General features: G+C 38.0%; 2 protein-coding genes across 3 annotated transcripts; both read right to left on the bottom strand.

Moving 5' to 3' along the window:
• Positions 1-27,871: 27,871 nt before the first annotated feature.
• Positions 27,872-48,688, bottom strand: RNF212 (ring finger protein 212). 2 transcript variants are annotated; one of them, XM_087738048.1, is made up of 12 exons: positions 48,577-48,688; positions 46,906-46,967; positions 42,775-42,849; positions 39,933-39,989; positions 38,112-38,170; positions 35,970-36,034; positions 35,811-35,880; positions 34,960-35,005; positions 33,509-33,572; positions 31,212-31,284; positions 30,234-30,425; positions 27,872-27,911 (listed from the first exon to the last, which is right to left on the bottom strand). In XM_087738048.1, exons 1-12 carry the CDS (start codon positions 48,686-48,688, stop codon positions 27,872-27,874), a joined length of 915 nt encoding a protein of 304 aa, XP_087594174.1. The 2 variants fall into 2 exon arrangements, with proteins under 2 accessions (XP_087594174.1, XP_009469973.1); XM_009471698.1 differs by having other exon boundaries at positions 27,872-27,909; positions 30,229-30,425.
• A 1,388-nt stretch (positions 48,689-50,076) lies between these two features.
• Positions 50,077-57,808, bottom strand: LOC104018547 (transmembrane emp24 domain-containing protein 11). Its single transcript, XM_009471699.2, has 5 exons — positions 57,679-57,808; positions 56,688-56,788; positions 55,142-55,267; positions 52,737-52,883; positions 50,077-51,929 (listed from the first exon to the last, which is right to left on the bottom strand). The coding sequence occupies exons 1-5, from the start codon at positions 57,806-57,808 to the stop codon at positions 51,780-51,782; spliced, it is 654 nt and encodes a 217-aa protein (XP_009469974.1). The 3' UTR covers positions 50,077-51,779.
• Positions 57,809-60,948: the final 3,140 nt, after the last annotated feature.

A 60,948-nucleotide genomic window follows, 5' to 3' on the forward strand; every position in this document is an offset into this window, starting at 1 on the left:
AAGGAAAGAGTGCAGGAATAGGTTTTGTTTAATCTTCACACAAGAAGACTGAAATGAAGCAATACAGACTTACAAAGTAGCCGCAGAGGAGAAAAAGACAAACAGTTCTTCACATCCACTGATGATAGGACAAGGAGTAATTGCTTTCAAAAGCACTAAGAGAACTTCAGGCTGGCTATCAGGGCAGACTTTCTTCTGATGCGATTAATTTTGTGCTAGAGAATCTTGTCCAAGAATCTGTGAACCCTCCACCACTGGAAGGTCTCATAAACAGCTGAGGCAGGAATGATTTAAGTGTCCATGAGAATAACTGATCCTGCCTTGGAGGAATGGACTGTAGGATAAAACACTTCTTTGAAATCTTTTCCAACAGTATCTCCCAACACCTCCTTTGATTTTCTCAAAAAGCCTTGGATTAAGACAGCACTCATGGCTCAGAGTTGATTCAAAATTTGGAGTTGTTCATCCCTTAGCCATGATTTCAGTCTACACTGCTTTCTCCCTTCTCATCTACCCTTTCAGCTCATGCAGGATAAAGTAGAATGAAAACTGAAATCCAAGCAAGGTACCAGCACTGGGAGCACCCTCAGCCAGCATGTTTCTCACAGGCAGCCAATCCCCTACTGTTAATATCATGTTCTTGCAGAGTTTTTTCACTTGCTACTATCTAACTATTTTTAATCTGAGTCCTGCTCCCCTCTCTTTCCTGTTCAAGTTGTACCTCCTCAGGGACAACAACTGAGCACCCTAATGTGCGTGTACAACAGCTAACCTGTTTTGGATGCTAGGCTCAGAAATGACATCATGGACAGAAGTTGTTAAACAGATGTTGGCTTGTACACTAGTGAGGAATGATCCCCTGTGTTGCAAGAAGCCACAGGGCCACCAAGCATCTGTATTTCCCCACACACTTCTGCTTTTTCACCCAGGAATTTTGCCTGCATAGATTTTGAGGACTTTAACGTGCTCCTCCAGAATTTCCAGCCATCTCATAGCTTGAACAGGGATGGAGGCCCAGTCATAGCTATTGCTCTGCAGAACAAGGGCAAAGCTCAAGGGGAAGGGGAGACAGGCTGCTCAGGTGCTGCCCTGTACTCTTAGACCTGGTCCTCTTCCCTTCTGCTCACCTATGTAACCAAGCCTAGAGCAGAAAGGACAGGCTGTGTCTCGCCTGCCTTGCATCTCCTTGCAGGTAAGGAAATGATCTCTTTATTCTTACCAGCCGATCAGAAGAGGTGATTATCCCGCTGTATTCAGCATTGGTGCAACCTCACCTTGAGTACTGTGTGCAGTTCTGGGCCCACCATTTAAGAAGGATGTTCAAGTACTCGAATGCGTCCAGAGGAGGGCAACAAAGCTGGTGAAAGAGCTGGAAGGAATGTCCTATAAGGACTGGCTGAGGACTTTCAGCTTGTCTAGTTTGGAGAAAAGAAGGCTGAGGGGCAACCTCATTGCTCTTGACAGCTTCCTGAGGAGGGGACATGAAGAGGGGGGTGCTGCTCTCTTCTCCCTGGGATCCAGTGACAGGACACGTGGGAATGGTTCAAAGCTGCACTAGAGGAGGTTTAGACTGGAAATTAGGAAGCATTTCTTTACAGAGAGGATGGTCAAAGACTGGAACAGGCTTCCTAGAGAGGTGGTCAATGCCCCAAGCCTGTCAGTGTTTAAGAGGCATTTTGACAATACCCTTAACAACATGCTTTAACTTTTGGTCAGCCCTGAATTGGTCAGGCAGTTGGACTAGATGATCATTGTAGATTCCTTCCAACTGAAATACTCTATTCTATTCTATTTAAAACTGGATCAGTATTTACATGCAGGCAGATAGTATGTATTCTTGGGGAATACATATGAAGACACATTTTTCTCCTTGTAATTGTGAGTACAACCAACAAAAGAGAATGCCAGGCACAGAGAAATAGGTTTCCACTGCTAAAGTGCAGCCAGGAAGAGGTTAGAAAAATATTTTGACGCCTATGAAATAATTTAAAAAGAACATTTCATTAATGTAAAGGGTTTTTCTTTCTCTTCCTATTTAACACCTCTGAATATATTTTTAACCGGATTTTCTTCTGAGCTCATATTGTAGTTGCTTGCTTCTCTATAGAGAACATCACTAGTGCTAAACCTGGGTCAGTCCTGTGTTGCTGGATGTGAAGGTGCTCGGAAATCACACAACAAAGCCTAGTGCCAGCCTCATGGAGAGGGAGGAGGAATTAATCGTTTTGTGTGTAATTGTGGCTTCTGGGTTTAAATCCAGAATTCTCCAGTAAATTCTGCTGGAGATTATTTTGAATTCCTACACTTTAGTTTCAAAATCACATCATAGGCTCCCACTCTGTACTCTCCTTCCCCGACAGCGTTCCTCATAGCAGGAATGTGCAGAACTCTCCTTTGCAGATGCATTTTTTCCAACCATCCTGCAGAAAATATTCTTACAATGCTGCATTATACGTAAAATACATGCAGTACTCAATCTAAACATTTAGGAAGGCCTGACATAGTTAGACCATACAGGGATACTAGCCAGTCTGAAGCTGAAGTGTTTTCAAAGAACAGTATTGGCTTCATGTCCTTGCATAGATGGCAAGGTCAGTTCTGAATCTGCAGGAATTGCAGGGGTTGTACCTTTGGAGGACCATCCAAAGGACCATTTAGAGTTGTAGTTTTCTCTAATCTTCAGAATCTTAACTATTGTTAACATAGAAGCAACACAATTGCTTTTTTTGTTTTTTCTCCCTGTCTTTATTATATGTATTTGACCACTCCTGCTGGTACCATTCCCTTCCAAATTTACCACCATCCTCTCCTTCCACTCCTTTTTTCATGGTCCAGTTTCCTGCTCCCTTTACCTTCTTGTGTCTCTCTTCTCTGTTGCTTCTGCATCTAAAGCCTCCTGCCAGTGTCTCTGTTTACATCTCTGCCTCATTCAAGTCCCTTTTAAGAAGTCATTCCTTTCAAAATGCCCACAAAGAGAAACTAATAATGGGCCAAAAGATCACCATGAAGTCATTCACCTCTTTGACGCTGCATCCTGTCTCCTCTGTGTTCGGTCCTTCACAATGTGGGCTGCCTTTCCCCTCTCTCAATCCTGCCCAATGCCAAGAAACTTCAAAAATAATTAGGGGAAGAGATTTGGGTTGGAGACTAAGGCACTGACCTTGCTCTGTTTTTGGACCTGCCATTAAGCCGCTAAATGACCTTGAATAACTTTTTTAACCTCATCTGTCCCAATCTGTCTCATCCTGTGACTTTTTTCAACAAAACATGTAAGCTCCTGGGATCTTGTTATATGCTGTTAAAGTCTCTTGAACAAAAAGGCCCTATTTTCCCATTGGCTGGCTCAGCTGGGACTTATTCCCTGTAACCACAGACATTTACACTGTGAATATCTACATCTGAGCTATTTGCTAAAGTTTCCTAGACTGTCAGAGGGGAACAATAGGCAGTTTTAGGTTTAGATTCACCTGAGCAAATGTAGGCTTCACCTTTGGGATTAAAGTAATTGCTCTGTCAGAATGCTTGGATGTTGAAAATAGTTCCCCAAATATCAACTGATTGCAATTCTTTGGTGAATTTAGCTGAAATATCTAAATTATAGTAGGCCAACTAGATTACATTTTTTAATAAATAAACTATTCCATTAAAAAAAAATCACCCAGATTTTTTAGTAAATACTAAATATTTGAAAGGTGATTTTTCTAAGTCTTTTCAAAAGTTTCTTTGTAAATGGATTCTTGAACTTCTGCTTCATGAGGAAGTTTTATCACAGTTCATGCTCTTGAAGAGCTATAACTGTGCACAATGCATGTAGACACACAGATACTAGCAAGTCATCACACTGGATCCACCTCAGAGATCCCATGTTGGTTTTATGTAAGCAGAAAGCATGAGCTCCTTAACATCTCGAGAACTATATCAGTACCTAAACATGGATGTAACACCACAAAAATAAGATGTGACAAAGACACTTTTCCTGCCTTAAATGAGAACTTCCATGAAATGGCATCTGCTGAAGAGCTCATGGGAAGGAATATTCTATTTTCCTGCCCAAAGAAAGGAGTTTTGAGAACAACAGACCTTTTGCAAGGCAACTAGAAGGAAAGGTCATGTCACTCACCAAATACGCCCAAATGGAAGAGCTGAATAATTGACTAGCATGAACATTACACCTATCACTGCTAATCAACATCACCTCATACAGCTGAAATGGCAGTAGAATATTGGAGTGTCTTTGAAAAAGCTAAATAACAGAATGAACTCCTGAAAAAAGTCAAAGTTTTGCCAAAACCTATTACATGCACTCTGCAAAGGGGTGTCTGTGAGCAACTGGGAGGGAAACAATAATAATAAACTGGAGAAATAGCTTTCATAGGATAATAAATGAATTGCAAATAGCACACATGTCAGGCACACTAATTCTAAAGCAGAAAACTGTTCCAAAACAGAAATAATATGAGATTGTGACTGGGACAAATAGCCTCTTCATCCTTAGAAAAAGAGAGACTCTTTCCTGAGTAAAGGATTAATTTATCAAAAAAAGAAACCTTTGGAGTTCAGGTGCCATTTTATGTGCCAAAGTAAAAAAAAATATATACATATACACCCATTCAACCACCCCAAAATCCAAAGCACCTAATGAGATTACTACACAGAGTATGGGGCCTGCAATGCCCAGTAAAAGAGACCTTTTAGAGCTCACCTGAAACTTGATTAGGCATAACTAGGAGAATGGGTCTAACCCTAGAATAAAACCTTCCACAAGGAAGAAAATTCAGGGAATTTGTTCAGTTATTAGCCAGTTATTGAAAATGCCTGTGCCAGCTCTATGAGGCTGGAGAAGTCATCATGGACAATGGAAAATGGAGATGGACGCAGATCCTGTGAAGGCAACAGAGGAGTTAGTACCTTCCTGTGACTCTCTTCCTCCCAGTGCTCCTCAGGAAGGGCTGGTAAAATGTGGAGGCTTAATTATTTCAGCTCGTGTGAGTTTGATACTCCAGAGGAATATTGGAGTGCCTTGTAATTCTGAAAACTGGAAGTTGCTCAGCCAAAACCTTAGTTAGTTTGAAGCCAAGGAATCCACCTCTGTATACAGCAGCTGGAGATGTAAAGGAGACTAATCAACTGGATGGAAAACTTCATTAGTCCCCACATCCCTCCGATCTCATGCCACTGCATTGACCTGTAGATCATTGCGAAGGAAAGAGGGGATTGTCTGTTTTTAATAACTCTGCTGAGACCACTGCAGTACAACTATGTAATGTGAACACCTGGTAACTGAGGACAGAATGGAGGCTAATCATCTCATTTTGAATGGGCCACCAGCCCAAATACCATTTGCATTTATTGTCAGGCTGGTCTGGACTTTAGCTGGGCTTGGAAAAGAAAATTGTATCTTTCAACAGGCCTCTTGAGCCATCCTGTTTAAGGAAGAAACAGCACTGAGACATCACAGTAAGGTAACAGGAAAAGATAGTCTTCTTTCTTGAAGTACATGTCTAATGTTTAGAGCTATCTTTCTTGGGTGGTAACATTGTGCAGGCCTACAGAAAACAACAGCTATGTGTAGGTGCTCAGAAACACCCCAGGAGCAGCCACAGACGAATCCAAATTATGATCCTCCAGTCTTCTTTGAGGTAGAGCAGTGACAACCTGCACCTTCAGAGGTGCACACTGACACGTCCTCAAAGAGGATCAGCAGCAGTCTTGGAATTGCTTAGGAGTCCTAATGTTTATGGCAAAGCCTTTTAGAACTGAGTAGGGCTAAAAAAAGAAAATATTCCGTAGAACTTAGTCTTCAAAACAGCAGAATGAGAGCAAAAACCTTTCTACAGGAAGCCTAAAAATTCTGTATTGAGCATGTCATTCTGTACTAAACTCCCCTGAAAGATTTAACCACTGGTTCAAACATAAACAGTTTGTGCTGCTTGGGTTAGTAAATAATATTCTGTTACAATGCCAGTGCTTGTGTCTGAATTCTGTAACATTACTGTTTATTTCTTTCCTTTTGGTCAAAGAGCAGTTCTGATGGCAGACAGTAAAGGAAAGGGATGCTTGAGAAACAGAAGTAAGAGGGTGGCTTTGTAGTGAAGGTCCATTTAGACAATTTGGTATCTATTACAAGCTGAAATCTGCATATGTCTACATGCAAATGCAGGGAGGTAGTGAAAGGGAACCTCACACAGTGAGAGGGTCCCTTTCCATCATTAGCATTTACAAAGTAAGTAAATGACATAAATAGGGGATCTGATGACTGGAAACACACTGGACATGCTCTGTGTGTCACAAGGCTCTCAGGCCTCTCTGCTAACACCATGTGCTACTATCACGTTCAGGATCTCTCTTCATCCAGTTGACTTTAAGGATTTATTATTGTGGAAAGGGTCTGTAATCTCACATCGGTAGGACATGGCTGTCTGCTGCTGCACACAAGGAAAACCTTTGTCCTTCAATTCCTTGTACCTTGAGCAGAATGTCTGCACTTAGGGGAAGGTAAGGATATTCTCAGATGCCCTAAATTCTTTGCCATGCTTTCTATGGCTGGAAAGCAAGGAAAACAGAAAGAGGGTGCATCTCAGAAAATGACAGTGTATGCCCCGTGCCTGTCAGTGTTTAAGAGGCATTTGGACAATGCCCTTAATACCATGCTTTAACTTTTAGTCAGCCCTGAAGTGGTCAGGCAGTTGGGCTAGATGATCGTTGTAGGTCCCTTCCATCTGCAATATTCTCTTCTCTTCTCTTCTCTTCTCTTCTCTTCTCTTCTCTTCTCTTCTCTTCTCTTCTCTTCTCTTCTCTTTTCTCTTCTCTTCTCTTCTCTTCTCTGATAAGGGACAGAGGGCATATTCCAAGAAGAGGGGTCAGTTGTCTTTGCCTTCAGATCATGTCAGGAAAACAAGCCACAAAGTGTTCACAGAGCACAACAGAAGCAATTACCTATATAAAACAACTTCTGCCATGCTCCATGACCGCTGTGTGTGTAAGTGTGCCCAGAAGGGGGATGGGAGCAAGGGAGGAAGGCAGCGGATGGCCTTGCACCAGGGCAGGTGATTTTGAGCATCTTCCAGATGGCACTGGCGCAGTATGTTTTATCTGTCTCATGAAGAAAGTGGATCTCTCATTCAAGTCATTCAGACAAGGTTTCTTTTCACTCTCCTGGAAGTGTTTGACTTTACCTGGCAGTTTTCTTACTGTTACCCATGAAATAAAGATTTTTATCAGTTACAGTGGAATAGCCAGAACTTCTTTATTGTCAGTTTTGTTGAAATAAGAGGCCAGTGATGACTGGAAGAGCTGGCAGCCTGTGCAGGCAGATGTGAAAAATAATTTGCTGAGCCCTGTCATTCAGATAGGGACAAAGGACCAGGTCCAGCTCTGGGGAAAGAGTGTGGCTTAAATGAGGGTCTGCAATTTGGCAAGAGCCAAGGCAGCAGAGGAGTTCGAGTGGGGAGATATTTCTGAAGTGGGGATTGTGGAAATAGCATCTAAAAGACAAAGCAGAGATGGCAGGTAGCTAATAGATGTTTACAAGATTTTGTGCAGAAAGGAAGGAAAAGACAGCAAATCCACACTAGAAGACCAAGCGTGCAAAATCTTCCTACCACTCTCCTCTAGCCCTATTATTCCACAGAAAAAAAAAGGGGATATATTTTGGATACAGCTTTAAAACAGGCAATCATTTGCTTGAAATTACACAAAAAAGCTGGTTTTAATTTCCACAGTGAAGTACTTTCTTTTGCTTGATGTCAATAAGTATCCAGAACAAGATGGCTCAGAAAAACAGTAGGAAGCTTTGTAACGTATGATTGCAGAAAGGAGTGAGCAGGGACAGTAATCTGAATGTCGTTAGTGACAGACCTAATATTAATGCCTTTTAGCCTAGCAGTGAAATCAGAATATACTGTTAGTAAGTGTTACATGCCATACCATAATTACAGTATATCATTCTTATAATACTTACATACAAGAAATATTGTTATAATGCAGCAGCCCCTGCCTTGGCCTCTTCATGCACAAATACATGAGACAATACACTTCCTACGAGTCTTTCAACATGCCAGACAAATGTTTTTTCCAGAGAAAAGACAAAAAAGGAAATTTGATGAAGGCTGGGGCAGGGAAGACGAGAGGAAGGAGAGGGAATGGCGAGTGATAAAACAGTGAATATAGAAAAGCAGTGGCTATATGGAGGGAATAGCAGGGCTCTGGCACCCCCTTTTTTGCAGCACACGGTAGCGTTTGGTCACTTGAAGGATGAAAAGAACCAGCACAGGGACCTCCTCCTGCATCTCTGACCCTGCAGACATCATCACTGCTGTAATAGACCGTGACAGTGGCAGATGAACAAGATATTACTGATATTACTGCATTTAAAGAATAGGTTCAAATGAAACTGCTAAAAAACATTTTTTTTTTTTTAATCTTTAATTCTCAAAATATTCCTTGAAGGCAGTTCCTCAGCAGGAGCTAAAGGAAAATAGGCTGGTTATGGTTTAATGGACTAGTCCCAGAGAGCCTTTCATAAAATAGTTATAATATTATAAACGAGAAATGTTGTAAGAATAACTAAAATGGGAATTTACACAAAGTATGGTGCCTTTTATTTACATATGACCTCAATGATTATGTGCAAGATTTGGCCCTCTTCACAATAAGTGCCACATTCTGGTTAGAGAAATATGATGCCTTTGTTTTGGCAGAAAATAAATCTCTTAAGGTAATCAAAAATTCATGTAACATATTCTAAAAATATCCCCTCCAAAACTGTCTGTGCCAGACAAAACAGGAGAAAATATTTGCCTTTGACAGGGATATTGATCTACAAAATGTTTCTTTTCTTCTCCCTCCTTTGCCCTCTTGATTTCCTTCCAAGCTCCCCTCTTCTGGTGCTTTCAGCAGAGCAAGGGCTTCTTCTGGGAAGGAACATCTTGAAATACAACTTTGCCAGCTATCCCCTGATTTTTATTTACACTGAGGCCCTTTGCAGTGTTCTGGCAATTTAGAGAGGGATTACATCCATTTTTAGCTCTTTAGACTTCCCCCAGCACATATAAGGACCTTTGTATGAACAAGGACTTAATATGCACATTATTGCAAAGTTGCTTTGGATGCCCTCTCCCCTATGTAGAAATAAATGGAAGTGAACCTGGAAAAAATTTTTCACTTCCTACGAAAGTCAATCCACCTAGAAAGGAATCCTCATAAAGAGGAATACTGCTCGAGGCAGGGATTTCTCTGAATAAAGTAAGTGTCTAGGTGCTCAGGAGGTGGATTTCCTATTCATTGGTGTACACTAGTGGCTTTATAATGCTACGCTGACGCAAAGCACCTACACTAGCTTAAAAATACAAGGTTTAGGATCACTGGAACAGCAGTGCAAAGCAGCTGGGCTAGACCGGTGTATCTGGCACTTACTATACTGGTTATGGAAGCTAATTTAGACCAGCTGTAACTTCCTTACTTTGGTCATTGCTCAACTCTCACATCTTTTTAAGCTGGGGAGAGGAGAAATTGCACTGCTATACCCCTCCAAGATCAGGATTTTGTTTAATGCCCACTTTTCTTCAAAGGCAGAGTAGTGTCAAAAAAACAATCTGCAGGTCTCTGACTGCTATGATTACAAAACAGGGAGTTTTTTGAATGGTGTGAGGTTGTTTCTTGTTTAGCAGAGAACAGCAAGTCACTGGGGGGATGGCATTTCCAAACAACAAATATCCCACCTGTCTCTTTGACCTGGCACCCTGTCACACCAGAAGAATGATGGATTAAAGCTTTTATACAGTTGACTGCTGTTTCTGAGTCTCATTTTTCCACTAAGGGCTCTATTTCCCCATTAGCAAATGTTTTTATTTTGGGCAGACTACAATGCTTTGTTTGTGTTTGTTTGGCAAGCCATGGTTATGCCTGGTGAAAAGAAGGTGGAGACACAACCCGTCCCTTATGTGACTGTCTTTTAACAGCTCTGAAATGCTGCTGATGGGCAGCTGTCCCTTCTGCCCCCACGCTGTATTTCAAGCAGACTGTTACTGAGATAAACCAATGTAACCTCCTATTAAGCAAAAGCTAACATATGGCTTTTGAGGGATAAAATCAGATAGGAAAGAGTTTAAATATTGAATTTACTTGCACAGACTTATAATTTCTGTTTGTAAGGAGGAACAACACAGGGTCTTACTCTGAACTCAGTCAATCGTTTGAAAATGCAGTCAATAAAACCAGTGTATAATGGCTGCTTGTAACCACAACCATGTGTCAAATGAACCATCGTATTTTCTAGGAAAGAGGATGTAAGAAAGTCTGGTTATTGGACCATTCTTTTTCCTGGAATACTATACGTCTAAAATAGCAGCTTAACAAAACACCACAAAGATCAAGGAACATTTGCTGTCAAAGACCAAAAGAAGCATAGGGTTCCCAAACTGAGGGGCCTTCAGAGGCTTGAAGGAGTACTGAAAATGGTCTTTCAACTTCTTTTTGTCTCCTTTCTGGTCTATTTTTTATTTGTAGTTATTTGTAGCTATTGGCAGAACTAAATCCTTCTTTCTCCTAACTCCCAATTCATATTTTCACATGGAATAGGCTTAACATTTGTTCAAGACCCGTGACATAAACCGGCATTCAGAAATCTGAAAATATATATTTGTATCTTTGTGCATACACTTAAGTACATGGAGGGTAGCCAGCTACTCTGCTAGCAGTTTCAGGCTCAGGATTTCAGCCTTAATATTCAAAGAAGTCCTTCAGGTCTCCAAATTTTGTGACAGGACTTACTGTTTCCAGTGACCTTTGAGAAATGCTACCATGTTCCTGGCCCTTCTTTCCTTGCAACCCTCAGATATGAGAGTTCAATTCCCTAATTGCTAGTACTTTCATATTTTTTGAGCCAAATAGTGAGGGAATCATATCTCTTCTATGACCTTTTATGACCCTTCAGACAGTTCTTTGTGGCTTTTATCCAGTGCATAACTTTCAAGACAGTTCAATGAAAAGATGAACGGGTCATCTGCACCCTGTAACCTGTCACCTTCTCAATGCAAGACCAAGCCTGGTATCCAAGATCAGGGCTATGCACAGTCCCATGTGGTGCCAGTTAGTTGGAGTCACATCATTCAGAGCTGTATCTACCTCACCCTCAGCAACTTTGCCAATGACACCAAGCTTTGTGGTGCAGTGGACACGCTGGAGCGAAGGGATGCCATCCAGAGGGACCCTGACAGGCTTGAGAGGTGGGCCCATGCGAACCTCATGAAGTTCAACAAGGCCAAGTGCGAGGTCCTGCACATGGGTTGGGGCAATCCCAAACACAAATACAGGCCGGGCAGAGAATGCATTAAGAGCAGCCCTGAGGAGAAGGACTTGGGGGTGTTGGTTGCTGAGAAGCTCAACATGACCTGGCAATGTGCGCTTGCAGCCCAGAAAGTCAGCTGTATCCTGGGCTGCGTCAAAAGAAGCATGGCCAGCAGGGCGAGGGAGGTGATCCTCCCCCTCTACTCTGCTCTCGTGACCAGCCAACCTGGAGCACTGCGTCCAGCTCTGGAGTCCTCAACATAAGAAGGACATGGACCTGTTGGAGCAAGTCCAGAGGAAGGCCATGAAGATGATCAGAGGGCTGGAGCACCTCTCCTATGAGGACAGGCTGAGAGAGTTGGGGTTGTTCAGCCTGGAGAAGAGAAGGCTTACGGGGAAACCTCATAGCAGCCTTCCAGTACCTGAAGGGGGCCTACAAGAAAGCTGGAGAGGGACTTTTTACAAGGGCATGTAGTGATAGGGCAAGGGGTAATGGCTTTAAACTGAAAAAGGGCAGATTTAGATTAGATATAAGGAAGAAGTTCTTTACTGTGAGGGTGGTGAGGCACTGGAACAGGTTGCCCAGAGAAGTTGTGGATGCCCCCTCCCTGGACGTGTTCAAGGCCAGGCTGGATGGGGCTTTGAGCAATCTAGTCTAGTGAAAGGTGTCTCTGCCCATGGAAGAGGGGTTGGAATCAGATGATCTTTAAGGTCCCTTCCAACCCAAACCATTCTATGATTCTATGATTCTGTGATCTCTGCTAGAGAAGCTTTTGGCTTTTGATGAACAAAATGAACACTTCCATCTCTTTCTTGAGATCTGCAAGCAGCCTGCGCTGGTGACAACACATCAGCATAATTCTTGCCATGGGCATTTAGCTGGCTGTTGGACACCATGACAGCATCAGCTGCCAAACAGCTTTGAAATGTAAGCCCAAGACCCAGCTGATTGCACCTAGACCTGAGATCACTGAACTATCTAAATCTGGTTGAGTTCCCACCTTTTTCTCATCAGAGAGAAAATACTGCAAATTCCTCATGTGATGGAAATGGGAAGCCATCATGGCTACTCATGAAAAGCAATCATGGAAAAAGACCTGGGAATTAATGAGTAACAAGAGTGATTATATATTGTCACATTAAAATGTGCTCCTCTCTTGGGGAAAACACCCTGCATGACATCATTTTCTGCAACACACATCCAGTAAGCCAGTTAAGTTGCTTTGAGGGAGTGAAAGAAAATAATATCCCTCCTGAGGAAAGCATGAGGTTTTTCCTGAAGACACTATAGTTATTCCTTAAACTGTGTGTCCAAATCAAATCATTTGCAACTTCTGTTGCAAAAGCAGGAAGGAATCGGATGTAAGAATCGCTCACTGCATGAAAATAAGAGGTTTTGCACAGCTTGGTTGAGTTTCTTCCTCCATCCCTTTCTCCTGCCAGATCCTCCTGAAAAGAGCTAAAATAATAATCTCATGAGACTATCTATTACTGACAGTCCATTACACTAATTTGAATGGGATTCTTGCTTTCAGTTTAAAACTGGAGATGGTTTTGCCATTCATGAATGATTTCATATTTGTTATAAAAATACAGTGCTGGGGCAACGTATCATTTCAGTAACAAACTACCTTTCACTGACACTATTGGCCCCTTTCATATTATCGTTAGAATCACTCTCTGATTTTATTTTAAAAGATAGGAAAGTTTCACAGAGTACTTAGAAGTTCCCTCATGCTGAGCTGCTCTCGCCTTCTTGCTTAGAAGATCAGTCAAACAGTATGATGGGACAGAATTACATCTCACAGACTGATCGTCATGTCTCCAGGTCCAGTGTTAATAAATCAGTGGAACAGATTCTCATTAGATGTTTTGTTAGTTTCTACTTTTATTACTGGGGCAATATTTTCCTATAAATTTGCAGAAACATAGCCGTGTTCAAAACTCTTCTTTTAGAGATTTGCCAGGTTGTAAGTACTTTGTAATGTGTAATTGTAAAATAGTCCTTTTTTCCCCTGGAGATACCAGTATTTTGTAGTAGAATTTTGCATGTCTGTGTAAGATCCTGTACATATATGCACAGAAGCATATGCTGTTGCATGATTTGCCTTTGAATGGAAATTTCCCATAAATATAAATTAAACTATTCCCCACAAGCGAATACAGTACAAACACAAGCGAATACAGTACAAACACAACTACATCAATGTGTTTCTTACATATTTTGGCAAATTAGTAGGATCTGGTTATCAAATTTATTATATTCTGCTCCCGTAATAAATAATCTGTGAACCCATTAAAACTGTGTTTCTCATATGTCATTAGCTACGACAGACCCAGCACATGTGCAAGCATAATCTCCTTCCTAAAGCCAGATACTGTATATCAAACTTCAGGGTTTTCTTTGTGGCCTGTTTGTAATATTCTTGGAACCTAGGGAATTAAAATGTTTGTTATATATTTGAGACCTATAAAAAATTGGGTTCATTCCTCCAAATGTCACATAAGTTTTCCACTCAACAGATTCATCTGAGTTTTCATTCAGTACCTCCCGCCATCAGATCCAAGTATTAACCTGCTAATTACCAGCAAAAAGCAACCCCTCCATTTTTAACTTGCTCAAAATTACATGTAAACGAAGTATTTTCTGCTATTATAACATCTTCCAGCTTCAGCCTAAACTCACAAATGTCAGATCACTTTTATTCTCCTTTACCCTTATATCTACCCATTTTACAGCCACTAGCAGGTAGTTTTATTTTCTTAGCATCCTGCAGCAATTAATCTTCAGGCAAATTTATATCCTCCAGCTCCAAAATAACTCTGCCTCCCCCATAAAAAAGTAAAACCACCTTGACAGTGAAAAGAGCAGGTTAAATGATTTGCTCATGGTTGCTCTGGAGCTCTGTGGTAAAGGCGTCTTGCAGGAGTGCCAGTGCAGCACTGAAAGCCACCCTTCCTTTGGGCAATAAATACTAATGTTTTTGCAAATACCCATGAATTCAACCTGAGAACAGTGTTGCTCTTCCCACCAGCAGCACCACCTCTCACTGCAAAAAAAACAAATTACAATTTGAATAAAAGCTGGTAATTGTCATCACCCTGTGTTACCGCGCAGCAGCAAAAGTTGCACTTAAAGTCTTCCAAATATTCATCTCTCCCTCTCTCCCACATTCATTTGTGAATTTTCATTTGTGAGAATGTTTCTACCCTGTTCTGTGTCTGACAAAGCTCAGAGAAGAAGCGTCAGTGATACTTCAGCCATATAGCATACTGTTTACTAAATAATTCTGCCTTACATCCCACCAACTGTTTTCTTTGGAAGGAAACAAACATTCTTACAAATACAACAGATGACATATGAAATGATAAAAGTGCCTATTGGGTAAATGAAAGATCTCCTTTATTCTCAAAAACATGCAGCTTTACAAGTCTAATGTGGAGTGCTGTACTATGCCAGATACATTTGGAAACCATCCCAACTATCACTTTGAAACTCTGCCTATTTAAAAGTTTTGGCAACTTTAATCACAGGCACAAAAACCTTCAGCGAAATTGCTGTTTTAATGAGGCCAGCTCTGCCAGGAAGTGACAAAGCAACCAATGCCATCTGTTTGCATCTACCCACATTTAATCTATTAATGTGAGCCAAACTTACAGTCATCAGTATTGTTTTACTGGTATCATTATTTGACCTAAAAATAAGCTATGGGTCTTATTCATTGCTGAAGTAACTGAAATCAACACTGTTACACCAGATATAAGTTTGACCCAATGCTTTTTTGGCCAGAAAAGAAAACAGGAAAAGTTCAGCTCCATATGCCATGGATGCAAGTGAACCTTGGCTAAGCAGACAAATACTTTTTTTCACATACGCGTTACAAGCTGAGAATGAACTACACTTGTGGGTCACAGTGACTGTATCCTGAATCTCTGTGGAGTTAAAATATGTGGAATAAAAACAAGTTAAAAAGATGTTACCATACTCCTGTGTTACTATCAAGTTTCTATTCAATGATCCAACATGCAGTAGCTAAATAAATCCAACTGGCTTCTTTTCTATGCAAGCCCTAGGTCCCTCAAGATTTTATTTTTCCATATATTTTCCACAGTTATAAAACCTTTGGACAATTGCAATGATAAAACCTGAATATGGGCATTAGTGGCTTCCTTATATTTCAGTGCAAAACTTAAAACCATTAATTGATTTGACACTCCAAAGAAAGACACTGCTGAGGAATGTCAGCTTACATTTCATGATGTCTCTGTCTACATATTAAGAATGGAGTGACCAGGGTTGAGTGTGAACTGCAGGAACTTGGAGCAACTCTTGGGTTCTGAGTATGAGCTCTAGTTACGTCTCAGCTCCCACATAGGGAGTACCGTAGGTATAAATCTCCACTCCCCACCTCCTTATTCCACCCTCCTCCAGTTTTCCCTAATTTTCTAGCCTGTGGGACCCTGGCACATGGATTGAAAGGAAGCCAAAGCAAGATCCACCAAGATGCCTGCTCTGGTCAACACCAGGATTGTGGAGGTGCCTTAAAGCACATTTGTCCTGCAGTCTAAGGTAGTTTAAAATGCTTCAAAACTTCTTGAAGAACATGCAAGGCAAAGGTGAAGGTTTTCAGATAGGGATGATGTGAGCTTGTGAGGAACAGAGAGCATTATCTTCCTTGGCTGGCAACAGCCATCCTTCCTGCTGGAATATTTAAGCCTAGAAAGAGAAATTATTTATTTCATTTACGATGGTATGATACTGTGCACCCACAAAAGGAGATGGACAGACAATGTCTACATGTTGTTTAACAAGTGCTAACACAAAATAGAGATAATCAAAGCAAAGGAAGAGAAACTAAGCTTTTTAACACCTGTAGGATCTGGAATAGGACATTTCTAGTGGATGGAGAGGGAAATTTTCCTGGTTTCCTACTTGCTTCCCATGCTTAAGAATAAATGTGTGTGGAATCACTATTCTCCAGCACTTTTAACCATAGTTTACTACAAGAAAAGTGTTAGTTTCATTGGCTGACTACAGACATTCTCCTGCAATAAGGATAATTCTTCCCAGTTCCTTGAGCCTTTCATGACTTTATTTCTTACTTGTTCAAAAAACTACTGATGATCACCTATATCCTCGGAGCTAATGGTACAATTTTTTTTGTTGTTCTGGGCAGCTTATGTTATGATCTCTGAGACTATACTGGATTTAGGGATTTCAGTTTGGTCTTTAGTGGCTCATATATATCACAAGTCTAATACATATCATAGGGCACAGACTGAAACAAAACGTGTAACTGAGGACGGCATTTCTGTAAAAGCCTAGACTGCTGTAGTACGTTGGCAGGCTAATCTGTCATGACTAAGAATTATTATATTCATAAGTCTATACCACACAAACCGAATCCTCTGATCTAAATGAAATTACTCTGGTTTCATGGCAGTGCTACTTAGATTGCATTATAGTCCATTATCCATGGCCTTGTTCTGGCTATAAGTGATGACAGATTCTGGTGCCTTCTATAGCTATATTGCCCCTTTACTTTCAATGCTAGAACAATAGGTATAAACAAGTCTGTTTTGTAAAGATTTGGTACAGCTTGATTCACATATCTATCTCAGCCTCCGCTCTGGCAAGTACTATATTCTGCTTTTTGATCAAACTCTTTGAATGTATCAGTCTTCTCTTTTTTCAACACTGCTCCTTTTATCTTGTGTGCCTGATTCTTAATCATTAAGATTTCACTAAGCTGTGACTTGAGCGAATTTCTCCAGCATTTTCTGCCCCTTAATGCCAAAGTTCACAGTGGTTTATAGATTTTAAATTACCATGTTTACTTCACATTTTATTTAAGATAGTAGTATATCGTGTTCTGACATTGCAGAACGTTATAGGGTTTAATGTTGGTTTCTTTTAAACACGATAAATCGCAGTTCTCAAACCCAGATTACCTTAAGCATCACTGGGCTGGATGACCCCAAAGGCATAAGCACTGCAGCACTCCTGGAGAGAGGCAGGGCAGCCGCTGTGTCTCGTCCGGCTCCGACTCATGGCTCTTACACCAGCTGCTGTGGAAAACAGGGTGCAAATGAGCAGATTTAGGGTAACCTCCAAAGAAAATTTCTTCCTAACCCACCGGGCCTAGGCATTAGATTAAGCTCTGAAAAAGATGCATAGCAAATAATTATGGAGAATGGGAAATGTATTTTTTTAATGTTTTGGTTCCATATTATTTTCTCAGTGCAAGAAGAGGTTTGTGCTGGTCTTGAGCAGCATGGTAGTGGGGTGGCAGCAGCAGGGGCAAGGGAACATCATGCAGTGGTTGCATTTAGAAAGGAAAGTACTGATTACTAATAACACACACATTTCTGCACTTTGGATGCTATGCTGTTGTACAGGAATACACAAATAATTCTCCTAAATACATTAACACTACCTCTGCTGTCTAACATCCATAAATACAGACCTTAGCCTCCAAATAAAAAAAGGGAGATAAACTACGATCCGCTTGATTTTAAAATAGCAATTTAACAACTGTTATAATAGCCTCTGATATTTATTTTCTGAAGCTAAATCCAGACCACCAGCCATATTTAGCAAGCACTGGAGCATGAGCTGCCTCTCCAGCGCCGGCTCCTCCGTGTGGAGCTGGAGCGCGGCAGCAATGAATCAGTTACATGCTGCAGACCACACTCCAGCTGTCTTACAATAAACTAAACTGCAGCAGCTCCAGAAGTTCACAGTAGCGGCACTAATTTTTACCAGCTGAGGTCTTGAGCCTTTATCTCTTGTTTAGACTTCAGAACAGACCTCAGATTTCTGCAGCATGAGGCTCCTCTAAACAAAGGGCTGATCTTTGGGTTTTCCCCTTAGGCTCAGCCGCTCCAAGCGCCAGCAAGCGCAGAGGACTTTTTCCCAACAAGCGCTGGGGTGTTTACACGGTTTGCTCGGCCCCGTAGAGCACGATCTCCCTCGCACTGCAATAGCGTGCAGCTCTGGTGACAAAATGACATCCAATACCTGGAACAATGCTGCCGTGGATGCGGGAAATGGAGTACCTACCACATGGGTGCTACTGAAATGAAACTGGCCCCGTGTGCCAACTTTGCAAAAAAGAGCACTTTGTTTCTGCCTGGCCTTGGCAAGCTTTTAACCCTGGCTAATTTAACATTAAAGCTACACTAGCTGTCTCAGATCCATATTGTTAAAGCCAGCTGGATATGCCAAAAACTACAGAGAGCGAGCTTTTTGCCTAAACAAATAATACTGACTGTCACTTTGTATCAGGACTTAATCCTGTTAATGAGCTACAGGTGGGGCAATTTCCCTGATTGAATGCATTTTTCAGAGACCATTTCCATTCACTGTATTGCTTGCTGATAGCCATAAGGTATGTACTGTAATCCGGACTTCAGTCTTACTCAGCAGTTCATTATTTAGAGTGCCTTTTGCTTTTACATCGACTCAGCCCTGTTATCTCTGCCACGGCCACAAGGAAATGCTGTTCCCATTTATTGCAGGGTTTGCAAGCTGTATTCAGATTTGCACCAGGCTGCAGATTCATATGTTGTGTTTTGTAAAGGGGTTTGGGGCGGTTTCAGCAGGTTTCACACCAGTTCTGTTCTGCTGTACTGAATATTGGAAATTTCACGGGATTAAATTAACAGCAATGAAAATGAGGTGAATTCCTTGGTTATTCCACTTCAGATCCTAAGATCTCATTTTGTACTGCATAGAAACAGGCCCATGCATTGGAGAAGTTTAACATCTGATTAGATATGAAAATTAGCCCAGAAATGCTTTTATGTTAATAAGAATTTTTTTTTCATGTATGTTGCTTTAATTTGATCCCACCATGTTTGCATGGATGTAAAGCAACAAGAGAAAGTTTTTCTTTGCTTCTGAAAACAAACGGTTGAATTCATTTCCCTATTTATGTTATATGGGCATCCTTGGAAGGAAAATCCAGTGCTACCGAATGAAAAGATGCCACCTCAGCACCCTGGAAACCGGGCAAGTAGCTGTTCGTACACTGATCCTGCTTAGGTGCGGCAGGCTGGGTGAGCAGCTCTGTGGCCAAGCTTTGCTATGTGACATCCCGGCTTTCTTAGCTCCACTTGCTCTCCCAGGAAGAAAAAGATGGGAGAGGAGGCAGCTAGGATACCCGTTTTACTGTCCTCTGAGTAAGACTATACTATTTCAGCTAAAACATTTTGTGTTTATGATCTTTGTTTCTTGGCTGACAAGTGGGAAAAATAGGAAAAGCCCACATATTTTTCAATGAACATGAATTTTTAAAAAATCACCTATCTTGGAAAACTCACTTCTCTTTGCTGGAAACCAGTTCTGCTGCTGAGAACCACCTAAAGACCAGTGCTAGCTCCAGGCATGGGACCTGCACCCCTAACTTCCCCAGGCTGTTTTGCAGATCAATACAGCAAAAGATTTGCTGCTTGTTTTTAAGCTAAGTGCTAGACAAAAAGGGCTATTTTGGGTTAAATGAACAAGCCCCTCTTTGAGTACAGGAACTAATAAAAGCCTGGCCTCCAGCAGATGGCTATCTCACGCTTTGTTTGTTTTTACCTGAATTAGATTAGTGCTGCAGTGCGATTTCACCCTTATTAGACACTAGGAAGGCTACACAACACAGCACTAAGCTGAAGGAAAAGTTCAGACAGAGTTCACAGTTAATTAGACATCCCAGGCTCCTCACAGCAAAGCAACCTTGATGCTGGAGTGGATTCTTGCGTGTCTGATATGACTGAGCCTCACAGGCATGGATTTTTACTGTCACCAGCCCATGGGGCTTGTCTGATGCCTGAACACTATTGCATCCAGCTGGTGGCTTTGCCTCAGTGGTGAACTAATAAGTGCTGTCTCTCCCCTCCCAGTTTGCACGTAATGTTTACTGGAAAATCACTGAGAACTCTATTAAAAATATCAGTTATATGTCACATAAATATTTATGACAGAACAGCATAACGAGGCATAGCTAGGACCCCAAGAAAGGATATATGTAGTTACTGCCATTTAGTATAACTTTTTGTCTGACGTTTCTAAATAAATTGTAAAGTTAAAGTGAGTTGCATTTTTCTGTTCTTTTTTTTATATTATTTTTAGGCTAAATAATCAGACTTTAAAGATAAATTTGGTATTGCCAAAACAATAATATCAGGCTTACAGAAAAGAATTCAAACATAACCCCTACTAACTGTCAAGCAAACATTTCTATTTGTTACTTTCCCAGTTATAACAGTCTGATTGCCACAAGCTTGGTTATTTATGAAATTATGCAAAACACATGCCATATGAAATTATGGCAAAACACATATCTCTTTTTAAACACATATCTCTTTTTAAACCACCAAAACCCGGGATGTGGGTAGGAACTGTGAGCGTGGCTGGCGGTGTTTCACTCCTGCTCAACTTTCATAGAAATTCTTTCTATCCCTTCAATATAAAGGAGACTTGTTGCTCTGTTTTAAAAGTAATTGTTGGCAGCAAGTAGTTATATTCCAGGCACCTCTGCCCAAAAAGCTTCACAAAGAATAAAATTCCCTTTTGCTCAGATGGTTGGGTTCATGTATCACTTCTGCCCCGCTTGGTTGTATTTTCGGGGCATGAGCGGGAGACCACTGGCTCACGAGCTGTTTGCTGACAGTCTCTGCTGGGTGCTGGGCTCTTCAATAGCAAAATCTGGCCTGCGCCCACTGACTTGGCTTTAGCTGCGCTGTGTTAATGTACTCTTTCAGGGTCTGCTTATTATTGCTTAAAAGGAAAACGTAAGAGGTTGTATTCCCTGAATAGTCACAATTTTCACTGTTTTGGGATATGAAAAATGTGGATTAAACACGTAAAGTTGGGGAAAATATATAGCTAGTAGAGCAGTATCTCATTAAACATGATCTATGCAGTAATATGACATATATAGTGTATTCAAATAGTTCGATGCTGTTGAATGATAATTCAGGTAAAATAAAACATCAATTAGCACATCACAAGAAAGCTCTAAAACACTCTGCATAAACTTCTTTTCTTTTTTTTTTTACTCACGAGCTAATTAATTTTTTGGAAACAGGCTGCATTTATGAATTTTGGAAACTAAATGAAGCACGGCAGGGATTCCAGTTTATTGCCTAACAAAAACTATTACTCTTTTAACAGTTCTGACAGGCACAGCTGAGCCTTACAAGAGCTATTCCCTTCTCTCCAACCCTTTTTTTGTCCCCGCAAACGCTCTGTCACCATATTAGCAATCAATGTAGAAAATTTGCAATTACCTCAACAGCACATTGCAGGGAGCTGATTTTCTGATTTATATCTTTCTCAACTGATTTTCAAGGAACAGTGTATGAATTAACCATTGCAAACAATGGGAAGGCTTTCAATGTGCATGTACTTTATACACAGCGTACGTATATTTGTGACATTTATTTTATAGCTTGTATCTTTAGTGGTAATATTTGTAGCTCCATCATCAACAACCAAGGTAAGAGTTGTAAGGGAACAGTAGTTTGAAACAAAGATTGCCCCAAAGAAAGAGGGCTCCAGTTGCGATGCATTAAAATGTTTGCACATATGAAAAATACTTACGAAGTCGCCCCTTGGTCTGAGTTACAGAGCCAGGATGCGTGGAGCAGGTTTCACTGCTGAAGTGTTACAACAATTAATCATAGGCTGTAGAAAAGTCACTCTTAGTGTTACGGGAGGAGAAGCGCAGGGGCACCAGCATGCAAGGACTCCAAAGAGGTTTCCATACGCCAGCACAGAGACGACTTTCTGCCCCATCCACACATTCCTACAAAGACTGCCGAAAGCTGCCAATTTCAGCCCACCGGTGAGACTCTGAACTCCTTATTCCGGAACCCCAAAAGGCTGCTGTCTCGTCCGGTGTGCAAAAAGGCTTCAGCAGTCTGACACCTTAGCTTTATTATTATTAGCTGGCTGTGATTTATGGTGTGAAGGAGAGGGACTGTGGCTGGGGTGTGGCTTGCTAGTTTCCAGTTGGAGTCGAACTGGAAATATACAGCAGCTTTCCTCTAAATCTCCAACCACAGCATCAATATTTACATGAGCAAGAGAAGATACAGATCCACCATGTCCATGCGCATCCAGGGCAGGGTACCAGTCATTCAGCCTACACATACGCACACCCACCCCTGCCTCATACATATCCTGCAAAATGCGAATGGATGGGCTCTTTAACAAAGAAATTACTTTGGGGGCTCATGTAATCCTTTTAGGAGGACAGTGTTGTACTACCCAGCATATTGTATATGGCATAGGTTGTGAGAACACCAGTTAAGTTAAAGGAAAAATCCTTACTATATGTAAAAGCTGCTTTATATTTCATTTACACATTTTCCACAAGAACTATTGAAAACCCTGACAAAATGATATATAAGCAAATAAAATGTGAGTTTACTGCATACAGACTCACACTTTCTGATACATTTTTTTCTCAAAACTCAGTGCCAACTGTTTCCTTTGCCATTTTTCTCAAAACCCACTGTGCCAACCAAATGTCATTGATATGTGACTTTCCACACACATAGATAGTATTGCAATTTTTCAAAATACTAGACTAAGGCTATTAAGCATATTGCTTTAAACTTGCACCAAAATCGGAGGATATGAAGGAAGCAGACAACTGGCAGAACTAGCGTTTCCACCGCATATGTCAGTAAGACCTATAGCTTGGGAAAATGATGCTTTCTGGAATATAGCACTAATGTATTTACCGTATGCTGTGCTGGAAGCTTTTTACATTCACGCTAATAATCTGCAAACTTGGTAATTTCACACACACAAACTAGAGCTCTCTTTTATGTTTCCGCAAAGATTTAATGCGTGGTGCTGTAACATTACTAGGCTGTGTTGCTTTTACCCACGCACTCTATAGACTCTGTTGGCAAGCTGTGAAATACTGTCAGAAGTAACAGTAACTGCACCATGCTTGTGAAAAAGTGCAAGTCCTCTACATTATGAAGGTTATTGACTTTGCTTCTTATCCCTTTATATATTTATTCTTTAGTTGGAAAAGCTCCATAATTTGTAAAAGACACGCTAGCCATTACTAGGAACTGCAGAGATATTGTAATAGAATGGGAAATAAGTACATAGAAACCTGGAGATGCCCATTTCAGAGCTTACAATGAAAGAAATAAATAAGGCAATCCAGGTCTGCATATCTATTCCAAGAAGAATTCTATCAAAGCACAAAACAGCAGAAGTCTTGACCAGGGGCATTCAACCAGCTCCCCTTTAGGTATTCTGCAGCTTCTCCTTGCTTTAAACGCCTTCCAGGATCAATCCACCACTAATGTTGTACAGGCAACAGCAGAAAGGAGAACATGCATGAACATCTGAGTACACACAAGGTGTGCAAGCTGAGCAAGCCTGGAATGAGGTTGTTTATGTTGAAAACATTCCTTGATGCTCCTGGCTGCTTTCGTTCTTCCTCCCTTTATCCCTTCGTCTCCCAGCTAGGCTTTCCTGCCCCTCCCCTGTACCGTCCCCAATTTATAATGCTCCCATGTAACAGGCAACTGCTAGTATAACGGCTAACCCGCAGCGAGATGTCCCCCTCCCAGGCTGGGTCTTGTTTGTAAATATAGGTCAAAAACATAGTTGAGACTGGACTGGGTAATCCCAAACGGCCCATCTTTTCCTTACTCCCATCGCACGAAGCCTTGCCTGTCGTCACCCACTGTGACTCTCGAGCTCTGTCCTGCCTCTTTCAAATCAGTTGAGTTCAGAGGACGTGGAGACGGCTGAAATGTTTTTTCACCGTGTTCTGCACAGCCAAATGCATAAAGACACAGATGTACTTAGACCATCTCCAAAGTCAGCTTCTGTTTGGCTCAACACTGAGCTGGGCAAGGATGCCAAACATGGCTAAAATGTGTGCTCGGTTAAGGCAGGGGCCAGAAAAAGCCTTTAGGAATGTCTAGTGGGACTGATTTCCTCTTCTCTTTTGTGTTGTTTCCTCCAGATGCCTTACCATAGGGATAAGACAGCCCTTTATCTTGTTATGGAGGCTGCCCTGATAGGAAATGTGGTGTATGACTTTTTTTGAGAGGCTCTGTCTTGGTTAGGACAAAATACCGCCTGCATGGGGTGATTCTCTAGAGTGTCAGAATTAAAGTGGATTCTCTCAGTGTTGTTGATCTTCTGCAGAGGTTTTTTTGCATGCGGGCCTTGGCAGCGCAGCTGGGGTAAGTGCCTGGTTTCAGAGTATTGCAAGGTGGACCAGGATGTAGAACAGCCTCTTTTCAAGCTTTGGTGGCTTCTGAATACCTCTACAGCAGCAAGGTCAGGGGACTGCTGTCTGCCATGGGCAGGGCTGTGAGGGACCTTTCCCATGTCCTGTGTAGAAAAGGAAAGCAACTCTCTTCATTTGCTGAATAGAAAGAGTTGTTTTCCTCTTTTGCTGATGGTAAATTGTGAGTAACTTGACAACACAGCTTGTTCACTGACTCCTCACACTGAAAAGCCTTTGGCACGCACAGTCATGTCCTTCCCCACCTCGTCACCACACAAATATCACTTTGTCCCAAGAAAGTTCTTTCCTTATCCCCTCCAGAGAGCTGGCACCCTTGTCCCTGGTACTACTGTACTCTCATGAGTCCAGGACAAATGTTTAGTATCTTTCCAAAGGACAAAGTACCAGGGTTTTAGATATAATCGAGGGAAAAGCTGACCAGAGCTCATGGGGCACACCAGCCAAAGGATCCTTGGGGCAGGACATCACTAACCTTCTCCATGAAGACATTCAGCAAGATTGTTATGAAGGGCACTGGTGCATATTGGTGCAAATCAGGCAGTTTTCCCTGCAAAGTGTTGTAGCAGTCAGGGGTTCCAGTGGTACAGATGATTTAGTGACTGCATAGTGCTAAAGCTTGCCCGAGCTGATGGGATACCTAGAAATCCTAAAGGTGCAAGATAAAAGAATCCTAAAAGCTCACAGCATGGACACAAGCAGTGTCCTGTCCACATGGATGTTTCTGTCTGCACAGAAGAGATTTGTAGGAAGAGCCTGGCACATCTGCACATGTCTGACCATCAGAAACAGCACGTGCTCCAGAGGCACACAAAGCTGATCTACAGACTGAAGTATGTTGTCGCTTTTGACACAGAGACCACAGAAGAAGAGAATTATCAAATTGCATTTCCTCAGGTCACAAGCAGGTTAAATTCTAGAGGAAAAAATAGGACTGTCATAGATAACCCAATAGTGCTGCATCTTGATGAGTTATGGCATTCTTTCCTGACTGCCAGAACATGAGAGTTCAAAACTAAGTGGTAGCAATTTCGCATTTTAATTGGCACAATTGTAGAAAATGCTACTTGGCAAGTATCAGGTATTATGTCTAACAGACTAAGCATTTGTCTGCAACAGACTTCCTTTGTATTACAAAGCAATAAATAGACATGATGCTACCTTATATGGTATAAGCGTCACCTTGTGAAAAAGATAAGTGATGACTGTGAAATGAAGCTGAAGTTGGCAATGATAATGCAAACAAGAGGATACCTTCAGCATTAGTGGTGACCCCATTGCATGAATAGCATGATTCTGACTTGTAATAAAATCTCATGCTATTGTTCCTATGTGCATAAAACACCCTTGTAGTGAAATATATACTGTGTTCTCTCCCAGAAAAGTACAAAAGATAAATTAGTGCCCTTTTATGACCTAAAGCCAGAAAGCTGCAGACAGAAATACTGAAAAGAACTTGAGGCCAGTTCAGTCTCTGTGTTTCTCAAGGCTATACACCACAGCTTTAGCACCGACATCTTAAATCTGAAGTCTTGAATACCCAGTGTGACGACGCACTGACCCTGTCCTGACAGACTAGGGCATTGCCAAGGTACTCTGTTAAGAAAGTTTCCCAATATCAAGCCTAAATAATTTCTTCCTTCAGACCGCTACTGTTTATCCCACTAGCATGACTAGTCCCGGCTTCCATTTTTACCTTTCACGTATTTGTGGGCTACTGTATCTGAACTACTGTTTTTAACTTCCAATTTAGTTCATTCAGTTCCTCACATCTGTTGTTCATGTGCTTTTCTGATGGTTTATCTTCAGACTCTACATCACTTTGTTGCCCTTCTTTTTATTATCTGTAGCTTTTCTATATAAATTACAAAGTGAAACGGCCAGAATAATACAGATTTTACTCCACTTACCCGAGTGCTATGACTAAGTAAATTTGTTTAGAGGTAAGTTAGCACCCTCTGGTGTATCGTTAGCGAACTGCAAATTTCTTAAAGATTAAAGGACGTTAATTCCTCACGAAAGCAAGAAACATTCGGTGAAGATGGATGGTAAAAAAAATTAAAGCAGTTTTACATTGAAATACGGCAAATGTGAAGCTTAAAATTTGTTATGGAAGCCCCTGCTTCAAAGATGTTCACAAAACAGGTGTTTCTCCATCTATTTTACCCTCATTCAAGGGGCACACTTGCCAGTTAAAACTCATCAGAGTAGCTAGCTAGGGAGATAAGAACGATGAAGTCAAAATTCAAAGGTACTAAGAACAATCATTCACTCTTCTGTTTTCTGGGTGAATTACCACTTTGTCTCAGCATCACAAAAAGAACTCCTTTATACTCCCCTTTCTGTTGTAACTTTTCTTTTCGGTCAAGCAAAACATATCAAACCAAAAGAAATTTATTATGTATTCAGAGGACTTTATCTCAAAAAAACAGCTTTTAGTTTTATCATTTTTAAAATAGTTCAGGTAAAATTAGGGTCAAAACAAAACAAAGGTGCATATTTGATGACTCAGGCATACCAAAATTTTGCCAGACATACATAGTAATGGTGGGAATTTCAACATAAGAGTTATTCTCGAAAAAAAAATGTTGCATTCTAGCACCCTCCATTCAGAGTCTCCAGTTGCTATTACTGTGTGAGAGTAAAGGTAGTTTCCACTGTGTTTTGTCTCTTCGTCCCAGTTCCCTTATTTCATTCCATTTTGGGAAGAAATCATTGCTACCTAAATAAAATTATAAACTTCATGGAGTGTGGAATAGATACTGTATTACAAGCTTGGCAGAGCCCGCTAGGATGCAATGTCCCTCAAACCTTACCCCTTTCAACAGTGCAAACAAAAAATCATCTGTTGAGTAAGAACCAAAATTTGGAGTTCTGGGATCAAAAATCCATAAATTTTTTTTTTTTTTTTTTAGGACTGGGTCTCATCTCTAATACTGTACAGGTGCAACCATTTAAAAATAGAGTTCTGCTGCAGCTCAATGCATTCACAGCAAGAAATGTTCATTGAATATATAATCACATTTTATCTTAACACTTAATTAATAAAGGCTGTTTATTTAGACAATATATTTTAAGCCAAAATTTCTAAAAACAGCAAGAGGATTTTGTACTCCTGTTTAAAACTACTGTAGATGTTAGTCAGCAAGATCAGTTATGTTTTAAATACATTATTCATGCTGAATAGTTAGCTGTTTTATGCCAATTTGATGTTTTATAGAAATTACAAATATTTTGATATCCAAAGACTGTGTAGGGCTTATCCAGATGCTTATTGACCAAAACAATTCACAGATGTTTGCTTATCTTTCTGTTGAATGTCCTCCAAAATTTGTAGATCCTAGAATAAGAATACAAGTACAAATGGAAAAAAAAATTAGTAAGGCTAATGGAAAACTTTATGCATGTAAATTATTTTGGGAACTTATTCAAGGAAGAGAGAAAGTGAAAAATATAAAAAATTAAAAATAAACCCAATACTTTGTATTTACATAAAAGAATTAGGTTTCCCTTTCTGTAAAAGTATTTTTGCCATATTCCAATTTCAGCTACACAAGTGAATGTCCAAAGCATTGTTCTGCATATGAACTGCAATTAACCTGCAAACATGTAGCTCAAAGATGACTAATACTTAAGTTCAATACAGCTGCTTTTTTTTAACTTTGATTTCTACTACATTATTTACAGATTCTATCAGGTTCATGCATTATTTCACATGCTGTATCTCTGTCCAGAAATTCCACAAGAAAAACAATTATGAGGTAAGCTTCTACAAGCTATAAGCATTCATAACTTGAGTATGAGTGAATTTCTTAAAATATCTTTATTTTGGTTTCATGAACTCAAAACCACTTGGGATGTGTCACTCTTGCAATAGAAAGGTCACATTTATTCATATGCACTGAAAAATGCTTTATAGCTGAATTATCCTTTTAATGTAAATAACAAAGATTTCACTTGTGATGTAAACTTTGCAATACGAGAATTAGGTTTCCAAGATGTGATTGATCAGGGTACTAGATAATCTCATCTAGGCTCCCTTTCCCACAAAATGTTGGACCAGATGATCTTTCAAGGTCCCTTCCAACCTGGGCTGTTCTATGATTCTGTGATTCTATGAATTAATCTGCCCCACTGCAATTCTTACCTACAGCCCTCTTGGGCTAGTCTGTATGCAGCTACTTTTGCTAGTTTTATGCTGCACTCAACAAATAATACCCTGGACTATCTCCCTTTTTACTGTCACTTATGGACATTTATGTGTGTGTCTTGACAGCTAGATCTGTAAGAAATGTGAAGTAGAGGCAGAAAATTTGGCAAATGAGAGAACAGTACTAGGACTGAAAAAATCATGGGATTGGGAAGATTACTACTGAAGTCTGTGATGGGATAATAGGTAATAATAAAAGAAATAAAGTTAATATCATAAAGAATATGGGAAAAATGGCCAGCAACAAATGATCATAATTATCATTTAAGCCTTTCCTCCCAAATTGTGAATATACAGGGCAAGTGACAGAGAAGTACAATGAAATAAATATTTATAAAACATAAAAATAAAAGACTAGAAAATGCATTTGTCTTCTTTAATTTCCTTCCATCATTTCTTTATTCTTAGCTTTTTTGTTTGGTCTGTTTGTTGTAACTATCCAGAGCATCTCTTTTCTACTTCTCTTGCTTTGCAGGAAAAACGACCTTTACTGTCCTCTCATCTTTTTCCTTTGGTCCATCCTGCTTCCTCTTTTACACTAATATTCTGCATTCTTATCTCCATTCTTCATAAATTCTTTAATCTGCTTCCTCTATAGCCTTTGTTCTGTCCCACGCACTGTTCTAGGCTCCTTGTCGTCTCCCAACCCTTTTAATATCCTCACCTTTTTTTCTATTCCTTAACCCATCTTCCTTCCTCTTCTCTGTCTCATCATCTGTTCATTTTCAGAATGAGTTCACTCATTTGTTCATTTCCATTAATATTCCCTAGTTCCTGATAACCAGGTGACTAATACTTCACTCCTTACTCTCAGAATACTGCAGCTTCCTTTTATGTTCCTTTTTTCTCTGCTGGACATAGAGAGCTGTCATCTGTCACCCACTTTCTACAATACGCCATTCAGTCATACAGGAACTGTCTCCCATTCGTTCTTTTCATTATAGACATTTTTTTTCCTTCTTCCCCATGTGTCAACTCAACTGTTCTGCTTTATTAAAGGACTCCTGTTGACTATCTGAGTCTTGCTATGATTCCCACTGAGTTCACTGCACTTCCTCCACTCATGTTTTTCTTTTCACTACTCCTTACTTGAGATTTTTTGCGCAATTATTATATGCTTTGCGTTATTTAGAACTGGTGTTTTTCTAGAAAACTATTATGGAAATTATCTGATTTAAATGTCTGATAAAATACTATTCTGGGGTGAAACAAGAACACATTTTCACAGTAGATATTCTGTTGCGCAGAAGGCTAAGGCAAAATACTGATCATAAACATCAATATTTTTCATATTTTGCTGATAGCCTACTTCCAATTTTGAAATATCAATTTTGTGTTGCTTAATTTATTTCTTATTTACTGTTCTCTAGTAAACACATAATAAGCATATGTTATGCTTAAAATTTTTCAGGAAGTGTTAAATGTTGTTATTTTATAAAATATACTTGCCTAAATGTTGTCTTTGCAGAAGTCCAGAGATGGTGATTGGATGTCTTGTGACAGATGACTGTGGGGAAGGTGATGTAAATGGATACAACTGAGGAGTTCTGAAATCAGAAGTAGCCCATGACCCCCTTCTACTACTTTGTGATCCAGATGATGATGTAAGTGAACATCCACTATGTGGTAGTCCTATTGGTGTGGATCTGTTAATGAAATTAATTCATGGATATGATTTCAGACTACTTTCATAGTACAAGAGATTTCAAAACCGCTTAAATTCACACTGCTAATATTTTAATAGAAAATGCTATAAATTATTGTGTTCTACATATTCCTTATCATACTTTTACTTCTTTAGGATTTTTACATATTTTAAAAAGCAAAAAAACCAGATGATATGGGAATCAGAGATGGAAAAAAAAGAAATATTTTGTTATATATATTTTAAATTTGTGCTACGAAGATATATTTGGCGTAATGATTATAAAGAACAAGAGTTTACTTTTTCTGGAACCATTTTAAGTTTTTTATTGATGTTAATAATTCTCACAGTTTGAGACATTTTTAATGTTTAGATGAAAAACCCAAAACACCTGCTACACGCTGGATGAATATGTTCAGGTTATTCAAAGAATAGCTCTTGTGTAGATATTGTGTTGTCATCTCTGATTTTTAGAATTATAAAGCAGACACGCTGTTGCACTTTCTTACTATAAAAGTACTACCTTTGTATAAAAGTACCATGACTGTGGATGTCCACAGTTACAGGAACTCATATTATCTCTAATATCCTATTTTTGAAGAAAGTGATTTCAAAATAAAACCTTCCAACAATAACAAACATTCATATAGGTGATAGCTAGCCTGCTCAATAACATTTCTTCAGATAGAGAATATAACCTTTAAACATACAGATTAATACAGACCAGATAAGAGAAATTTCAGTCTCTCACAGGAGACAGTAACATCTTGAAAAGGTATTTAATTACCTTGTAGATCCTGCTCTACTATTTTGACCTGACATTATTCCAGATGACTGAGAACTTCTGTAGGATACACTACCTGTAAGAATGGAATTTTTGAAAACAGGACCAATATGAATTACCCATTTTACTTAATAGATAACTTTGGAAACAAAGATTAGTACTTTAATTGCACTATTTGGGACAAATTCATGATAGGTTTTTATTCAAGAATTAGAAATGGTGCACAATTACAATAGGCAATGAAAAGGAACTGGCTGAGAAAATAAAGTCACCATGTCACTTGAGAAAGGATTAAAATAGCCCTAAAAATTAATAATGTGTTTTTACAGTTTAGCACAGACAAGACATTTGCTGAGGCGTGAGTTGTCTTCCAGTACCTCTTGCTGGGAGATCCAGCAAAAGTGAAAGCTATCAAAAGTCCTCAGCAATACTCCAACAGAAGTTAAAGGTGAAAAATTGTTTTTAGTCTCACTAGATTAATCCTACATAGAGCTTAGCTGTCACGAAACCATCATATTGCACCATTCCTGCAAATCTTGTTCAAGTTAAACATGTAAGTTGGTTTCTTTCACCTTCTTTAATTTATTAGACTATTATTAGACTATCAACATAGCTCTGCTGAGGTGCTCCAGTTCTTCAGCTATTCTTTTTTTCCCTGTCCATCTCAGAGAAGGAAACTTTCTTTGGTGCACCATTAAATCATTGTTTCTACTTGCCCTTACTTTTGCAAGTACACTTTGATTCATTCAGCTTCGTTCACTGCAAAACTTTATGGGTTGATTCTGAAATGTGCTGAACACATAACTGTTCCACATATAATTTTACTATCTAATTAAATGTCTATTTATATTTAGACACAATAAAAAAACAGTTAACCTCAACTCTTGCTATCTTGTTACCCATAAATTTATAGGGAAGCATGCATTTAAGAAGGATCTGAATGTATAAATCAGACATAACATAGAAAAAGCAATTTTTGCTCCTTCATTACAACTGCATTGCAATTGCACTTGTCTTTGTTTCAGGACATTTCCACCAAAAACACAAGAGTGGTAAAAGCTCCTTATGTGGCTGGAGATGGCTGAAGCCAGCTGGAAAACTGCCTGAGAATGGACTGTTACAGAAACATGCCGAATGTAAAACCAAGAATGGGAGGGACACAGGAAAAGACACATGAGAGAGTTGGGGTTGTTCAGCCTGGAGAAGAGAAGGCTTACGGGGAAACCTCATAGCAGCCTTCCAGTACCTGAAAGGGGCCTACAAGAAAGCTGGAGAGGGACTTTTTACAAGGGCATGTAGTGATAGGACAAGAGGTAATGGCTTTAAACTGAAAGAAGGCAGATTTAGATTAGATATAAGGAAGAAGTTCTTTACTGTGAGGGTGGTGAGGCACTGGAACAGGTTGCCCAGAGAAGTTGTGGATGCCCCCTCCCTGGACGTGTTCAAGGCCAGGCTGGATGGGGCTTTGAGCAATCTAGTCTAGTGAAAGGTGTCTCTGCCCATGGAAGAGGGGTTGGAATCAGATGATCTTTAAGGTCCCTTCCAACCCAAACCATTCTATGATTCTATGAATGGTAGACCTGCAGAGCATTAGGAATTCTGGGAATCTGCTCACAAATAAACAGTACTTAAGGAGATTGCACTAATTTCAGTAGGCTGTCATTCACATCTTATTAACAGCAGAGTGTTACCCAAGCTCTGCAACAGCCCAGGAATGAAAGGAAGTACAGGCAGGTAAAATGTCTTATACCTTATTACAGTGATATGGTGAAAAAAAATCACCTTTCTGAAGAAATTCTTGATCCCAACTTAATTACCTCTCTATTGTTATGAAATACTTTTGTATCTTCCATTTAGTTTCCCTGCCTTTTCCTCATGTGATTTTTAACATGACATTATGGACAATGTTAATCTCTGGTAACCATAAACAAATATAATTATGATGGTTAATAGGGGTCAACAACATATATTGCAAGTGTGCCTGTTCTGTTTAACCATACACAACATTACGGTATTTTCTTTGCAACTGTTGACTGTGATTGCTCAGCAAAAATAATTTTGGTTACAAGTAATTATTCACAAAACAGAGTAAGTCAGGACCTCCTTCAGTAAGGAAGACTTATTTCATTCTTCATTTTTAACCATTGCCTGTCTGCTGGATTGATGTCTACATGATAAGCTCCTTATACCTCAACACAGTTCAAGTTTGCTTAGTAAATTGCTAATGTATGGATTTTAATTCACTAATCCTCTTAATGTAATACAAATGTTATCCAGTTATAAACTTTATTTTTACTCACCCATACGTCCATCTTGTGGTGGAGTTATTAATGATAATCTTGTTGGACCGGTCGGTGTCTCGGGCTAAACAAATGGCATGGTATTAATTACAGTGTAATAAGTATGTTAATTATTAAGGTATTTTAAGCAACAATGTTATATTTTTGAGGTCTATAAAGCCTGCAGATTTCTGGCGCTCTCCACTGCCAGTTTTGTTCATAGCACTAAAATGCAAAACCTCAAAAGTTACTAATTTTTAGAGATCTGGGGGGGAGGGGAGAGGTGGGAAGTACATGCATTTTAGTTTTATTGCAAGAAGTCCTCTCTGTCACATTCAGATAAGAAAAATATCAGAAACTTACATCATTTTCTGCACTGAGATTCCATTCTTAAGCTAGCATCTGTTCCTGCATGTTACCTCTCCTAATCAGAATACTAATACAGTGAAAACCTCCTGCCTTCATTCTCATCTTAGAGACGTCATTCAAAGCTTGCAATTCCCTGCTCAAATATCAGGTTCTAACACTGCTTTCAGACCATTGACTTCTACACCTAGATTTTTCTTAACATGTTTTCACATGTTAATATATATACGCATACTATACACACATTGGTGCCCCTGAGCATAGACAAAAGCAAGATCATCTGGTCAAGCAGCAAACAAAATTGTTTATGAAAGGTGAAAGATAATAACTGGCTTGATTTCTGGCTTAAAAGAAAAAAAAACTTCTATCCATCATGAATGAAATTTCAGGAATGCTTTCAAACTCCGTGTGATGTGATGTTAAGAGTGGCAAGTCATTCACCTCTTGTAACTTCAGACATCTGCAAGGACAGCATTTACATCCAGCCTGATCCCTCAAAATTCCCTTTATTGTCAAGGAATAGAAACAGGAATGACACCAATAAGCATCCTTTAGAACGAGATGAATCACACATACTAATCCATAGGCTATACCTATGGATATAGGTCTGTCTATGGATATAACTAATGCATAGGTTATAAAGAAAACCCTGAAATGCTAGCATAGATCTGCACTGGAGAAATCTACATGAGGTCTGGTGAAAGTGGATATCTTACATATATTTCCATTCCTTAATATATTAGAACTTAAATTTAACTGCAACTCTCAGCTTCATGCATTAGCAACATTTATTTTGGAAACAGTTACAATGTTTTTATAATATAAACATACTGAGATTTCAAGAATTTGCCATTTAATTTAGCGTCAGAAGTTTAAAAGCTTGTATATGGCATGTGCAGAATATAGTTCCAGAAATCAATGTTGCGATTTATTTCCTTTTGGTTTCTTTTTGGCAAGCATCAAGCATATCTGAAATCAGCATGTACGTAAGAATTGTTTTGAAGGGGGGGAGGATCCTATTTTTTGCAGTATTAACAGAGTAGGAGAAATCAAAAGCGTATATATACATGTATATATACACACATATGTACAAAAAACCCACTTACTTTCCTCATTGGCGAAGGTACAGGACCAATTTCCATTGACTCCGTTCTTACAACAAAGGTCAAAATAAGTATGACATTGTAATAAAAATAACACATTCATTATAATGACTAAAATTACATTATATTCTCATGTTAAATTTGATTAATAATGGAAAAGCATAATACATAATGCATAAGACATATGAGTATTTAAGACTTGTTCCAAAAACCATGAGCAGTAAGAAAAATCTATTAATTCATTGTGAGCTTTGGTTTAGACATTTACAGAGAAAGTTATTTTATGATTAGCATTGTTATTCTTGGATTTAAGTCAGAATAAATATACATATTTATATATTTGTCACTTGCCTCCGCAACAAGGGCATTCTGAAAATTTATTTTTTATAAAAAGTAAAGTCATAGTCACAGGTATAGAAAACTTTTAGCTTGAGCAAGCTGTATGTTCCATTTATTTAAAATGTAATGAGCTTTAGACAACAAGAACTTTAGACAGCTACAATGTACGTATAGGTGTCTGTACAAGTCATTTAGCTTTTCCCTACAGTCAATGGGAAGAGTTCCTCACTAATTAATCAATCTATCTGTCCAGAAAGTCTTTAGAATAAGGTGCATCATGCCTAAGAGTTTTTTCCAGTGAGTATAAAGGCAATCTATACAAGTAGTTATTATGTACACTTGGATAGATAAGACCCTCCCCAGTTCTTTCATACTTACACAGTTTGTAGAAACAAAACACAAAATCAGAAAATATACTTATTTCAAATTCACTACAAAAAATGGCTTTGTGTATAAAATATCAGTATGTTGTCACTGTTAAGATTTTAATTGAAAATTAACAGATTTGTACCTACATTTCAGAAGTGGAAAGATGACCAGGATGAAGAGAACATGAAGAGTAACCATTCTGTTTTCTTAAAGGAACTAAAGTCATTAATAAATTTATTATTAGAACATAGATATATGCAGTGATATGTATTCCACAGTTAGTATATTAAACCAACACTTCTTACTGGAAAGTGGATTTCTACTTGTACTGGAAAACGGTAGTTGTGTAGTTTGTTCAAAAGGTTTCATACTAAAGGGGAAACAGAAGAAACAACAAATATAAATTGAAATCTGGTTTTGTTAGTTAATTTGTCTAGCTGGTCAATAAAGTATAAAATCAAAGCATTTTATCCATCAATAGCTGTTTTCAGCATGACACTATTTGCCATGAAATTAAATAACAATCTATTTGATAAGCTATTAACTTCTCTATATCATAACGTCTGTATCAGTCATGACATGCCCAACAATATCAATTTAGGATAACATTATGGCAAAGTACTTTATGGGAGCCAAAAATCTTCATTTCGATGTATACATTTCCCAAACTTTAAAAAATCCAGTTATCAAAAGAGATGTTGGCATATTTATGCTATTCACCAACAGCTACATAAAACTGATACCTTTGCCAATAACCATAAATAGGAGGAATATGTCTGCTGGGCATGCAAGGAGAAGCCCTAGGTCACGGTCTCTTGGTAGAACTCTGGAAAATCTGAAAGTCAGTAAGAACTCTGCATTTGGTATAACCAAGATGCTATTTATTTGAGATGCAACCAAGAAAAAGGAGGCAGTGGATAAAAATATATAAACTATGACAATCCACCACATACATAGTTTCCTTTATACTGTTTTTCTTTCAGTTATATTGCACCAAGTAGCATAAGAGAGCATGATACAGTATTATGTGAACGTCAGAGTCAAATAAAAGTCTATACTGAAAAAACACAGAAAAGGAATAAAGATCAACAAAATTCTGCAATTAAATTGCCAGCTTCATGAACTGGCTTATTAAGGAGATTTCAGCATCCTTGATGACTGGTATTCATGAAGTGGCATTCATGAAGTGCTTTTCTCAAGAAGGTGGATCTATACAAAGAAATACATTGTAACTGTACACTAAATAATCTTAATACCCATATTCACTAAAAGCGAAAAGCAGACCAAGCCTGTTAGGTTTTTTTCCCAGTAGTTTTTGAAATCTTAGAAAATGAGAAGGATAAAATACGACATAGAAACAAATGTCATATGGAAAGTGTAATAATTTCACCATAGGTGGATCGCAGTATCTGATATCTTTTTTGTTTTGTTTTATGTTCTAGTAAGATTTTTTTAAACAGTAGTAAGAAAAAGTACATTTTTTCTGCATTAATTCAGTTTAAACATTAGAGTGCTGTATAGACCATGGGGACTTTAAGATAAGCAGAGACAAGAGCGATTAATTCAGGTAAGTATTCCATAAATAATATTAAAAGGGAAACAACAACAAAAAAAGGGTGAGTCTTGCAACTGATCCTGTTTAATATACTCCCTGATGACTCAGGGATAGCCCGCAGTTTGTGAAATCTGAAGACAGAAAGTTCTGAAGATAGAAAGTTACATCAATATTGAGGAGACCTACATAATGATTTAAAAAATATGATATTTTCAAACAAATAATTGAAATAAAATTTAATTAAATGAAAAATAATAGCACAGAGGCCACTTAGGTATCAAAAAGAGCTTTGGCCTTAACTTGGAAATAAATAAGATGAAAAGATTAAGGTTTATCAGTCAATGAGCAGGGGGATAACGATGAACTAATTCTTGGCTATCTCTTTGACACATTTGTGAAAAAAGACTAATTTAAGATGAGGCAGGAAGTTGATTTTTACTAGAAGCAGAGAAGATGAGTATCATGTTACAAAACTCTGGTAATTTTGCAAATGGGATATATACTAAGAAAGATATAGTACTTTCCAGGCTGATGCTGGAAAGCCCATTGGAAAAACACAAACATGTTAATGTAAATGCAAATAAAAATTTCAAAACTTAATATCTATATGATAGAGATTGTTAAAAGTTCATTTTTAGAGTAACTACTGACTTGACTTTAAGAATAAAAGGACTCCTTCCTGACAGGCTTGATTAATGTGAAGAAAATGAACCTCATGACAGAAATCGCTGTTCATTTCTTTCTGTAAAAATACGCTTCTTCTATTTATACAACACAATATATGAGAAAGGCAAATAAAGCATGACTTTTTTATTGTTTTATCAATTAAACTTAATGTTGTCTGATTATAAAGACTATTTCTCATTTACTTTTGCTGCATTAAACCTCTTACCATTGTATTTGATGCATTTGTTGTGTTACTTTCTTGAGAGATTCTTCCAACTTTACCGTCTGCAAGATAATCATAGATTTAAACAAAATCTATTTGTGTGATATGCAACTTCATTTTCATACAGCTAGTATTCTAAAGTGTTGAAAGGTTGTTTTCTATGGGTTTTAATCTTAGATATCATTGCTATTCCAGATTTATTGGGGCAAGACTATAGCTGTTATATGGATCCATTAAACAGTCAGTCTGAAAAGATATGCTTCTTTTTGGCAGTTACAGACCTAGTTTGAATGACTTTTGTTAAGTGTGTTGGTAATATTGGATAAATGAATACTAAGAAAAGTGCTTAAAAATAGTTTGCTTTTATTTTTCTTCCTCTTTTCTGTCTCTGATATAAAAGTTATGTTGCATAACTTCAGGGGTTGGACTAGATGATCTCCAGAGGTCCATTCCAAACCCAACCATTCTGTTATTTAATATGGGATTATCTAGAAAAGATACCAACAACTGTACAAAATACCAAATACCATGTTCCCATATTTCTCATTTCAGATTCAATATTTATTCAGTTCTTTGCAGTATCTGTTTGTAATAAGCTTATGTGAAGAGTATTTCCTATTATGTTATAGACACAACAAAAATATCTCCATTAAAGAATGTTATGAGCTCGCAAAATTGAAGAACATTAAGGTCAAGAACATTAGGTCAGCTCCCTAGTATGTGTACGTTTTACAGTCTTTCATTACATGATCATACATTATATTTTATGAAGGATGTAAAAATTTACTCAATAGCCTCAATACTGCATCTATATTTTATCCTTAATTTCCTTTGTATGACCTTACTCCTTCATTACTTCACACTATTCATATTTTGATTTGAAGACACATTATGAATTTTCCTGTTAACTTTTCATGCTTCTTCTCACAATATTATTTGGATTCTTTAATAACGTTACCTGGTATACCTTTACAAAATCATAGTTTGTGGGAGATATTATGCTCTTTTTGCAGATGTGAAACTCTGCAAAAACGTTTAAAGACAAAACCTAATTTACATAAGGTCTGATTTTATTCTTCTTTTTTCTTTTTCCTAATGAGAGCTAGGTTCGATAAAGGAAGTGACCAGTACAGATGTCAGGAACAATGTACTTTACCCTGTCGCTCTGTAGGACTGGATCATTTTAAGGCCAAAATATCTTAAAGAAGGTGAATAACTATTTGGGTTTTAATATCTTTGGGTCCTAGCTCAACACAGGGTCTAGATTTGCCAGGAACATGGACATCAAGTGCCCACACCACACACCATCATCCACTCCCCAGTATCTGTACAACTCACAGAAACAGCAACCAAGAAGCTTTTATCAAGGCCATGAGAGCTGTTGGTTGACGGTGACAAGGATGACATACTAGAAATAAGGAAGGGGACCACAAACAAGAGAGCCAAGCATGAGAACCCAGTTGTGAATTTCCTTATGCAGTACTCTTTTCCTCCAGGCTTATTATCGAAGTACCAATCTCTCCCCACCTCTTTCACTTTCTCCTCCATTCAGTGAATTGGTTTCTTCTCTCCCTGTCCTTTGACTTTCAATTTAATCTCAGTCACCCCTCAAAATCTATTTTATTAAATAATAGTAACCATAATTAATAACGCCCTTACAGATTTTAAACAACTAAAAACTGGTATTTATAATGACAGAAATGAGGCAATACTGATAAATTATTCTAAGTATTCCAATAAAAGGTGAATATATTTTCTAAAAATAAACCAAAGTAACAAGGCAAACATAAGCAAAAAAAATAAGAAAATCACAATTAGAGTTACCTTTTGTCTGTGGTATGCTAATAAATGTTTACGATGTTTTTCTTGAAATTCTGAAATCTAAAAATAAATACAGTTATATCAAGCTTCACATAATTACATTTATGCAACCTCAACAAAAAAGTGATGGAGAACTACTTTACAGTATTCAAATTTTTCTATATTTTAACAAGTATTTAATATTTACTCTTCAAATCCTCTCTAACAAAACATTCCAAATTACTATCAGTGCTAGAGAAAGTCTTATAAACTTTATGTAATCTAGTATGACGTACCCTAGAGTTGGTAGATTTATTTCACTGAATTTACATTTTAACACTATGTTCAATAACAAGGTAAAGACATTGGACACTGCAGTTTAGCTGCAGTGTTTCTTATTCATTAGTGCTAAGCAAACACATAAAATTAATGGCAACATAAAAAGTAATGTGTCTTACTGGCAATTATAACTTGCCTTGTAAAAATATCCTGTTAATTAAAAAATAATTGTTAGACACACTGTCTGGTGGTGTGTAAGCACTTCTTGTGTCCAAATGAGGATCATAAACCATGACAGGTTAAAAGTAAAAACACACAAGGTAGGCAAGACAAGAGCTTGAGGAACAAATTACAGTGGGCAATAACTTACTAATAAATCTTTCTTCTCACATGTTAAGAAAACTGCGAGAAAATGTGTAGGAATAGAGACAATCAAGAAGAAACACTCAGAGAAGATAAATCCATAGCAGAGTATTTAATTGAAATGGTTACTTTTTATTCACTGTAGAAGAGCCTGGGAGGTTCCCATTGGATACTCATTCAAAGGATCAGAAGTGTCTACAGAAGAACTGATGCAAGAAACAGTCACTCAGAAAGTAATGGCTCTGAGCTGTCTCCCACCACTCAGAAATGAGGTCTTGGGTCTATAAAGGAGAAATCTGTGAAAATGTCAATTCAGTGCTCAGTACCAGTCAAAAAAGCAAATCAGATCTTAGAAGTGGCTAGAAAAGGAATAGAATAGGGAACATCAGTATTCCACTTCAAAAAATGTATGTTACTATATCCTGAGTCTGCTTAACACCTCAGAAATGATATAGTAGGTCTGGAAATAGTTCAGATTAATCAGAGGTATGTAAGAGTTTCAGTAAAACAATGACCACATAGAGTATGAGTCTTCAGGGCTGAAAAAAAGGCAGTTGAAGAAGGGATTCTTAGCAGTCTAAAACTAATGATTAGCACAGATGGAGTGTGTGGGAATGGTTACTTTTTCCTCTAGAATGGGATTCAAGCATATCAAATGAAACCAGCAGGTAGCAGGTCAAAACCTGAAAAAGGAAATCATCATCACACAGTGTATAACCTGTAGACCTCCTTTCCATAGTATGTGATAGGTGCTAAATATGCAGAAAGCAACTTGACAATTACATGGGGAAAAACACCAAAAGCTTGTGAATGCAAAGCCACCAAGCCCACTTTGAGATATCCCTGTGCCACAAGCTGTTGAAAGGTGGGAGGCTGTTCTGAAGACATACCACTACATGGCAGCCTTGCTCTCATATGCTTTCCTAAGCACCTGCTGTTGTGACAGGATATTAAATAAGATAAACCATTGCCCTAACAGAGCAAAAGCTGCTCTCATGTCTTTTGATGCTGGCAGAAGTTCTGAACATACCTTAATGCCTTAATTACACTTCAGGATGTTTCCCACAGGTCATCTCAGGCTACAGAAAACCCACCTTAGTCTTTTGAGATTGTGTCCATTTTTTCCTTTCTTTGATGCATTACAGAAGTTTGTATTCATGTGTGATTGGTGGTATAGCTGTATGGATTTGTTCAGTTTACAGAATAACTGCTGATCATCGTACATGCTGTTAAAAAGTGTGTATGAAGGACAGATGAAGGCTTCTTGTTTACCTTGTGTCACCTATGTATCTTAGGAGGCAGAGTGCTGAGGAAAGGGACCACGCTCAGCTTTGGAGAAGTTTGTGAAGCATAGAGTAGAGCAAATGTGAATCCATAATCAACCATTAAAGCAAGCAGGTGATCTTCCCTGAGTTACTTTTCTGCTGGGTCAGCAAGCTCACCGCAAGACCCAACAAGTACCAGCCCAAGGGAGATGAGAATACACAACGAAGGTTGCAGATGTGTTCAGGATGGATGTACTACCACAGTTCAACCTAGAGTGGTTGAAACTGCCACTGAAATGCTCAGTAGGACAGACAAGGACAAGAACAAGTCCCAAAGCCACGCTGAAGAGATGCAGAAAATGAGGAGGCAATGGGAGTTTTATGTGTTCGTTTGGCCCAGACAGCTACTGAAGTTGTGGACTGAAAGCTAAGGCTGAACGAAGGCATCCTGCCTGCAGTTTACAGAAGGCAGGGAGAAAATTTACCTTGAAATCTTTTATTACATCTGTCTGAAAAAAGCAGACCTGTTTTGGGTTAAATCACTTTGATTTAAAAAAAAAAAAAAAAAAAAAAAGAGAGAGCGCACATTCAGCTCAGGGCTTTAGCCAGCTCAGGTTTTCACTGTGTAACTTTTTATTGCTATAATTAGGGCACACTATCTGGGCATGTTTAAGGTTCTGGCATATCTAATTTTTCATTGCATGGCATTGAAAGTGATTTTACATCATTAAAATAACCAGACTAGTGGTCCTCAGAGAGAGTTTGAAAACATAAGCAGTGACCGTGATGAATAATTTATGCTTTCTTAAGAATTTTGAAACTGGAATTAAGGAAGTAAAGATGGTAACAGGCATACAGTCATTTTCAAGCATTCACTTATATATTTTTCCCATTTATATAAAAATCTGTAGAAGTTGCTGATTATTTTATAGAGTTAAAAAGTTATAAGGCAGATTCACCTGTGTTATTTCTTCTGAATATTTCTTGCATAACATGTCTATTCCCATGAACAGTGATTGAATATCAGGATTTGTCTATCAGGAAAAGAAAGTATACCAATGTTAGCATTTTTATTTGCAAGCTATGTTAAATAAATCATTTTGTTCCTTAAATTGATTGATGTATATAAATAAAAAATGGACAGATAAAGAGTAGAATGATACAGAAACAGAAAAAAAGCCTAGTTTTAATTAATGTCCTTATTAATCATCTGGAAAGCTTTGTGTTTATGTTTAAATATATTACACATATATATACTTACTGTAACTAAGACAATAACAATTTCCAGAGGACATTCAAGGAAGATCTTGTGGTCCCCTGGAAGAGGCATTGCCTTCAGACCAAAAGCCAGGTTTCTGGCAGTCCCCTTCTGGGCGTTTTGGTTCTCACCATCCCCAGCCACATGGATGCATTTTATAATCAGTTTTGTTTCAAAGTCCTTTTTCGGCATGGTTCCAATGCTGACTGGGATCCCTTTATCTCTCCTGCCTGTTGGGCAGCAGAATGCTATCCTAGCATAAGAAAAAAGCCCTAAAATCATAGTTGAATTTTTCAAGTATTTTATGACTGAGACTTTTAATCGGAGATCGTGATGTGGCTTCACAAACGGACATCTGTGTTTTTAGAAAATGCTGAGTAAGTGCTCTGTACCTAAGCTATCATTGCAATTCAGGAATATATTTATTATTTATAGTGAGAAAGAAATGCTACAAAATATAAAGTGAATTTCAGAATGATAGTGGCATTTGGACATCTATCCAAATCTACAAAGCAATGTAGATAACTTAGCTAAGTGTTACTTTGATCCAGAACACATGTATTCCTAATTTATTCATAAGAAAAACAACCAAAATACAACCCCAAAATAGTTACACTGGTTATAGCACTAAGTTAAAATAGTTACATTAATAAGAACTAACAGTGATCACATTTCAATCATCTTCTACTGTAACTGTAAGCAGCTTTTAAAAATGAGGAATCTAGATTAAAAAAAAAAATCTACCTATAAACTGTAAACTGGAAGGTTCCTTTTCATACATTGTGATTGTATAATAGAAGATAGGTTTATGACTAACAAAAATTTGAATAAAAAAGCAAAAACAATCCCAACATATTTAGATGATAAAAGAAGATTGTCCCAGAAAAAAAGACATCTTTCATGTAAGGAACTACCTTTCAAAATCCAGTCAAAAAGAACTGAAACTGTTGCAGGCAAAATGTAAATTAATCCCAGAAGTAGTAAAGAATCTCAAAAAGTTTAAAAAATTGAAAAAGAAAGGTGAATTACTGAAAGAAATAAGAAGTAAGACACCTGTGAATGAAGCAACAATTTTCTAGGCTACTAAGAAAATAAAAAGATAAGTGCTATCACTTAAATTAAAAATATTGCATTGGAATAAAAAAGAATTAATCTTTGCGCCATTTGGAAATGCACAAACATACAGAGAGACAATATTTTTACGTACTCCAAAAATAATATAACGCTAGTATAAAGTCAAATATCCAAGACTAAATAAGAGCTGGATTTGCCAAACCTATTTTCAATGTGTGCTTCTGTGATACATTTTTAATAATAAGAGTGAATTCAGTCTCATATGTATGAAAAATAATTACACGAGGAGCTAAATTAATAACATGGGTTTGCAACAGATTTGTATCTTTTGTTCCCCATATTCTGCCATCCGCTACTTCGATGTCCTGTATAGCAATCCATAAAAGCAAAGATGGCAGGCACTGTTTGGTTACTGTAGAACTGTGCATGTGGCTACCAACTGCATTTTCGGTTATTGACGAGCTGTACTTGCACTTCTCTTACCAGGGGAACTAAACTGCTTTTCCTTGCTTTCCCGAGCTACTAATTTTTATAGAACTCACAGGAGGAAATTAATTGTATTTAAAACTTCCTCTGCTTTTTTGAATTTGGTTCACATTAGCCAAAGCATTCAAAAATTTCCCCAGGGTGAACTGGAGACTGAGAAAGAGAAAAGCAGATCGACAGCACAGTGTAACCTGTGTATGGTATTTAAGTAAAGAAAACACAAACAAGACAATAAAATTTCATCTAGAAATATTAATGTATTCATAAAAATACATTTGGCGTCTTTAAAATGTATTCATAGGAGGCAAGCTCTAGAAAACTATTTAGGGTCGTAACAAAGCAATGACCTTGGTTTAAGAACCTATCAGATCTGAGAAAAATAAAAACCGACCAGCTTTGTTGCTGATTTAAAAACTTTTTAAAATAAAGGTTTGTAGAACACTGTTGACATTTTAACTGTTGCATGGAGGAGTAGCAGATGTTAACATGATATTCTGAAATAATGAACAGCGAGATTCTGATTTATCATAACACTTAACCATCCTCTGGGAAAAAGCAAGTGGGGAGCGTGAGACATAGAAGGAAGATATAAAGGTGACAAGCATGCCTTACTGTAAAGATTAGAATATTTAATGTGTAGATGTTGATTGCCCCAATATACAATTTGATGAGGTGTTTTAACACATTTATAGGACCCCCTACTCATTGGGAATTCTTCCATAGCTTCAAGCTCATAAAGGTTACCAGGTATATTTCCACTCAGGCTCCTGAATTATAGAGCCATGACTTTTTTATATGCATCTTTAATTATCATTCCAATCATTTTATCTGTTCTTAATCAAGGCTAAGCAATCATCATTAATGTCTTTTTTTAAAGAATATGGTAATTTGCTTCCTTCCAGTCCTCCAGAGCAGTGGCAGGTTCTAATGAAACATCTAATATTTTTGTTAGTATCCCAATCATTGTGTTTTTAAATTATTTCAGTATTTTTGAAGCAAATTATCAAGTTCTGTTGAAATGCTGCAATTTAAGACTGATCTAACTTCAAAATTAGCTTTGTTTTGAGCAAGGTGTTGGACAAGATGACCTTCAGAGGTCCCTGACAACCTAAATTATTCTGTGACTGAAATTAATAACAAAACTTGCAGCCAGGTTAGGCTGATATGGGAAGCTTATTAAAATACCTCCTTTAGAAGTTTTATGATAGGCTTTTTTTTTTTTTTTTTAATTTGATTACTGTGTGCATTGTTCCTTTGTATTATGTTTGCATTCTGTTGTTCTGCTGTAATTTTTTATTTTTGGTAGCACTGTCTTCACCCTGTTTCAGTTCTGCAAGATTCTGTGGTTACAAATATGAAATAAGTGTAACCGTTTTATATACAGTATGTAGAGGTAGAGATTTCTGTATTTAGATAAACATCAGCTCAGTTTTAAATGTATCTAGAGAAATCATGCCCTCCTTCAAGGTCACCGTTAATTGCTTAGTCCCAGATTGTCCTCTATTTTATATACATGATTGCCTTATAGCCTTGTAGGACTTTATGTGTTAGCTGTATTGAATGTTCTTACTATTTTTCTTCTACCATTGTAAGGCAGGCTTGCCTCTTAGGTAAGCATCAGTCTAGGAAAATATAAATGTTTTCACAACCCATTTATGAAATCAGCTAAGGAGAAGATGGTTCCTGGGAGAAATGGGAAAATTAAATCTTTCTAATGATTTCTCAAGAAAGAGAATTAAAAGCTATTCATTCTCTAGTGAATAACAAGAATTCCCAACAATACTTCAGATCCTCTCTTAATCACATGGCCATGAGGAAAATAGTTAAGCTTAAGAGAAAACAGGGAAATAAACCTAATGCACTTGAAAATATCGATGCGCTACCATGCAGATTTTCGATTCAGTCCACTACATGAAATAATTCTTTACAGTCCACTTTCTCTGATGTACAAATACCAAAGTCAATAAACATTCTTCCACATTTTGAAAGTAGTCACTGATGTTACACAGTAGCCAGTCATGTTTCTTGAAAAGGCTGGAGTGATTTACAGTCCAGCAGAATCTGAAAACCTAAAGAGTCTCTGTAGGCTTTTATTTGAAGAAATCCATAAAACTAAAAGCTCTATAGTGCATAAGTATCTAAGCCTACCAACCTCAGTAAATATTCATGTCACAGTTGGCAAACAAAAGGGAAATATTTTGTAATGCAAATAATTTAGCTGTTAAGCAAACTACAGATTAATGTAATACAACAATGCTAAAGCTTCATTTACCTGTTTTGAAAGCAATAATGTATGACAAGGAGTTCTACAGATCAAACATTCATCTTTTTTGCCTGTAAGGTAAAGACACATTTAAAATACACATCAAACTCAATAGATTTTGAATACATTTTTAACAGAATTTAATGCCTAAACCTTTGTTTGGAGCTTGTGGAAGGAACCTGAAGGTTATACAAGAAATGCAAATAAACATGAATAAAGAATGTGATTCTAAAACCATTACACACAGTTGCACAGGGAAAATGTGTGTGAATGTCATCAGGTCTTACTCCTGCAAATAAGCATTCATGTAAATGATTTTATGAATATCATTAATGTCACTGAATGCAGGTGACTTTTAGTTCCTTTGATTTAAATAGGATTACTTGCCTGGTTTAATTATATGTATGCTTAAGTGCACTAATGAGTTAGAGTCAACTAGATATATGACTTTTTAGATTGGGGCCCAGTCTGGCTCTCTTGATAAAATATATGAAAACCTAACTTCAAAGAATTAATAATTTTACCTTGTGAATTTTTCCAGTGAAAAATTAATCACATCACTTTTTTAAACTCTATCATTTTTTAAAACGTCTCATTGATTATTTGCAAACATATTAGCAAATATGTATAGTAAATTCATATGACTACAATATTCATAACTGATAATTTTACTAGCTGCTTCCTTTCTAAGGATTCTAAGGATCAATGTTTATAAACATCTTTAAAGCGTAAATACATTTTAAACTTGATATTATCATTGTTATTGAATTCACAGAAAAAAAATATATAATATCTCAGGGTTTTTTCTGTCAAACGATATTAACAGCAGAAAGGAAAGCTGTTGTTCAGGTTCTAGGAGTCTGCAAGTTATATTTAGAGGCTGCATTTTATGATCCTCTCTCCTCGACAGCAACCCTGTGAAAACTTTTAGTCAAAAGTTTTTCATTCTGATTGATCATTTATTCTGTGTGCCCTTACAAAAACCAGGTCATTTAGCACGACCTCAAAGGCAAAAACATTGATATTTGTCTGCTATTTTTTTCTTTTGAAAAGCAACTTCCTTATTCCGCTATCTTTTCCACAGATCTTCGTCTAAGCACATCACAGGAGTCCCAGAATATGACTCAGGAATTGTATACAACACACAAGAGCTTCAAAACATCACCTCCAATCATCCTAATGCTGCTGAAATTTTCTAGTATTTCAGTGACAATACTGAGATATAAAATGTCTTAAGACTATTAGCAAAACCTGCCCTAAACAGATCCTATGTTTTGCAAATTGCTCTTTCACTAATGAAAAAGCATGTCCTTTCCAAAATTGGACAGAACAGAATGCCATCTTATTTTTTCTACAATGCAATCATGGATCATAAGCATCCAGACTCAGGTTTTATTAAAGCCTCCAGTTTTCTGTAGCTAAGGCTTGCTCTCAAAGCCACGTTGCTCCAGCCAGATCTATCTGGAGACACAGGTGGTTTTTACTGTTCAAAGAAAATCAATACCAAGAATTGAAAAGGTTTATCAATAACATTCGATTGACAAGAAGAAATGTTCAAGCCTTTCTTTTTTTCCACAGTGAGTCAGAAATGCTAACAGTTAAGGTAAATATGTGCACACTGGCACTGCGTGACCCGCTGATGCAGAGGGCCGAGCCGCCCGTGCCTGCAGCAGCCATTACCTTTCTGGAGACAGATCTCACAGATAACATGGCCACAGCTCGTGAGGCTGAACCGTGGGGTGGGCTTGCAGGGCTCACAGAAACAGACATTGCAAAAGACCGGGACAGCCATGGGACAGAGGTGCAGGAGCAGGCAGCTGAGGCAGATGCTGACCCTCCTTGCCGCCCCCGGGGTGAGGCCTACAGGCCTCCCTCCGCCATGTTCCTTTGGTCTGAGGCAGCGCGGGGCCCTGAGGCGAAGGGTGGCAGTGCCCCACCCCTACCCAGGGGGGCCTGAGGGCAGCAGAGTTTGATGCTCACACCCCAAAAAAAGGGTTTTTTCTGGCCTCTCACTACCAAACCGGAGAGGGTGCCCACACAGGGAATCTGCTCTGAGAGATTTCCCCCTCCCTTCCCCACATCTGGGCAACTGGACTGGGCTAGCCACCAGGGCTCCGGGTAGGCGCTTCGCCACGAGCCCTGTCCTCCTCACAGAGGCAGCCGTGCAGCAGGGGCTGCCATCAGGACAGCAGGTGTGTGGAAAATGGCAGGGGCTTTTCACTCGTTTAAATGCAGGAATCAGGGAAGGTTATTAATTTACTGTCACAGGTTTGTTGTTGCTTCTTTTGGTGGGGAAAAAAGTGTAACGCAGGGAGTTCTGACTTTCATTTTTTAGATTGAAAAAACCCCAGGGCTTGCTAATTTCCCTTGATGAAAATTTTAGTGGAAAATTCTCTTACAGACCTACTTGCAGTGCAGGCTGTAGCTCTGAGTATGCCAGAGCCACTGACTGCATAGGAGGAACCTCTGGCTTTTAACTTCATAAAGACCATTGCCCCCAAAGTGCTTCCCAAAAGACCTATGATTCAGATTCTGCTTTATAGAGTTAATTAAAAATCTTGCAGGAGATTGAAAACATTTCATCAAAGCAAAGATATTTAATTATTATTATTATAGATAAAGAATGAAGCGCTCTCAAGCTATAGTCAAGGCTCCAAGTCTCAGTGCTGGTTTGAGTATAGACCTAACTAATGCAGAGGAACATAATCAGCTCCTTTAAAAATTCTGACATGGTGCCTGTCCTTTTGGTTTAAAAGCTTAAATGTATTGTAAGCAAGATGAGTTGTTTGTCATTAGGATGTAGTTAGGAGCCTTACACTAAATATCAGCTAATGTCTGAACCACAACCTTGTAGAAACCCTTTATTAAACTTTCTTCTTGGACTTCATATACCATACATCTTTCCTTCTTTCCCACCACCAAAGATGTTATTACAAGACATGTTGTCAGTGCTCTATAAAAGTGAATTTAATAACACTTATTTACTGGGCATTTCAGGTGACAACTCTAAAGTCTCAGAATTTTTAAATATAGGACACACCTCAGTGAGTAGCTTTATGAGATTTTATTTTGATAGATTTGTTCCATACAACATTGCGTTTTGTCTCTACTCTGTATCAACTACCCTTTAGACTAGTCTGGAAAGACAAGTAGGAAGACAAACCACAATATTCTGCTGTGACAGGGCTCTCTAGAAACTTTTTCAAGTTTCATGTTTTACATGTTAACCAAGTGCTGAGATGGGCTATGTTATAATCACCTCCAACTCCTTCTTACACTACTACTGCTTTGTCAAGCTAATTATCTGAATTCTTAACCACAGCTTTTGACTAGTAATTGCATGATACTGTAGCTACTCTGCTAGTTGTACATAAACTGGCTAAATTAAGGCATAAATATATATTCAACCAAGCTGCAATAAATGAAATGGAAAAGCATGATTAAGTCAAAAACTGGTAAGTTCCTTAGACAGTCATGTTACAGTTACTGAATAATTAAAATAAAAATAATTCTCCAACACAGAAACAGACTGAAGAATTTAGTGTAGGAATAACTTAAAATAAAATATATAGGCACAAATTCAGTGTTTACCAAGAAACCTGTAATTTGATTTACTTTGGCATACTTCATAAAGAACAATTTACATAAACAACTGTGGGCAAGGTCTGATCTCAACTCTATAGCCTAATGTTTAGGGCTTATCTGGGAGCAAAAAGTAAGTACAATTCCAAATTGTTTGTCTAGGCCTCTCTCTTCCACGGTAATTGTTGCAACCACTTATCATAATATTAAAGGTGGGCTCGACTGTCACTTAAAACTTTGAATATTTTAAAAGAAAACTGTTTGAGCAAAAGCTAGGTCTTACACATATATAGGTTGAGTTCAAGACACTTTCACCAAATTAAGCACCACAGGGGATATGGTTGTTTCTCTGCCTACTGTCTGAATCCTGGTCAGTCTGAAACGCTGAACTGCCCAGGCTAGTACGGAATAATTTACTAAGCAAGTAGATGTACTGGTTTTGGCTGGGATATAGTTAAATTTCTTCATAGTATCTTGTATGGGGCTACGTTTTGGATTTGTGCTGCCAATAGTGTTGATAACACAGGGATGTTGTAGCTCCTGCTGAGCAGTGCTGACACAGTGTCAAGGCCTGTTCTGCTCCTCACACTGCCCTGCCAGTGACTAAGCTAGAAGTGCACAAAAGGTTGGGAGAGGACGTAGCTGGGACAACTGACCCCGACTGACCAAAGGGATATTCTATACCGTGTGATGGCATGTTGAGCAATAAAACTACAGGGGATGTTGGCAGGGGGGCTGCTGGGCATTGGTTGGTTGATGGTGAGCAATTGTTTTCATTTGCATCACTTGTCTTCCTTGGGATTTATTTTTCTCTCTGTTGTTTTTTCCTCTTTCCCTTACAATCTATTATTATTGTTATTAAATTATTAAACTGTTCTAATCTCAACCCATGAGTTTTCTCACTTTTACCCTTCCGATTCTCTCCCCCATCCCATTGGGGATGGAAGGAGAGTGACTGAGAAGCTGTGTGGTGCTTAGTTGTTGGCCAGGGTTAAACCACGACAGTAGAAAACTTTGAAAAGCTAGGAAACTTTTTTTAGATTTTTATTTTACATGTAACAATCCTGAGTTGAACTTAAATGTTGCCTTTGTCATTGAGCCCTTCTTCTAGATTTAACATTACATCTGCAGAGGAAAAGAAACGGAAAAAAGATGGAGAAACCAGAGTAAGAACCTGAGTAGAAGATGAGAGAAGCTTGAGAGTTACATACAACCAATTTTCTCATAGATACAGGGTTTCTTTGGATATTAGGTGTTATATGGTGTGCAGTTTTCGAATCTGTGCATTTACGTTGTAAGACTTAAACAAGCTTCTTAGATATAAAGAAATCTCTGAGAGATTTGATTTGCCAGATTCCAATGGAGATGAGGATTAGTGTTTGTACAATAGCCCACCACAAAATATTGCTGTTGGTTTCTTCACTTGTCTTCCGAAATTTTTCTTCACGCTCCTGAAGAAAAAAGGAAAAGCATAATTATTACCTTTTGGCATCTGTATGTTTCATGCTGCTATCTGCGTTGATAAAAATGAAAGTTTCTTCTTATCCATAAAGTGGATATCTTTACAAATCAAAACCAAGAAGCAGACGCACTGTATCCTGAAGCAGAAAGGCAAACAGAGCTTTCCCTTGTTCACAAAAGACACATTGTGCTAAATATGTTCCATTAGTACAGGCTTAAGCCTTTTTAGGTTTACAGTCACTTCCATATTGCAGTCAAGAACCTTTCTGCAGCCAGATTTTTTTTAGATAACTAGTTGATATATTTCAAACACAGCCTGACTGCCTGCCTATGTCTAGAAAAGGGAAGACAACGGGTGTACACTTGTTTCAAGGAGGGCTTTATTTCTAACTGCATGGAGGTATATAAATATACACTCAGTCATTTCCTTACCCACTCCAATAAAGTTTATGCACATAGACCACCACGGAAGCAACAGCTGGCAACATCACCAGCAACGGCACCTGCCACCTGCTCAGCTGCTGTTACTGACTAACCAAGAAAACTATATTTGGAAATTCCTGCTTTAAAATAACACCTGTTGCTATAAGCATGAGTTCCCAGTGATTAATTAGTTTTTATGTTACAGCTTAAAAATATTTTGCAAGGTAACGTAGGCTATTTTGGTTAAATACCAATAGATTTTTATGAGTTAGTTAAAAATTACACTGCAATTAAACAATAAACCTCATAATACTTTATAAATCTGTAAGCCTATGTACAATATTTGTAACATTTCCATTAGTGAACATACATACTCTTTCATAGTTTTGTTCTTTGGATATATGATGAATTTGCTCAATTAGATGTTCTAGTCTAAAGTTAACTTCATTCACTTTGTCTTTGGCTTGAACAACAGACTCATCCAAAAAATGTTCTCCAACTCTAATGTCCAAATGGATACGCTGCAAACAGAAAAAATATTCTCATTACTGTGTCTTCTGTGTTTTCAAAATTCCTTAGAAAAACAGAAACAATGGATAATTTCCCTTTAAGCTCATTACACAAAAGTAGTTTTCATTGCCTATAGAAATCCTTCCCAAAATTAGAATCAGGTGGGATATTTAAAGTGTTTCTTAATTTTTTTTTTAAATTAATTATATAAATTTAAAGTCTTCACTATTGTTAGGGCATTATTTTATGCTAAGTATTGATTCAACCACCATGAAAATGTTTTCTGTTCTTTGTCCAAGCTAGTTAAAAAATAAGCACCATTGGGACTGCTCATTGTATTTCACATTGCATCCTGATATTGCAGAAATTATATTCTTCAGTAGTACCTCAGGAAGCTTTTTATAGATGCACTTCTAGATTTCCTCCACTAACAGTTAGGAATATAAGACTGGAAGAAGACTAGCTGAATCATTATTCGTAGCTATTAAAGCAGAACCATCCATAAGGTATCTTTTTTCTTTCTCCACACACAGTTTATTCCAGTATGAAATACCTCCCATAAGGTGGTATATAAGGAAATACCTCCCCAATCCTATAAGCTATTGTACAATCTATAGCAAAAATGCCCCAAACCTACCAAGGAATAGGTACCATAGAAAGAAAAGAGAAGAATGGAACTTGCAATATTATGCAACTTATTTTGGCATGAATGAAAAATTTTACTAAAACTAATAGAAGTTCTCTTAGAAAGCAATTTGTACCTAAGAGAAAATAAAAAGTTTTAGCCAAACAATCTGCGGAAATCCTAGAGCTTGGTATTACCACGATAGAAGTTTGGTCTACTCAGACATCAACCACAAATAAAGAGCACATCTTCTTTCAGCTCTCATAAAGTTAGCTAACTGAATATCCAGAAATCCATCTCACAACTTTATGGTAGCCTTTGTCCATAAATTTATTTAACTTTGGTTTGAAGCAGTTCAGATTACCACCATTGCATCTGGTTCTTACAGAAGACCAGTTAAAGATTTAACTTAGCTAAAGAATGTTTTTCCTTTTGTGATCTTTATTCTTGCAGATGTAAGTATAAAGAGCAATGTTTTCCTTTTTTACTTCTGTGTTCTTAAGCTAAACAAACCACCCTAATTAATATTTGTGCTATTAATGTTCTCCTTCCCTGCACCTGTTCACTTCTTTTAAATACGTTGGCCGAAACTGTACATGGTGCATGCATCATGTAAAATTATATTAATACAGCTCCATCTATACCAGAGAAAATTCTCCTGGTGTATCCTCAGAATCACATTAATGGTGCGTAGTTAACTATGACCAACCAATGCTTTATCCCCCTTACACTGTCTAGTTGATGAGCTCACAGATTTTTTTATTATTAGAACCTCAGTGCTTTTGCAATGTGTATGATTAAATTTCCACTCATTTCCATAAATCAGTCCATAAGAACACCTATTTATTCCAGTGTAATAGTCCCACTTCAGTACTGTTAATTCTTCTCGGTTCTGTGTCATCTACAGGTTCCCAAAGCGTACACCTAGGATGAAATTTGGCCTGTCTCACTTAATATGTTTACGAGATGTTTATATCTAGCTGGTTATCTAACTCTTTTGCAGTCAACTGGAAAAAAAAAAAAAACCACCTCTAGAGAGTAATTCTCACCTGTTGAACTATCTTTTGAGAAGAGGCATATAGATAAAATTTTCAAAACAGTGTTTATGAAAATGTTTGCTGAAATAGATCAGATCCATGATATCACCTCTGCTGGCTTCTTTTTTTTCAAAATCTGCATTAAGACCAACTTTGTTGGTACTACACAATATCAAGTATGCTAATATATTCATAATTTGAATATCTTTCAAAAATTAAAATGTTACATTTTCTTTAGGAATTCAATCTAAGTTCGTGAAGACATAGAATATCTTTATGACAAGTGTTTGTGTTAGTCAATCTTACATATCTATCTTTTTGAACCAAATAGTTCTTACTGATCAGAATCTTTCACATTCAAAGCACTGTACAAACATTAAATCACTCTATAGCTATTAGTCTTGCCTCTTTAATCTTGACTTCTTAAATATCACAACAGTCTTTTTATCTCTTGATCTTCGTAATTCTAGGTTTGTCTTCTTTAATCACTAAGAAATGTTGAATTATCTGCTAGAAGTTAGGCCAACTTCTAATCTAGTTTGTAATCTCTGCAGTTTGTAAATAATTGATACTATTACAACAAAGAATATTTAAGAAATGCACCTACCAGTTTACTTCCTGCAAAAGCCACAAATCTTGTGGAGTTAGACTGTAAGCAGATAACATGCTCCCCAGATAGATAGGATGTAAAAGAAAATGTTCCTTGTGGCCCATACAGTTTTGACAATAGTACCTGTAATTTAGATATTATATATGTTGGGTATGTGCATTATAAATATCAAGAAAATAATAAAAAAACAGTACTGTCAGTTGGATGTAAAAAGTAATCAATTAACCTCCTGACATCATAGAATCATAGAATCACAGAGTGGTTTGGGATGGAAGGGACCTTTAAAGGCCATCTAGTCCATCCCCCCTGCAATGGGCAGGGACATCTACAACTGGATCAGGTTGCTCAGAGCCCCATCCAGCCTGGCCTTGAATGTTTCCAGGGATGGGGCATCTCCCACCTCTCTGGGCAACCCCTTCCAGTGTTTCACTACCCTCATTATAAAAAATTTCTTCCTTATATCCAGTCTGAATCTACCCTCTTTCAGTTTAAAACCATTACCCCTTGTCCTATCTCAACAGACCCTGCTAAAAAGTCTGTCCTCACCTTTCTTATAAGCCCCCTTTAAGTACTGAAAGGCTGCCATAAGGTCTCCCTGCAGCCTTCTCTTCTCCAGGCTGAACAACCCCAGCTCTCTCAGCCTTTCCTCACAGCAGAGGTGCTCCATCCCTCTGATCATTTTTGGGGCCTCCTCTGGACCCTCTCCAACAGGTCCATGTCCTTCCTGTGCTGAGGACCCCAGAGCTGGACGCAGGGCTCCAGGGGGGGTCTCACCAGAGCAGAACAGAGGGGCAGAATCCCCTCCCTCGCCCTGCTGGCCACGCTGCTTTTGATGCAGCCCAGGATACGACTGGCTTTCTGGGATGTGAGAGCACATAAATTACATCATTAAATTTCATTAAATCATTAAATTTATCTGAATTTCAGAATAGATTTAGAGAAAAATAAACAATTTTAGCTCACAGTGAACATTGAAATGTTATAGATTTCTGCAATGTACAAAAGCCAATGCTCTCTGAAGCATTTAAAGTTTGAAAGTGAAGACCTTGTCTAGGCATAGAAAGAAATTGTCCGTTGCTGAAAAAAGCTCAGGACCTCATGGCAACACGGACAGTTGTTATGCATCATGGCTATATGCAGCCTCATGCTAATCTTTAATTTTGCAGTTCAGTTTATCATCAGCCTTCCTTTGTGCTGCTCAGGTACATTCTGTACCAATTTACTTCATTAGTGAATTTTCATTTTTTTTTTTTAATTTAACCTGTTTTCTCAGTTGTCACTTACTGTTCTTAATGACAGTTTCCCAAATCCAGTAGTAATGCAAAAATCGTCTGCACACATCATTATCAAACATTGTTATTTCTATTTACTTTGGTAGAAATCACAAGGTGCTTATACCTTTCAGCATCAAAATACTGAACTAACTGGTAGACTGTAGATTTACTTTTTCCCCAAAAACGCCTGTCATTTTTAGATAGTGCTGCCTGTCAGTGCCAAAAGTCAACTCATAAATCCTACAGAAACATTCATAAAGCATAATTACCTCAGCAGAAGGAGTTGTGACAGTCACAAACATTCCCAAACCAGGAGCAGATTCAAGAAATTCTTGTTTATGTATATCCCAGCGTTGTACTTTGTAATTCCCTGAATAAAAACATAGAAAAAAACCTGTTAAATAAAACATAGCTTAATATTAAACATCTTTATTGCTTTTTCAGCAAAAATATAAAGATAAATGATTAACAATAAAGCAATATATGTATTTCATGTGCTTATGATTAAAATTGCTTGGGGGCACTTTGTAACAGTGTGAAATGCAATAAATTTTTACTACACTAGAAAATGTTCTAGAATACTACAAAAATGGTTGATTAACAAGTAATACTTTCTGATTACTCCTAATGCTCTGGCAAAATTAGCATACAGAAGGCATGCTGAGACCTCCAAAAGCATGTGTGCTGTATTCAAAATAAATTTTTAGGATTGTCTTTCATATTTATCACATTATTTATAAAAAAGATGATTATATATTATTTTTCACTATCCCTTTTCAATCTTACATTTACAGTCTTGTAGACAAGTTTAATGTGCTTGTGATATCCCAGGTGAAATGGAACTTTAGTACATATTGAATTGCTTCTTTCCACACCAATGTTAACCAAAAAAGTAACTCTCCCATTCATATGGGGAAAACCATGTTACAAAAATTCGGGTTGGAATGAGTAAATCAGTCAGAATGTATAGAAGCACACATGGAAGCAGCAATTCCACTGCAGCAGAATTAGAAGACAGTTTTTTTTCTTTGTCTAGTCAGTTAAGCACTCTGGAAACCTGCATTTCTTTGTGTGGTGGATACACACAATGTGTGAGGACATTATGACTAACCCCTGCTGCAGGGAATTATTTTCAGTGTGTCCTCTTTCTTATCACTGTGGTTGTACCATATTTATCAATCACAGATTTTCCTGTTAGATTGCAAGCTATCTTTATTATTGTATAGGTTAGATCATCGTATAGCATTGACAGGTACCTACCAATTACCAATGTGTCACTGGGAACATCTTCGATTATGCATTTCTCTTCTCTTTCTCCACTGTGAAAATATAAAGCAAGTGAAAAAGAAATCCAAAAGTTCATAAGAAATCCTATTAATTGGCTTTTCATGGTTTTATGTATCCCAGTTGTACTGCTTTTGACGATAACTATTTACAAATGTATGTAGTCCTGTGGTCGTTCCTTGTTTGCTGCTTATCAGTGTATTTTTGAGGGAGGAAAAAAACTGTGAGAAAAGGCAGCTGGTGGTTACACATTTATAAAAAACTACAGTATGTTCTGAAGAATGAGATAACATGAAAAAGATAACTTGTAAAACCTTTTTTCTTTCCCAGCATCTAGATTAAAATTTTATTTTATACACATAGAAGAGCATGAAACTGGAAAGGACCTCTCGAGTACTTGAGATCAGTTCCCTAGATTACTATAAGCAACAACATTGGCTGTCTCTTTCCATAAACTGCTCAATTTTCAACTTAAATGACCTTGTTAACTTACATTTCACATTTATTCTGGGTGATTATTCCAGAGCTTCACTCCTCTTTTATTAAGAAATTTCCAACCCAAATCATTGGACATATGTATCCATTTCTACAAAACACATAGGGACTACATAAAAGGGCTGAAAGAAATATGAAGAAGTCTAAAGAACTTGAACAATAAAAGACCCTGAAACACTAATGAATATGATACAGCGCAAAAAATATATTAAAATTAACACTTTCTGAATAAGATTTTTTACATAAGAATGTCTTTCTCTTAGATACTGCCTAATAAACTCTCTAAAGAAAGTTATAGTGTAAATTAAATAATGATAGAGGTTTTTATTATTGCCCTTTTTACTGCTATAGACCAAACAATCTATATGCCTGATGATGAACTCAGTTACCACTCAGGTGTTCCTTGTCCTATAAACTGTGTCTGAAAGGTTGGCCTCAATGTGAGAGGATATGTGGTCATTTTCCAGCAGGGAGGACCTACCTATGGGATCATTTCCAGTAGGGAGGAACCACCTTTGAGCTCATTTTCCCCTTCAGAAACTCTCTACACTCCTGTTGTAAGACTCTGACTCTCTCCAGCCCTGCCCTGATCCTCAGCAGCGCCTGGCATTTGCAGATGAAATTGTTCAGTGATGTCCCTGAATGTGTCTTTGATGAACCTCTGAGCTCACTTCAGAGTTTTGTCATCTTGACTTCGGGGTATGGGATATAAGCTACACACACATGCCATATAAGTGGTACACAGTGCCATAGACAGGGAAACCACCATCTCCTTGCTGGAATTTACCAGCATTTATTTTGCTTGAAAAGGTGGTAGCTGGATTTTATTTTATGTTTTGCTTTTATATAGCTGTCAAATACTCAAATACTGCATCCTCAACACTATGCACACAGCAAAGGATCATGACTAGCCCTTTTCCCTTCTTGTTCAATACCTCCTCTGAATTCTTCTTTCAGTTTCCTCATAGAATGTCCCATTTGCATTTACTATTCTTTGGTGACACCTATTTATTAGTAAATAAAACCATGTTATTCTTCCTATCCATTTCTGAGCAGCCCTTCTGAGAAACTGCTTTAGCAGGAGGTACATTCTGCTAGTGCTGGCAGCCCTAGAATTGGCTCTGTCATAACACAAACACGTGTATTTTCCTAGTATCAAGGAAGAGGATGGACAGCAACTCATCCTCAAGATCTGTAACCTAAATACCTAAAATTTCAGGATGGTAACTCTTACCGGATTATTTCACACCTGCTGGTTTATGGCCCTTCACTCTACCTGCTGTCTATAAAGTTGTCTCAGTAAAAAATGTCTTTGTCTGATACTGACACAGGCTCACAACCATCATAAGTTCAGTCCGTTCCACAGCATGAAGTATCTTCACAGAAGTTCTAGCACAAGTATTAGTTCACCTCCAGCAAAATACAACATCCTTATACTGATAAAGAGATAGTCAAAGATGAGGAGCCTTTATTCCTTAAACATTACTTCTTTGTCTTTGACTCCATATGGTTAAGGGTAGAGGGATACAAATTGCATCTCATGGCCATTGAATCCTTAGGAGTCTCAAGGGTGATACTAGGAGTCTGTTACTACTTTAGCATTTATCCATCAGAAATAATTTTAGATTATACAGAATGCCATCTTATAATTGGTCTCTTACCCCTCCACCACAGGGAGATCTTGACTGACACGCACTTGCATAAATTCTCATGCCATACTATACCTGCAAGAAATACAAGTTTCTCTGCAGATTCTGAGCTACTTAAGCAACCATCCTTTTAGGTTTTCATTGATTACTTGAGGTTTCCAAAATTCCGTGTTCCAATGGTAGAACACAAGATGAACAAGTGGATGCCACTTTATCCTTCACTCTGCCCAGACCAGTTGGGACAGACACATTAATTCTGTACTTTTGGCTAGCAAATGCTAACATAGTAGGGCTGCTGGACTTCAAACAAACAAAAACAAGTCAGCTTCCAGGTGATCAGGTTGTCATGCAGCATGTTGAGAGCTTTTTTGTCTCAGGCATTCACAGTACCTGTAAATTACCATGGACACAACTTCTGCATACTACATCCCATTAAATAAGATTCTGCTGTACTTCAGAATTGCTATATCCAGTGTTAGATTTATTTTCTGAGCATGTTAAATATTGTCATGGAATAGTCTGAGTTACTTTATTATGTTGGATCCTTCATAACAGATCAGATATTCCCAATGTAATTCAATTACCTGGGACTGGGGGAATATCATGAAATGGACTTTTTTGCCTGCAATACCATCAAGTACTCTCAGATCTTTTGCTCACATTCTAGTTATGTCCTGATGGGGACAGTGCTCATTCAATGCTCAGAAAGCCTGGCATATACTTCCCCTCCCATTCTAGAAGTTAGTCACACATTAGTTTCCATGACCATGCTTAGACAGTGTGGCTAGGATATTAGAGCTATTTTTCAATGAATCCAAGACTATCCTTCCCCAAAATGATCTTTAAGAGCAGACCCTGTGCCATTCTGACAGTTGCCTACAACATTTCATAGCAGGCTCGGTGGACAAGATTTGGTCAGTTAGAGTTGGCCCACTTACACAGTACACTTACATAGTATAGAGTTGGCCTCTGATGCAGCTTCTCCTCAGTTGTGGGAAGGCATATTTACTTAGCAAAATGGAACAGGGTGTCAAACTGCAGTTAGTGAGTTTGTTTCATGGATACATCCTGGGCACATCCAATCTTTTTGGAGTATTTTGTA

The sequence above is a fragment of the Nipponia nippon genome, unplaced genomic scaffold (genome assembly GCF_047370975.1).
Source record: "Nipponia nippon isolate SJK-2023a ecotype South Korea unplaced genomic scaffold, ASM4737097v1 scaffold_6, whole genome shotgun sequence".
Classification (NCBI taxonomy): domain Eukaryota; kingdom Metazoa; phylum Chordata; class Aves; order Pelecaniformes; family Threskiornithidae; genus Nipponia; species Nipponia nippon.

Coding starts and splice junctions, on each gene's coding strand:
- RNF212 (XM_009471698.1), bottom strand. CDS start 48,688: ATGGCTGTCCCGGTCTTTTGCAATGTCTGTTTCTGTGAGCCCTGCAAG. Junction 39,990..42,774: donor ATTCAGAAGAAATAACACAG/GTGAATCTGCCT, acceptor ATTTATTTTTAG/ATTTCAGAATTTCAAGAAAA. Junction 27,910..30,228: donor TCTGCAAAGACAACATTTAG/GCAAGTATATTT, acceptor TTCTTATTCTAG/GATCTACAAATTTTGGAGGA.
- LOC104018547 (XM_009471699.2), bottom strand. CDS start 57,808: ATGAAAAGCCAATTAATAGGATTTCTTATGAACTTTTGGATTTCTTTT. Junction 55,268..56,687: donor TCACAACTCCTTCTGCTGAG/GTAATTATGCTT, acceptor TCTAAATTACAG/GTACTATTGTCAAAACTGTA. Junction 52,884..55,141: donor CTTTTGCAGGAAGTAAACTG/GTAGGTGCATTT, acceptor TTCTGTTTGCAG/CGTATCCATTTGGACATTAG.